General features: G+C 31.1%; 6 protein-coding genes across 6 annotated transcripts in view; 5 read left to right on the top strand and 1 right to left on the bottom strand.

Moving 5' to 3' along the window:
* LOC113870214 (WAT1-related protein At5g47470-like) overlaps positions 1 to 982 on the top strand; it is a 3,340-nt gene extending 2,358 nt beyond the window's left edge. Inside the window, exons 6-9 of the mRNA XM_027506808.1 lie at positions 1 to 77; positions 161 to 322; positions 608 to 759; positions 856 to 982. The exon at positions 1 to 77 is cut by the window's left edge and continues 167 nt beyond it. Of these exons, the coding sequence (XP_027362609.1) occupies positions 1 to 77; positions 161 to 322; positions 608 to 759; positions 856 to 982 (518 nt within the window). The remainder of the gene's footprint in view (positions 78 to 160; positions 323 to 607; positions 760 to 855) is intronic.
* Positions 983 to 16,096: 15,114 nt separating this feature from the next.
* LOC113869621 (zinc finger protein ZAT1-like) lies at positions 16,097 to 17,431 on the top strand. Its single transcript, XM_027506047.1, has one exon. It carries the CDS (start codon positions 16,223 to 16,225, stop codon positions 17,120 to 17,122), a length of 900 nt encoding a protein of 299 aa, XP_027361848.1. The 5' UTR covers positions 16,097 to 16,222; the 3' UTR covers positions 17,123 to 17,431.
* A 19,314-nt stretch (positions 17,432 to 36,745) lies between these two features.
* LOC113868537 (protein transport protein SEC16B homolog) lies at positions 36,746 to 44,709 on the top strand. The gene is made up of 13 exons (XM_027504192.1): positions 36,746 to 38,920; positions 39,075 to 39,395; positions 39,863 to 39,991; positions 40,072 to 40,194; positions 40,334 to 40,501; positions 40,658 to 40,783; positions 40,866 to 41,000; positions 41,480 to 41,607; positions 41,682 to 41,790; positions 41,871 to 42,194; positions 42,318 to 42,452; positions 42,536 to 42,831; positions 43,265 to 44,709. The coding sequence occupies exons 1-13, from the start codon at positions 37,145 to 37,147 to the stop codon at positions 43,782 to 43,784; spliced, it is 4,290 nt and encodes a 1,429-aa protein (XP_027359993.1). The 5' UTR covers positions 36,746 to 37,144; the 3' UTR covers positions 43,785 to 44,709.
* A 1,178-nt stretch (positions 44,710 to 45,887) lies between these two features.
* LOC113869788 (40S ribosomal protein S30) lies at positions 45,888 to 46,546 on the top strand. Its single transcript, XM_027506260.1, has 3 exons — positions 45,888 to 46,015; positions 46,096 to 46,233; positions 46,345 to 46,546. Exons 1-3 carry the CDS (start codon positions 46,012 to 46,014, stop codon positions 46,389 to 46,391), a joined length of 189 nt encoding a protein of 62 aa, XP_027362061.1. The 5' UTR covers positions 45,888 to 46,011; the 3' UTR covers positions 46,392 to 46,546.
* Positions 46,547 to 48,958: 2,412 nt separating this feature from the next.
* LOC113870213 lies at positions 48,959 to 52,260 on the top strand. Its single transcript, XM_027506806.1, has 2 exons — positions 48,959 to 49,043; positions 51,722 to 52,260. Exons 1-2 carry the CDS (start codon positions 48,959 to 48,961, stop codon positions 52,258 to 52,260), a joined length of 624 nt encoding a protein of 207 aa, XP_027362607.1.
* Positions 52,261 to 58,994: 6,734 nt separating this feature from the next.
* On the bottom strand, positions 58,995 to 62,969 carry LOC113870212 (probable pectinesterase 68). The gene is made up of 5 exons (XM_027506805.1): positions 62,695 to 62,969; positions 62,288 to 62,477; positions 61,504 to 61,710; positions 60,187 to 60,425; positions 58,995 to 59,151 (listed from the first exon to the last, which is right to left on the bottom strand). Exons 1-5 carry the CDS (start codon positions 62,967 to 62,969, stop codon positions 58,995 to 58,997), a joined length of 1,068 nt encoding a protein of 355 aa, XP_027362606.1.
* Between the last annotated feature and the right edge of the window lie 9,120 nt (positions 62,970 to 72,089).

Genomic DNA, 72,089 nt, shown 5'->3' with positions numbered 1-72,089 from the left:
TTGACATACACAAAATAATGGGTTGCGTCTATCTCATGGTCTCAGTGTTGATTTTGTCAAGCAGCGTTGTCATGCAGGTGACTTTTGATCAAATAAATAAGAAAAAGGAAACAAAAACCCTCTTAATTTCATAACTAGACAAATATTATTGTTCTTGTAGGCTTTTGCTCTTGGAAATTTTCCTGCACCCATGTCCTTGGGTGCAATAACGTCCTTGTTTGGGGCGCTCATCACTGCATTTGTTCAGTTACTTGGAGATCGCGAACCAAAACTTGGTTCGGCATTGCTCAGTTATGGAAACCTGATTTGCTGTTCCGTGCTGGTAATTTTCACTTGTCTCCTCATTTTATTGGTGATAATGGAATTTCATAATAAATGGGGTGTTTATAAAAGTTTATTAGAATTATACGAAAATAATTTATAATTCTTAGAAGTTAATTTTATTTTAATAAAAAATTTGATTAGTATACTTATATGGTAAATTTTTATTATTGAATGAATGTAGTTTTTTCATTAATGTTTAGCAAAGCGTAAGGTCTATTTATGTAAGTAACTTTTTATTTTGATTGTGATGGGTATTAAAGGCATAAAAATTCTAAATGCACAGGCAGGTGCAGTGAGTGGAATGTGCCTGAGCTTCAACGGGTGGGCACTTAAGAAGAGAGGGCCAGTGTTTGTCTCCATGTTTAACCCCATTGGTACAGTCTGCTCTGTTATTTTCTCGGTAGTTACAACAGGAGACACTATTAATATTGGAAGGTATATTATTATTAAGATTCCTAGCTACTGACTTTGGCAAATTACATTTCCAATTATAGTATCTTTTTCCTCACTACATACAACACTGCATTACAGCCTTGTAGGTATGTTACTCATGTTCACGGGACTCTACTCAGTTCTTTGGGCCAAAGGAAAAGAAGGGCACGCGGATGGAGATGGCTTAGAGAGTGAGTTTGATGCAGAAAGGCCTCTCTTATGTTAATGACAAGTAATATGTAAAATGTACTTATGTCATTACACTAGAAACAAGGAGAATTAACTTTTTAGAAGTTTCGTTAAGCCTGTTTTTAGATAAGAGTAATTTGCTTAAATATGTCAATTTAAGTCCTCATTAAACAACTAATGCGTTTAAATGAGCTTAATATCAATGTGCAACCGGCAATTATCTATTAATGAGATAACGTCACAAAGCAATCCGTTTAAGTGCTTTAAATATAATTAAGTGTGTAAAACAGAAGCACCCACATTTTCAACTTTTTTTTTTGCAGAACCTTGAAATAGCTATCTCCCTTGACGTATTGGTGACAAGGAGCAATCCCAAGAGTACACTGAGAAAAGGTAGAAGACTCTTGGGTTCGAAGCAATGACACATTGACATCATAGTTTTCTTTTCTTTTCTTTTTACTTTTTGTCAAAATACTATTGAAATTAGTTTTTTACAGTTAATCTAAAATTAGATAGCAAATATGCCAATTTCTTCCTTTTTTTTAAGTAAAATAAGAAAAAAGTAAATATCTTTAGCTTTTCTTTTATGATCTTTTAATTCATCTTACTCTCGCCTCATGACGTCTCAATGTTATTGGTAATTTATGAACATATCTTATTCTTTTTAAAATTCACATCTCAAATACTTTTAAACCTATTTTAATAATGTAGTAATTTATATCTCACTGTCTTAACTCTATCTCAACTCGTTATCCTTGTAACGTTATATGTTTATGACGATAAATATTCTCTTTCTTAAAAATTTTAAACTTTTTAGTTATAAAGTACAAAGTTAAAAAAAATAAAATTCAATTGCATCGTGCCTTAAGTTCAATAGAATTTTTTTAATATATTTTTTTCAACACTATTTTTTCTTAATTTATATAATCTCATAATATTATTTATAATTTTGGATTGCATAAATTGCTTTAATTTCCAATAAAATATTAAAGTAAGTTACAGTAAGATAAAAACAAAAAGGGTGAAAGCTAACATGAGTTAGTATATTAGGTAACTCACAAATAAATTAGTAAAATGGCCTATCTAGTAGGTTTTAAAAATTAATTCTTATCAAATTTTGTAGATAAGGGATATAAATCTTTTAAATATTTAAAATAGATCCTTTTTTTAACATAATTCTTTTTAAGGTTAAAAAAGAATGTAATTACTTATTCACAAGAAACCATATCATGTTCTCTTAAATTCACTCCCATCTTTGTTTTTGAAGAAAAATTCAAGAATCATCTTTTAAAATATTATTGTAGAAACTTTGTTTAATTTTTCTTTTCTCTATTTCAATTCTTTTTTTATTTCTCCTCCTTAATAGTATGCAAACCCGATTGTCATATCTACCATAAACCCTAAACTCAAAGAATCATTCTCCTTTTCTATTGTTATACTCTCAATTATCTTAAAAATCATCATTTTTTGTTTGATTAGAATAAGGGTGATGATTAGAAAGATTTTGTTGAACTAGAAATAATGCACAAATTCACTTGGCTGTAAATTTAGCTTAAGCCAGAATTATTCACTTAAGCTAAATTTACACAAAGATGAATATAATTTGTTTGTTAAATTTGCTTAAGCTAACAAATATACACTTAAGCTAATCAAAGACTGAGATGAATTTAAATTTTTCATCAAAATTAGCTTAAGCCAAAACACATGAGTTTAAGCGACTTAAAGACATAAATGAATTTAACACACATTCGCTTAAGCTCATAGATTGTAGCTTAAGTTAATCTAAGACAGAGATAAATCTAATTTGTTCATCAAATTTGCTTAAGCTAACACACATACGCTTAAACTAATCAAAAGATTGAGATGAATTTAAGTTTTTCATCAAAATTAGCTTAAGCCACAACCCATAAGCTTAAGCGAATTAAAGACATATATGAATGTAATACACATTCGTTTAAGCTTATCAATTGTGCCTTAAGCTAATCTAAGATAAAGATTAACTTAAAATACTCGTTATAATTAGCTTAAATGTACAATTTAGCTAAAGCAAATTACAGTTTGGTTAAAGTGATATTTTATTCAAAAATATTAATTATTTTTCTATAAATAAGCTTAAATTCATGTTATGATTAGTAAAAATGACAGTAATAAAATATACTTGGCAAGCACGAAGTTACAAAAATTTTATAAGATATAATAACATTTTATGTTGTCAGCTTTTGAGGTAAGGATATTGTTTAATTAAATTTAATTTTTAATTGCCATACATCTCTTACTTCATGTTAATTTCTAAAAGATTAATCATCTTATTTCTACAAGGTGACATGATTCTAATTTTGTAAAAAGTGTTTAAAATTTGATAATATATAAATAAATACATGGAGAATAATATAAGTAATGTAGCGAAAAGTAACTCATTTCCCAAAGTACTTGGATTAACAAAGGTATCAATAAAGTTAGTTGAATATCAGTACAATGTTTTTACCTTGGATTCAAATTATATTTTTGAAAGTGTTATTTGCTTTTGTTATAGGATTGGATAAAATTTTGTTAGACATAAAACATGAAGGTGAATTTATTTTAAAGATGAAGAAGAAACTGAAGTTGAGGAAACTTGCACTGATGATGCAAATGACACTAATATAAATGATGAAATGCCTAATGTAGATGATAATGATGTGGTAATTAAAATTGATAGCTTGGAAGACATTCTTGAAATCGATCTGAAAAACTTTAGCCCTCACCAAATAAGAAATGTTCATTTCATAAGTTTTGACGTGGTGTACTTGTTTTATACATGGTATGCAAGACTAAATGATTTTTCTGCTAGGAAATACACAATCCTTAGAAATAGTAAACATGAAATTTTACAGCAAACATTTGTTTGTTATAGGCAAGAATTTCATGTGAAGACTTCAACCAATGAGAATAGTGAGTGTCAAAGTAAACCTTTAACGAGGTGTGGTTGCAAAGTAAAATTTAAAGTCTTACTAATAATGGTCTCCTATTCATCAACACAAAACTTTCTCAAATAAGATGCTTTTAGAAGGCCATCAAAAAGACAATTAAATCATCTTACCCAGAAACATTCTCATTCAATTTTATGATGGCTTAGGTCAATCGTACAATGAAAGTATTACTAATAATAGTCTCGCTTATCTTTGAAACATGAAATGATATAGCTTAGTGACAGTTTCCATAATGAATTGGGTGTGAGGTTACACAATTCCAATATTCCAAGGTTGTCCCTGAATTAGCGAAGAACGTGTGTACAGTTTTACAACTTATCATTATCATCTTGCTTAAGCCAAAGTTATTAGCTTAAGCTAAATTCAGACAAATAAATCTAATTTTTTTGTCAAATTTGCTTAAGCTAGTACAAACTCGCTTAAGCTAATAAAAAATTGAGATGAATCTAAATTTTTTATCAAAATTAGCTTAAGCCACAAATCATGAGCTTAAGCTAATTAAAAAACACATATGAATCTAACACACATTCGCTTAAACTTATGAGTTGTGGCTTAAGCTAATCTAAAATAGAGATTAATTTAAAATACTCCTTACAATTAGCTTAAGCGTATAGTTTAGCTAAAGCGAATTACAACCATCCATCTCTTACTTCATATTAATTTCTAAAAGATTAATCACCTTATTTATACAGGGTGACATGATTTAAATTTTGTAAAATGTGTTCAGAAGTTTATAATTAAATAAATGGAGAATAATATGAGCAATGTAACAAGAGGTAGCTTGAACAATAAAATTCTTACTAATAATGGTCTCACTTATCTTTGATTATTTTCTTATAACATGAAATGTCATAGCTTAGTGATGGTTTCCTTAATGAGTTGGGTGTGAGGTTACACAATCTCAATATTCTATGGTTGTTCCTGAATTATCGAAGAAAATATATGCAATTTCGCAACTTACCATTACATTTGTGCTTAAGCTCGTATGTATCTGTTTAAGCGCATATCATTCATAAAGCCTTGAGCATAGGAAACAAATCCACTTCAAGTAGTTCATCTCTGCTTTAGTGATTCATATGTAGCTTACCTCTTTACTCCATTTCAGAACAATGCTTAATTTTTCACATAAGTATAAGCTAATATGTTTCGCATAAATACATATGGTAACTTCAAGGTTTAGTTTAAACTTAGCTTAAGCGTGTTATTTTTCGCTTAAGCATGTGATATTTTTAGCTTAAGCCCAATATTTTTAGTTTTACTTAGAATTTATTCGCTTGAACTCTATTTAATTCACTTACGCTGAACTTAATTTCTTTAAGCTATGTTTATCGCTTAGCTTAAGCTTTAACTTGTTCATTTAAACTAGTATTATAAGCTTAAGCGATACACAATCTGCTTAAGCCGGAGATATAGTAGCTTAAGCGTTATATCTCCAGTTTAAGTGATATATGTTTAGCTTTAACGAAATAGTAAGCCCCTATCATTTAAGTTGTAGTGATTTCGCTTAAGCTATATTGGTTATAATGGAAGTATTTATTTACCTTGATATTCGTTTAAGCTAATATTCATTGTTTAAGCCAAAATTGTACTGTATTTCACAGCTTAAGCTATTTATCTCCCTCTTAAGCAAATTACCTCCAGCAAGTAAATTTTTATCGATAATTTTAGCTTAAGCGAAAAAACACGGCTTAAGCTAAAGTTGCAAAATTTGTGCAATGTAAATCGACCATTATACAGGGAGAACATGAGAAAGATCTAAAAGAATATTGAATAATGTATCAATACAAATGTCATTTTCATGATGAATTGAGATTGTAAGAGTAAATGTAAAAGTATTAAATCATTAACTTCAAAATTTGGGTTTGTGGAGAATCCATAATTATTGTCATTACGTCTCTGATTAGCAATAAGGGGCCATCATCCAACATGCATCTATTTAAGTAATTTCATTCATACCTTATTACCTCTGCCACCCTCACCCTTCTAAGCTCCTTTGCTCTATGCCTTTAGTTAATCTGCTTTGAATAATCATTTTACTCTTCGAAGGTGAGCAAAGTACTTCAAAGGATTAGATGGAAGGAACCTCTGCTAAGAATTGAATACAATAATTTATTTATTTATATCTTTATTTAGCTTTTAAGTGGAAGAGAACTTTCATAGAGTGAGCCCTTCAATTGCAAGCTTTCAATATGCAAAATAAAAGGTTTTGAAGGTCCACAAAAAAAATTATGAAAATTTTTATTAAAGATTAAATGATAAATATGCATAAACTTATATTATTAAGTTTCAAACAAAAGATCTGAACCGTTTATAGATTTTAAAATACATCCAATGGTTTAAAAATGGTTACTCACTCATAAGTTACTTAACATGCTAACTTATGCTAGCCTCCACCTAACAAAAAATATTAAATAAAATTTTATTAAATTTCACAAAATGTAACTATAATTTACTTTAAATACAAATTAAAAAGCTAATAGATAGACAATTTTATTGCATATTACTCTCTAACAACTACGTTAATTTATTAAATTTCTTTAAAGAATCATATTATCACAAACTACTCGAAAGTAATACAAAATTAACCACTTCCATGGTTAAACACACACATACACCACGTCTAGTTTTGCTTCACCCCAACTTGAATTTGTTTCCGTTAATTTGTGTGGCTTTGAGTTTAAGGCGGTTGATTGCAACAATATTAACAAAAATTGAATGCAATTAATTAAGAAAAATCAATATTAATGAACGTTCTTTTCCTAAAACAAAAGGCAAATGTTATTATATTCATTTATTTGCTTTAAGTTCAACTGTACTTTATTGTTATTAGTATTTGCAAGTCTTTGATATTTATAAATTTCATTAATGATTATTTATCTTTGTGTAAATTCTGAATACATGTTTTGACGTAATGAATTAATTTTCTTTATGCGACTGTAATGTAATTAAATATTTTCCATTAATGATCACCTATAATTAATGCATTTTTTTGCCCTCTAGTTTCTATTATACAGTGTATACACGCGTGACACGCACTAAATGTGTTAAAAATGACCTTTAGTTTCTATATTATTATTATTATTATTATTATTATTTAAAATTTTAATTTAAAAAATTAAACTATGTGAAGTTTAATTGAGTCTTTTTCTCTCAAAATCATTTTTTTAAAACATTTTGTTACTATCTGCCTGCTGAAAGCGTAAATAAATGAAATTATTCGTGAACTATTTATGTTTAAATTATCAAATATTGATTTAAATTTATTTTTTAATTGATTAAATCAAGTTATTTTAAATTTTGTAAATTTAACATTTAAATTTTAAACTTTAAATATTTAATTCCACTTATTTACATTTTCATTGCTCACTCTGTTTGCAATAGGAGATTTATTCTAGTCGATGTTATAGGCAGTGGTTGAGGCCAAGCAAGTCTGAGTTGGCTCTATGGTTTATACCCTACACAGAGATTCTTGTAAGTATTTATTTAAACTAGTAGGTTTCTTATATATTGCATGAAAAAATTTTAAAATTTAAATAAAATTATATTAAAATAAAAATATATTTTTATTATTAAAAAATATTATATTAAATAAAAGTAAAGTTTAAAAAATTAAATTAAGATAAAAAGTTTACCAAATAAATTATTTGAGTTAAGATACAACACTATAGTAATACGATACGTCAAAATTTAAAAAACGAATTATACTTATAAATTATATGAAAATGTCAAAATTAAATTTATCTAAAAATCGTTTTTATTTTGATATTTGTATCAAAATTTAGATACAAAATTTTTTAAATAAATTTTAAGCATTATTATTTAAATAAAAGTTTAAATGTTAAAAATAAAATTTCACACAACTTAATAAAAAATTAATTCGAAAAAATACTTTCATTGATCAGTTAAAATCTGAACTTACAATATAGGATTTATTAAAGGTATATTAAGTTAATAAATATCAAAATATGATTGATCAATAATTAAGTGCTATAGATAATTACTACTTTAGTTCGTATTTATTTGTTCATAAATAAAAAATAATTATTTTATTATAATTATTTAGAAAAACTCTGAATACTTGAATATTTGAGTTTGCGAGTGAGCGGTGGAGAGCAGAGACATTGCAGAAAACGAGGCTCTGTCCCACCGTTGATTCAATTACCGACTCATCGTTGCCAAGTCAATTTCATGGACCAACCCATGATACCCAAATTCCCATCCAACTCAGTGGTAGAGGGCTTTATTAATCACTCCTTCCTACCATTCTGGCATTCACCCTTACTCTTCTTATTTCTATTATCTCAGTTACTCCCATAAATACAATTGGAACATTATATTTTTTTCTTTAAGGGGAAAATATTAATTCAGTAATAAAATATTTTCCTTTAATGTTTATTTTATTAAACAATTTATAAGCTTCCAACATCAACACTGCATGGTTACCAATTCAACTGCAAGATTATTGACCCTTACATATTATATTAACAACTAAACTACACAAAGTGTAATTACGGCTGTAGAAATATGATTAATCTATCAATATTTTATAATTTTAGACCACCCTAAATTTTCAAAGCAGTACACGAGTGAAGCAAATAAATGAATTGGTCTTTGACATTTTTTCATCTATACTTACATGCTTCTGATCATTGTCTTCGCAGCTTATTCAAAATTTCCTTTATTTTCAACTCAAATTTCAAATTGATGAAATGTCCATCTAAAATTGCAAATTGCCTTCTCAACCACCGTTTCCAATCCCCCAAAAAAAATCTGCAAATTGATCACTTTGGAATATTCTTATGGTAATCAAATTGTTGTAGAATTTCCGCATGGGCTGCTGACTGACTTTCCAACGCCACCTTCTTAATGTCTTTCTTTACAAGAACTGCACCAATTAAGTTGCCGTCTTAGAAATAACAACATTTTAGATTTTTTATATCTTTTAGAAACATGCACAAATCTCAACTATTTTTATTATCTCATTTCCTAATCCTAATCCTAATCAGAGAAGTCCTGTAATTTTTTGGCATTAGCTGTCACTCTTCAAACATTTACGGGATTTTGGGTAAACTTAAAGCCAATCAAAAAGATGCATTATATATGTAACATCAATTTCTATTTTCTAGTTGACCCACCAACTATCCATCGCTTTCTATCTGTTTATAATACATTTGTGTATATTTTTATCTCAGCACGATCTGCCAAGAGAAATGAAATCCTAACACTTCAGAGCAAAATAAAAATAAACAAACAAAAATATACTTGGCCAAGTTTTATGCTTGCTTCTTCCTTTGATATATATTTGGCTGGCATATTATTCTTCCAAGCAGATAATTTTAGGGAAATTTTCTTTCTTTAAAAGTTTTTTTTATTAAAAATAAATATCTATTTTGATTCTTCAAATACATAAGCATTATCATGCTTAAATGATCACCAAATTTATGTTACTTTCTAAAATCAAACTCGTTGCTAAACATGGAGGACGAATTTGACCTGTTATTTTAAGAGTTTAAATCAATATATCATTTAAAGTGGTTATTATTCCATAAATTAACAATACAAATAAACATATCATTTACTGATAAACAACAAAATGTCAAATGTTAGATTAGTTTTCATTAGTAAATCTTTTGAAGGTCTACAAATAATGTAAAATACCAGTATTTATGTATTGATAATATATATTAATTTTGTACAGTAATAAAATTATTTATTAGTATAATTATATATCACATTGTTAGTACAAATCAAATTACTTTAATTAACAGTTCATTTTTTTGTTTTAAAAAGTCTATATTAAAGGACTTCCAAAATAATATATTAAGCACTTTTAGTCCCCATAATCTAAGTTATCTAACTCACTTGTATACCACTACATCTAACTCATGTTCGTGTTATATAACTTGAATTGGTGTAAAGTTAAAATATTTAAAATTTGAACTCTTCCTTTGCTTGGTATGATATACGATGAGTCACTACTAGCTAGTGCAGCCCCCAGCAGAAAGCTTATCTGGTTATAGCTAGTTTTGTATGTAATTCCAGGAGACAGGAGAAGCAATAGTGAATGGCATTAATTCACTCGTCTTGTGGCGTAGGCCATTCCATAATCTTGATATGTCTGTCAAGTTTAGTCGATTGCACCAAATCGTGGTCCCCCATCATTCATCTCTACGTTTAGCATGCAAATGCAATGCTCATCATGCCTCTTGACTTGGACGTATGCCAAAGACAACCATCTTACACCCATTTTAAAATTATATACATTAACCTCAGTATTTAACTTTGAACTTAAATAATTAATAATATACAATATTTTTAATGAAATTTTACTAATTTGTTATACTTTTATTTAATTTTAAGGTCCCTTGTTTGGAACAGGCTAAGTCTCCCAATATACCAGATTTTTTCAAGCATGTATATTCGATCGACCAGGCACCGTAAGAAATGAATTCCAAAAAGAGCATAAATGGGAATATTGAGCTGAATTTATTCGCTTGAAATTATAGATTAAATTAAAACAATCTCATATTCATTCACATGTTAGTGTTATTTTGAGTTTCCTTGAGCATTTATCCTAAGAGAGTATTAAATTAAAAATTAAGTATTTTTTATTCACTTAAAATGATTATACATTAAATAAGTAAAAGGAAAAATAATTATCATGACAAATAATTGAATAAAAAATTTGAATATTATCATTAATTAGTTCCTTGGAGCTTGGAGCCAACCCTGCATTATATATTCTATGCTCCTACTAATGCTCCCGCGTTGCATAATCTAACACCGCAAATACTTTAGTTGGTTTTCAATTTGAAACAGAGCATTTCCCGGGTGGAAAAAAAAAACAAAATAATTAATTTTATTGAAAAATTGCTCGATTAACTAAGGAACTTAGCTTTATACATATTTGGAAGTGAAACTTTAGAAAAAAAAAATATTTTTTTTATTTTTAATAATTATTTCTAAATTGAAAGTTTTTTAAATGAATTAAAATTATTAATCAACAGGAATTTTACGCCCGGTTTTTGTTGTTATAAACATAACATAATTTTTAATTGAAGAATAAAAATCTTGTCATTTTTTCTCTATACTTTTATTTTCAAATATTGTTTTAAATGTAGTGGAACAATAAAATAACAAATAATTTTTAATTTATGTAAATGTGGTGTATTTTATAAAAATTTAAATTGAACGATTTAATTATTATATATAATTTTAGAAAAATATTTAAAAATAAATAAATAAAGGGGTGATGTTCAATTACTCTAAGCTTACTCACTCTTGAATAACTTTTTTTAAACGTTAAATTTAGTCAATTTAATTATAAAATGTAACTTTTCTTTCAATAAATAAATTTATAAAAAATTATATAATTTAAATTTAATTAATAATTCATCAAGTAACTTCATTTAAAATCATTATGAACATTGAAATTTGTTAATTTAGTTTTCGAATGTTGTCATTGAATAAATAAAAATATAAAATTTTATACAATCTTTTTAAAACTAATTATTTATCAATTAATATTATTTTAACAAATATTAAACTTTTTGTATTACAAGTAAAAATTAACTACGACATTATATCAATTAAATTGTTGAATTAACAAAATTTAATGCGCATAATAAATTATTGAAAGAAGTTAGTTATCAATATTTATTCTTAGAGTTAATAAATCTTCATCCTAAATTTATCATTATTAATAAGAATTTTATTATATTAAATAAAAAATTAAATTGAATAAATAAGCATTTTAACTTGAGAGATATATTCTGCATGTAAACAACGTGTTTAAATTTTTAAAAAGAATTATTAATATGACAGTAATCTTAAATATTATTTTATTTAAAAAATAAAAAATGCTTGATTTGGTGTATTAAATCGATAATTAAAATTATATAAACTTAGAGAGAAGATAAGATAAATAAAAAAATTACTTATTTAGAGTTTTTTTTTGAATTTTAGTTAAAATTAAGCTTTTTGCGACAAATTATAAATTTATTACATAAAAATATTTTGGATGATACAAGAGAATTTATTTATTTTAATGAATTTTAATTACTAATAAAATATTGTTGGTTCATCATGAATTTGATCGCACTCTTGATTACTGAGCAAGAAATATATTGAGATACGATCATAGAATAAATTTTAATAAAAAATACTTAACTTTAAAGAAAAAAATGTAGATAACCTTTTTTTAAATAAAGTGAAAAAATTATATAACTGAGGTTAATTTTATTTTAGGTTCAAAAAAATAAACATACGGAAGATTGATAGATAATTGAATGGGTTTCTCGACTATATTTGCACAGTAACTCGGCCATTAGTTTTTCTAAGCATGATAGCAGAAACATAAATGCAGTGTTCCTTTTGATAATATATTTTATAAATGAATAGTTATGCTTTTGGAATTTATATATTTATATGTATTATTTGTTTTCAGAATTTAATTGCTTGTATTACTTTTTAAATTATTTAATTTTTTTTAAATAAATGACTTGCTAATTTATGAAAAATAATAGAAATAATAATATATTATTAATTTATAAAAATAAAAATAAAATACAAACACGCATATACACTTGAATCTGGATTACCTATAGTTTTGGCAGGAACTGACTGCAGTTTTTCATTAGCTTAAACGAAATAAATTTCGCTTAAACAAATTTAATAAAAAGTGATTTTGGCTTAAAAAAAAATCACTTAAGCTTAAGCAAGCTTAAGTTAATTTAGCTTAAGACAAAAAAAGTAGCAAAAAAATCAAAAGAAGAAGAAAGAAAGGAAGGCTAAGAGAGATGGAAGTAAGAGCACAAGAGAGAGGGAGAGAAAGAAAAAGCTAATAGAGGAAAATGAAAAGGATTAGATGATAAGAGATGGGGAGGGGGATGAGTGGGGGTGAAGGAGAGAAAAGCTAGATGAGGAAAGAAGAGGAAAGAGACTGAGTGAGGCTGAAAGAAGAATAAATGAAAAAGGAGAGGGAAGAAAAAGACTAAGTGAGAGAAAGGAAGAAAGAGGGTGGTTGGGTTTAAAGGAGAAGGAAATGAGAGAACAGGAAGAAGAAGAAGGATGTGTGAAAGGAAGAGAGTGGCTAAGTGAAAGGGAAGGAGAGAGCTTTTAGGTAAGAAAGAGAGGATAAGAAATTGAGTGAGAGGGAATGAAAGAGAAGAGATGAGGAGGGGCTAGGTAAGTGAAATAAAGAGAAGGTGAGGGAGCTAGAGGAATGAAAGAAAAGGAAGTATATTCTTCTTCCTATATATTTTTGCTTAAGCCTGTACTATAGTGTATTTGCTTAAACAAAAATACACTACACCATGCAATTTTTACCAAAACTGCAGACGATCTAAATCTATATACACTTACATGCTTGCACCTGCACATACATTTCTTTTGTAACTTTATATAAATTGGTGATACATTATATATTTGTTATTATTTATCGAATACAATTTTTAACTAGAAATTTAATTTAAATAATTTTAAAATTATAACATTAAATAAAAATAATTAAAATTAAATAAATTATAATCATGTAAGGTAAAATATAAAAGTTATGAATGCATATTATTTATTTATTATACATTAACATTTTCTTAAAAATAAATTTAAAATATAATAAATAATAATGTTAAAGATCCAATTCACATATACAAATAATTTTTAAATTTTTTTTATCATAAACTATTTTTAATAAAGGTATTTAATAAAATAAAAATTTTATTAATATTTAACACACTATTATTAATAATATAATATAATAAAATATTTATTTGTAAACTAATTTTAAATAATAACTTATATCATTAATTTAAATATAAAAATTAAGATTGATTTAACATTTAAATTTTAATACATTATATCAAATTGAAGTTTTTTTTTTAAATGAACTAAATTTTAAGATTATTATGATCTTAAACAATCTTAATTTTAATCTATTTTATAAAATTTTGATAAATTATGTTAATAAAAAATATTATTAATCATATTTTTGTTTAATTTTATTTTTTTTATTTTTATTTTACTCTTATTTAATAAAATAAGATATTTACTAATGATAATTTATTCATTTATTAAATGTTAACAAAATTATATAATATATTTTTATTTAAAATATTAATTTAATAATATCAATACAGTACACAACAACTCATTGATTACGAATCATTTATCTACCTGAGAAAAAGAAAAGAAAAATAGTTTCTAATTACCATGATGGAGATATAGTATCCGAACTCCAATTATGGTGATCTTTATTATAATTTGCAACAGAATACCCACTATTTACTGTTAGAGAGTTGCATATCACATATTCACAGTCAACTGCTAATCGATTGTAGTACTATTTTTTGGGGTTAAATTATAGTTGTCAAAGAAAATGAAAATTAAATTAAACTAAAATTATATTAAAAAATGTGTAAATGTTTGGATTCTCTTTCACCCACGATGAAACTAAATCTGCCAATATTAATAACTAGTGACTTTCCGGGTGTCCTAAATTTATTATTAAATTATATAATTTTAAATAAAAAAATTAAAGACATATTAAATATCTTTTTTAGATTAAATATTTTTATAAATTACAAAATATTTTAATAATAATAATAAATATTATAATATATTAAACAATAATAAATTGAAAATATATTTTTAAAAGTCAAATTAAAAATAAATAATGAAAACAAAATTACATGACATAATGAAAAAAATCTTAAAATCACTGCTGGTTAATATATATTCTTAAAAGCATTCCTGTATAGTAATGATGATTTAAATTTAATATATAAAAGTATATCTTTGAATTAAAAAATATTTTCATTATTAATGGTAAATATTTTATTTACTAAATAGGTTTTTTAATTAATAATCTTTAAAAAAATAATTTTTTTAAATTTTTTTAAAAAATAGAAGCTCATTGCAAGAAAAAATATAGTGTGTTTACTTTGAAAGAGAATAGTTAATATTTTTTTATAAAAATTATAAGTACTAATTTTTGAAAAAAATATTTTTTAGATAATTCTTAAATGAACGTGTTTTAAGAAGTATTTTTGTTTTTAAGAATTAGTTTTCGATTGTACTCAGTAATTTTTTTATATTATACATTTATATTTTAAAATTTAATATTAGTTTAAATTTCAAAAATTTCAAATTTTATTTTAAAATTTATCTAATATAATTTTTTAATAATTATAATGTCAACTATTTTATTTTTTAATTAAAAGTAGTAGATAATATTTTTAAATTATTTGTATAAAATGGTTTGATTTAATAATACATGTGTAATATGAAAAAATATATAATTTTAAAAATGCTTGTTAAGATAACTCCTAAAATTATCCTGGTTTAAGAGATAGAGATAAATTATAAGTCATATATGTGTGTGAGAGAGATATGATGGATTATTTGTGTATCTTTAAAATAAAAAATAATAATAAGAATCATCATCATTATTATTATTATTAATGAAGAGTTTATTCTATTAAATAAAAATTATGAGCTTGACTATTGATTGATTCAATATAAACGACAATATACCATACGAATAAAAAACATATAAATATAGATATAAAACTTGAGATTCTTAAGCCAACTTTATTTTGATATTTGGGACACCATTCTTTTACATTATAAAGGAAGAAGAAAATATTAAAAAGAAGAAGAAGAAAAAAATATATTTACTTTCACTTTTTTAGGAAAAACAGTATCTTTTCGTGTATATCTTTTTTTTTTTCATCAACCGATACAAGGAACGGTAAAAAGACGCCCTTAAATTTGCTCTCAATACAATAAAATTGTGTTACTTACTAAAAGACAGATAAATCCTAATAACCGTTTTATACAACGCATTCACAGTTATCACTGTTAATATAAATATAAAAAGAAAGATTAACCTAGATAATGAATATATGTATCTTGACCTAGAAAAAAATGAGTAGCTTCTTTAGGTACTTTAGAGGCTGAGAACAGAAAGCAGTAAATGGGAAAAGTTATTCCATGCTGGCAAGGTTTGCATGTTAGTGCTTTCTCTTTTGCTGTTGACAATCACCCTTTCTTAATTTTTGCCACCGAATAATTAATGATACTGTTACAATTGGTTGTGTTGACACTTCACAACTCACACACATAGGCATATTTTAATAATAATATACTTATAAGTTCTATGCACAACCATAACTTTTGGGTCGTGTGTCTTATTGGCGGAGGAATGCTTGTTACCAACTCCTTTTAAGTTCCCAAATTCCCACAACACAAACACATAACACATCACAATTCAACACCCTGGGTGGGGGGTGGGGGTTGCCATTTGCCAAATGGAGAGGCACAAATGCAAGCTTTGCTCAAGAACATTCCCCAATGGAAGAGCACTCGGTGGCCACATGAAGGCTCACTTAGCCACCCTTCCCCTCCCTCCCAAACCTCAACCTCTCTCTTTCTCTTCTTCAGAAGACGAACACCATGCACCCGCACACAGAGAATCCGACGATAAGGCTCTCATTTATGGCCTGCGAGAGAACCCCAAGAAAAGTCTCAGACTCGCAGATCCCGGGTTCTCTTTCCCCGTCGACACTGGCTCCGTCGTTCAAGACAGAGAGAGCGAGACCGAGTCAAAGAACCCAACTCGCCGACGATCCAAGCGAACTCGGAAACCCGTTCAAGCCCAGAATTTGGAGGAGCCCAAAAGGCCCAAACTGAGTTTCATGGAGTCACCGACCGAGCCAGAACCGCTGAGCTCTGTTTCCGACACTTCCCCTGAAGAAGACGTTGCCATGTGTCTCATGATGCTGTCCAGGGACAGGTGGAGGAGGAACAAAGTTGTTGCTGTCAAGGAAGAAGAAAAATCTGTTGAAAACTCAAAGGGGTTGTTAGAAGAAGAGATCAAGTTCAGGAGAGTCCGCGGGAAGTTCCAGTGTGACAACTGTGACAAAACGTTTCAATCTCCACGAGCATTGGGAAGTCACAAAAGCATATGCGTTCACGATGAAGCAGGTAACATTAACAATAACGATAATGAAAGAATCTTTGAATGCCCGTTTTGTTCAAAGGTGTTTGGGTCTGGTCAAGCACTCGGTGGCCATAAGAGATCTCACCTCATGCCTTCTTCGTCTTCAACCGCTAACAATTCTCCTACAAGATTGAAAGAGAGCTTCATAGATCTCAACTTGCCGGCTCCGGCTGAAGATGACGACCTTAGTGTTGTTTCAGACGCCTAATTTGCTTCATTCATTATGATGATAATTACTTGTTATTTCTTGGATTGGGTAAAGTAAATGGTGAAGTTTTTTCTTTTTTTAATTTTATTTTATTGTATTTTTTGCTGGTAGGTAAAAGCATTTCATTTTCTTTATTGTTAGATCGAATGGTTTTGATGGTACAATGATAGCTTATAATTTATGTTTTCACCAACTGTCTGTTACTTATGCCTAGACTCTAAGGAGTTACATAGTACTAAATCGCCATGTAGCAGTTGGGTTCATTGTACTCATCTTGGCACGATATACTAGAAGCATTCATAGTTGTTGCAACGCAAACCCAACCCATTTGTGTTTTTTGGGATTTGGTTGTGGACCATCAGCTTTCGCCTTTAAAAGTACTAAACTGCTCCAATTCCGTTTCTGTGTTTTGATTCTGTGTCACCAGGTTTCTCACATGTAATTCCACTTTTTCATAAAAATAAATAAATAATAATCGGTTCGGTTATCTTCATCGTTATCTTTTCTTTTGTTTTTAGTCGAGTTGCTGTTGTTTTAGCGTGAGGCATTAAATCATCGTAAACTCTGCAATTCGTTTCCTTTATGTAAGTGCTGAAGTTTGTTCCGTGATGACCGGGAGGATCTACAGCAAAAATCTTCTTTTTTATCTTATTTTTAAAATTTGGGGAAAGATAAGTGTATTTTTGTTTTATTATGAAAGACTTATCTTGGTTGAATGTAACGAAGAATCCGGGGAGGGCCCGTACTATTTCTTATCGAAGAATTGGTCAGATTTATGAATTATGATGATAAGATAAATTATGTGCAGATCAAATGCTTAATAAATGATTAATAAAATAAGCCTTTAACAACTGGGAATTAACGTGTGTTTACTTTATGATAGTAATAACTGTTGGAATAGAATTTTAAAAAGCTGTGGCCTTTTTTCGTGCATGTGATGTCTTGCTTCATAAGAACTTTACTTGAATGGCGACGGTGATTTTCTTTTTTCTTTTTTTTTTGTACGAAGCGATAGTGATTTGTTGATTAGAGTGTGTCATAAAATTGATCACATCAGAAGCCTTCTCGTATCTTAATCAGTGGAAGTAACCATGAAACTGAGTTATGGCTTATGCTTTCGACACATGGAGACAGCCTTGGTCCTATGTAGTTTGCTTAATCCAGGGTGCGTTGGAGTGAAGATTGAAGGGGCGTCATTCATTTACCTATTACAAAACATCAAAAGGGAATCGACAAATTTTTCTGAAAATATTGTCGTATGTTTCCATACTTTCTGCTGAGATGTGCTTACCTGAAACTCTACAATGTTAATATAACGGTGTTATTTGTACATTTTGTTTTTTTATTTTATAATTTAATATTACTTTTTAAAATAAAAAAGTTTCCAATATGCATCCTCTTTGTCATTTCCTTTTTTACCCGAAACTATAAAAATAATGTGTATAAATTTGACCCGAGAATAGCAAGACCCGACGACCTATGTTTTGAGTCATTTTGCAATTTTTGACAAATATGTAGAATGTCAAAAATTTATTTTGCATTTTTTATATCGCTTTTGAAAATGATAATTTTGAATAAGATAATTACCAGATTTTTAGATTTTTTGTTGTTGTAAAAAACAATCTGCCAAGGAAAAGTGTTACCGTGGAATAAAATTAGTCAATTGATGATTCAACTTGATAGATTAATAAATATTTGAGGAGTTAAAAAAAAATATGGAGGATTGTTGCTAATAAGAAGTGACAGAAATGAGAATCTTTTACTACTGGTTTTGATTTTCATGCGCTTGACATGATAATAGCTTTCTCTCTGTTTATATCATACTTTTCCTCCTCTACTTTCTCCTTCCCTCTCGGCCATTCTTTTCTCTCGTTTGTTTCTTTTGATTCAACCTGCTCTATTTGATTTTTCATGATAAAAAGATAGAACAAATTACAAAGCTTGGCATCTAACCATTTGCCCCGTAATGCAGCTGGGTCCTCCTAACACTAACCTCTTTGTCCTTCATATATATTCTTTATATTATAATAATATTTATATTTTATTAATTCATAAAAAATATTTTAAGTAAAAAGTTCCAATAATGATAATATATATGAAATTTAAGTACTTAACTATTAAAAAATAAAAATGAAGTTATTAAAGTTAAAATTATTACCTATACAAATATAAGCATAGCTAACTTTTTAAAATGTAAACATAAAAAAATGTTATAATAGTCACACCTGCATCCTAACCTGCAATAGCCAATAGAATATTTGATGCTTCGGCCTCAAGGTCCAAGGGGCCTCAAGTGTTGGAGTAGTAGTCTAGTAACTATGTTTTAACCTTTCAGCCCAATCCCGAACATAAGTAAGGGTCATGTTATCCCCATAGGAAATACAAACAAAATTGTTGAAAAAAATTTGAACAAAATATTTTTTTATTTCTTAATAAAATAATAAAAATTTCATCTCAAAGTATAAAGACATAATTAGTGAAAATACACACTGATAAAAATTTTTAAAGATAAATATAATTTTAATTCTTTGTATAAATTATGCAAAGATAGTTCAATATATCTACAATTCACACAAAATTAAAGTCTGAACATAATATAGTGTGACTTGTGCATAAAATTAAATATAAATTATTCAAAAATAATATAACTTATGCACAAAGTTAGAACAACATCTAAAAAAATAAGTCATCCAAAGATAGTATGTTTTATATTTTGTTTAGGTCTCTAACATAAGTAATTTATGTGTAAAATTCAAATTATACTACACTTATACAATGTGTGTATATATATATAAAAGATAAATTTAAAGTTTTCACCGTAACAAAACATGTCTAAAATTTGTATTCATTTTGATTTTTATATATAAAAAATGGTTTGATATTTAAATTATTAATTTTTTTATTTGTATAACATTATATTTGATAGAAATTAAGAAATAATATTTTTTATTATAAATTATAACACTTAATAGTATTAATTAACGTATTGAATTATATTAAATTTTACAATGTTTAATAAAAATGTTCTGTAGATAAAAAAAAAACTACATGAATGTATGGATGGACAATGTATAATTAAAAAAAAAACAAATAAAAAAGACATATATTATATATATCACTTAGTTGTGTGTCCAATGTCAGCTTGTGATTCCTAGCATTTTAGCCTATAAAAGCATGTCTCTATGCTGTTTTAAACTTCTTTTTAACCTGAAGTAATTTTGGTACTGTGGTATCAAAACAACAAGTGGTTATGAATCAACACATAGAATCAGTGAAATTTTAGTGAATAAAACATACATAAAAAAATTATTAGTCAAAATATCTTAATCAACATTAAGGCAGGCCTTTAATGAAATTGGACATAATTAATTGAATTTTGATAAAATAAATAATTTTGTGTCTAGATATGATACTAAAATTCAATAAATTATATATATATATATATATATATATTAAGTTGGAATAAGGTTAATTAATTCATATGATGATGTTTAATAACTAATAAAATATTTAAAATAATATAATTAAGATCAAACTTACGTTTTACAATTTATACTTTTATTTTTATTGATTCACTGTTCATAAAATATTCAGTATTGTCTCTCTATAGTTAATTTTAATTAACAATTTGATCAAGAATAAGATATTCATTGAGAATAAAAGATTATATTATTTGTTAACTTAGTTCTTCAGGATTCTTGTGGTGAATCATTATTCGATCTTATTGAAAAATTCACGCACTTTTGTGGTAAGTTCTCATTTTTAGTTTAATACTTTTTTTATGGAATAATTGAGTGTTATATTTTTTTTATTTTTTCTTACTTAGTAAATTGTTGTCATTTTATCTTTGAGAAACTTGCTTGAATTGGATATTTAAACTCTAACAAAACTCTTGTCTTGATTATAGGAATGAGAATCACCTCACGATTGCCTTTCATAAGTAGAAATATGCAACACAGTTTATAGACTTGCAACTTATAATTTAATTAGATTGCTCATAAAATAGGTAGTCAAATTATAACTTTCTAAGTTGGTAAATGAATAATATTTTAAACTAACTTTAAAATGATTAGTTATTTTAGTTTATGAACATAAAAAATATTGGTAAGCAAAATGACGAATCAATTAAACAAATATTAAATATAAAAGCTAAAATTAATTTTTTGTTACATATCAAGTGATAATGCGCTGCGACTTAGAGTTTTCTTAAAGAAATATTTTCTTGCTCAAGGTGTGAGACAGAGCGTCGTTGGCCTCTACTAGGGGCTTTGTACCCTTTCGTGTTTTTTTTTGGCATTACTGCAAGTTGAAAGGTATCTGTGGGTTTGTTCGGAAGGGGTTCTTCCTTAGATCCCCTTCTTTTGAGCAGCGGAACACATGGAACGAATTGAAGTAGATAAATGCTCAACATAGGAGGTAGATTTAGTGAAGCGAAGTACTAAAAAGGTAAAAATGGATCCTCATCTTCCCTTAGAGCTTCCCAAGCCGCTCATTCAAAAAGATGTCCTGTTTGGTTGCTCAGAAAATTAGGTGTCATCTAACCCTAACCTCTCTGCCTCTATGTCATATAAGGATAAGGTATTGTGCTTAAAAGACTCTAATCTGGTACTAAATGATAAAGAAATAGTAAAATCTATCTTGGATGATCTTAATCTCTCTTTTGAACATGATGAGTATGATAGTTTGCCTGATACCCTTCTAAATCTTTGTCCTAAGTTAAAAACACCTTTGGAAGACTATGAGCTCTGGTGCTCTACCCGGAAGCGTAGCCTTATAGTAAAGTTATTAGGGAAATCTATTAGTTTTAGTTTTCTAAATAAAAAACTCAATAATATCTGGGCAAAAAATTGGTACAATCACTATACTGGACCTTAATAACGATTTCTTTTTAGTTAAATTTGATAACTTAGAAGATTACAAGCATGCCCTCTTTAAGGATCCTTGGCTTATCCTTGATCACTACCTTCTTGTCCAAAGATGACGACCTTTATTTAGGCTTATAGACCAAAACTTAAAGAAAATAGCTGCCTTAGTTCGTATTTATGATCTCTCCCTTGAATTATATAACGAAAAATTTCTTTGGCAAGTGAGATCTTGCCTTGACTCAATGCTAAAAATTGACCCTCACGCCTCTCTAGTGTCTAGAGGTAGGTTTGCCCATATCTGCATAAAATTAGACCTTAGACAGAAATTAATACCCTATTTTAAAGTGTTAGGTCATGAATTTAGCGTAGAATATGAAGGCATTCACCTGATATGTTTTAACTGTGGGCATTATAGGCACTAATTGGAGTCCTGCCCTGAGGTACCCAAGATTTGCCTAGATAGTAAAGAATCTAAAATAAATCATAATGAGGACAATATGGAAATTGGAGGTGACATTGATCAAACTATAACCCCTGGTGGAGTCGAATACCAAGAGGATGTGTCTACTAACACAGGTGAGGAGCAAAATAAGTTTGGACCTTAGATGCTAGTAAAAAACCTATTAGGAAGAATATGGGTCTGGCTAAATCTATAGGTACCCTACAAGTTAGTGATAAAGGGAAGGAGTCTCATTTAAGTTCCAGATTTAATATTTTAGGAAACCTCATTTGGATTATGATCATAGTGGGTATTCTGAGAAGTTTAGTGCTTACAATAATAATAATTTGATTAATGTAGGAAAAATTGAGCATAATAAATCTATCAAAATTAAAAAATGCTTATAAAAATAATCAGGATATCAAAATGAGCTCTATCCCTAGGAAATCCCAAAAAGTTAAAACAAAACCTAGAAATGATAAGCTGATTTAGAATGAGGAAGTTGTTACCCTCACTGAAAGAGTAAAGGTAGTTAATCATGATCCCTTTCTTAGTTCAAAATCTCAGCATACTGAAATCCTCTTTTTAATGAACAAACTTCAACATTACAATAAAAAACTCTCTAAAAATTGTTCCATTCAGGAAATTCTAGGATTAACTTGTGATAAAGACTGGCTATATTCAATCATTCAGAAGGAGGCTCCTTTGATAGGCCTCCTAATACAGTATCCCCTATGGATATTGATGTTTCTAATAACTCCTTCTTAGATGTACCTAAACATGTACATGGGTTGAACTAACTTAAGTCTAGTATAGATGAAGCTCAGCATCCTAATGATGCAATTAAAAATCAATCTGGTGATTATGAATTATTTTTTTTGAAATTGTAGGAGGGCTGATAATAAATCCTTTTCTAGACTCATTAATGATCTTATCAATATCTACAAGTTGAACTTTATTGCTTTGTTTGAAACAAGGGTAGATGCAAAAAAAGCTAATAAAATTATGAATAGGATTAATATGAATGGATCTGTGAATGTAGATAATATTGAGTTTTCTGATGGGATTAGGTGCTTCTGGAATAGTAACATAATTAATGTTATTGTTTTATCCACTTCTAAGTATGTGGTTCACCTTAAAATCCATAATATAGGTCAATGTGAATGGATCCTTTCATCCATCTATGCTAGCCCTCAAGAAGGGCTAAGAACTGCTTGTTGGAAAAAGCTTACTAATTTTAGTTATACCATTAATTATTCTTGAGTTTTAGTTGGTGATTTTAATTCTCTATTTTATGAATCTGAAAAATTTGGGGGTAGGTCAGTTAATTATTCTCATATAAGAAATTTGCAAATTGCCTGAATGAATGTGAGTTACAGGATTTGGGTTTCAAAGGAAGCCCTTTTACTTGGCAAAGAGGAACTTTGAAAGAAAGAATAGATAGAGTAATTGCTAATGAGGCCTGGTGCCAGTCTTTTCAGCATAGTTCTGTTGTCCACATCCCTTTTACAAAATCTGACCATGTTGGGGTCTGATTGAGAATTAATAGTAATAATATGGCTCATAATAGGAAAAAAGTCTTTAAGTTCTTAGCCCCTTAGATTAGTCACTCTGATTTTCATACCTAAGTTAGGAATTCTTTGATTCAATCTTGTTCTTGGAATAAGAATATTGAGAGGTTTCAGAATAATATTTCAGACTGGAATAAGTTTACATTTGATGATATTTTTGTTAGGAAAAAAAAGAATTCTAAAGAGAATTGAGGGGATTCATAACAAACTAAATTTTGGTCATAACCCTTTCCTTACTAACCTTACGAGTACATTGTGAAACCAATATCAGCACATCCTAAACCAAGAAGGGACCTTTTGGTTTTACCATTATAAGTCTTAATGGATTTGTTTAGATGATAGAAACACTAGATATTTTCATAGGGCAGTTGTCTATTGTAGGAATAAGAACCTGATTGAAGCCTTGAAAAATGAACATGGGTAGTGGGAATATAACCCCGATAAAATTAAAAATATTGCCCTAAACCACTTCAATCCCATCTATTCTGATCCTTCCCCTATTAACTTTGCCCTGTCTTGCTCTGTCTCCTTTCCTTCTCTAAATGAATATGACGTCCGGAGATTATTTTCCAAAATCTCTATAACTGAAGTAAAAGATTCCTTATTCAGTATAGGAAATTTTAAATCTCTCGGTCCAGATAGGCTGCATGCTCTTTTCTTTAAAAGCCAATAGAACTTCTTTGCTCCGTTTATTTTTAATTTTGTCTCTGAAATTTTTTAAAACCCCTCTAAAATTGCTACAGTTAACCAAACAGGGATTACCCTAATCCCCAAAATTGATAGCCCTAAATTTAATACTATCTACAGACCAATATCTTTGTGTAATGTTAATTATAAAATTGTCTCTAAGCTTGTTACCACTAGGATTCGAGGATCTCTGAACCATCTGATTTCTCCTAGCCAAACCAACTTCATACCTGTTACATAAAGGATTGATAACTCTGTAATTCTCTAAGAGCTCATCCACTCTTTGGATAAGCTAAAAGGGAGGACTGACTATATGTTCATAAAGCTGAACCTTGAAAAAGCCTATGATATACTAAGATGACAATTTATTGCTAATACTTTTCAGATGACATTTTTTAATTCTAATTTAGTAACTCTTATCTAGCACTGTATCTCTTCTCAATCTATGTACCTAAACTGGAATAACACTAGGACAAAATCCTTCCTTCCCTCCAGAGGTATCCATCAAGGGGATGGTATGTCCATAAGATTATGGACTGACAATTGGCACCCTAAGTTCCCTAAGCTGTCTGATTTTTCAATTTCCTAAGTTCCTGAAAATGATATTGACGTTCCTTTGTGTCTTTTTTTCTCTAATGGAACCTGGGACTGGAATATAATAGCTAAGTATCTACCTGACAATGTCTGTAATGATATTATCTCTTTCAGTTCCCCTGCTAAAGAAAGAGGATCGGAAATGGTATTTTCTCTGTCAAATTTGCCTACCAACTTCTCTATAATTTTGTTCAGAAGATCGAGCGTAGTTAGGATGTATTTAAATTAATTTGGCAATGGAAAGACCCTCCTAAAATTTTCTTCTTCCTTTAGAAATTGGATCACAAAAGGCTCTTTACTAATGAAGAAAGATTTTATAGAGGTCTGACTGATTCATCCACCTGCCCTAGATGTAGAGAAGCTCCTGAATTCATTATGCATGTTCTTAGAGACTGCTTTTATGCTCAAGAAATATGACAATATTTTATATTTCCCACTCAATGGGTATCTTTCTTTAGTGTTGGAATCGCTAATTGGTTGGTGTCTAATTTAACTATGTAGATTGAGCAAATTTGTGGACTAAAACTTAATTTTTGGGTTCATTGTGTGGCATCTTTAGAAGGATATAAATAATTTTATTTTTAATAACTTATCTATCCAGTCTAACTCCATGAAACATAAAATTCTATGTGACTTTCAATTTTTTTTTCTTTTGTTTGCAGAAGCTGTACCAGCCACCTCCCTAAGCTAGTGCAAGACAAGACTAGGTAGGATCAGGTGAATCCCTATCCCTCATAAATATGTCAAACTCAATGTAGATGGGTCTGTTTCAAAGTGCAGAGGTGTAGCTACTTTGTTGTTTTTGCAAGTATGCGTAAAACTCACAAGAGAACGTTTGTACTCAATGAATTTATTTAATGCAAAGAATGGCTTATATAAGCCTTACAGACGTTGAGAAAACAAACTAACTGCAACTGCACACTAAGTGACACTAAACTAGGAGTAAATAATGCAACAAATAAAGACCCGTTCAGCCCCATATTTCAGGGGCCTTATTGACACATAAATAACTAACATACCCTCCCTTAAGCTTCAGCTTATTTCAGTAACCTTAACTACACCAAGCATGTGTCTAAACTTCTCAAATTTATCGAGCTTCACAGCCTTAGTCATCACGTCAGCCACTTGTTCATTTGTATTGCAGTATTTTAGCTGAACTACTTGGTCATTCACCAAATCTCACAGAAAGTGAAATCTTGCAATGTGTTTACTTCTTCCATGGAGAACAGGATTTTTGGATAATTGAATTGTAGAATTGTTGTCGCATAGAATCTTAGTGGCTTCCTTTTCTTCTAACCCAAGGTGCTCGAGAATTCTTCTAAGCCAAATGCATTGACATGCACAAGATGCTGCAGCAATGTATTCAGCTTCTGTAGTAGATAAGCTAACTATAGGCTACTTTTTTGAAGCCCATGATACAACTGCAGTTCCCATCATAAATACTGATCCGGAAGTGCTTCTTCTATCATCTAAGTCCCCTATATAGTTGCTATCACTGTAGGCTGTGAAACCTATTTCTTTTCCCTTTTGATAGAAAAGACTGTGGTCTATGGTGCCTTTTAAGTACCTGAAAATTCGTTTTGCTGCAGCCCAATGTGACTCTTTTGGATTGGCCATGTACCTGCTGATTAGGCTTACTCCAAACATCAAATCTGGCCGTGTGACTGTCAAATACATGAGACTACCAATAGCTTGTTTGAACTTTGTGGCATCTACTGGTGCTCCTTCATCATCCTTAGACAGTATAGTTCCAGGTACCATAGGATTTCAAACAGAGTTACTTTCTAGCATGTTGAACCGGACTAATATCTCACGTGCATACTGTCTTTGACAGATGAAAATTCCTGCCTTATTCTGTATAACCTCTATTCCCAGAAAATGTCTCATTTTACCCAAATCGGTCATGTCAAATTCTAACTGCATTGAGCTTTTGAACTCTTCACATATATCCTTGCAATTTCCAGTAAAAATCAGATCGTCAACATAGAGACTAACAATTTAAAACTTATCATGGACCTTTTTCGTGAACAAGTTGTGTTCACTAGAGCAACGTACAAATTTTTCTCTGGCAAAATAGGCTTCTATCTTACTGTACCAGGTTCGTGGAGCCTGTCTAAGTCCATAGAGAGCTTTCCTGAGTTTGTATACGTGATCTTCTTTTCCCTTCGTGATAAATCCAGCAGGTTGTTGAACGTATACCTCTTCTTGAAGTTCACCATGCAAGAACGTACTTTTGACATCGAGTTGGAAAACTTCCCATGAGCATTGAGCTGCCACGGCTAATAGCACCCTTACTGTGTCGAGTCTAGCTACAGGCGCAAACACTTCAGTGTAATTGATTCCATACTGCTGGGCATAGCCTTTGGCCACTAACCTGGCCTTATATTTCTCTATCTGGCCATGTTCATTGAATTTGGTTTTGAAGACCCATTTCACGCCAATGGGTTTAACACCATCTAGAAGTTCTACAAGCTCCCACGTGTTGTTATTTTCAATTGCTTTCATTTCAGTGTCCATTGCTTCCCTCCAGTTCTGACTCATGTAAGCTTTTTCAAAGGATTGAGGATCTACATAATCAGTTATCATCATCGCCAGTAAGCTCTCCTCTTCTACAGATAGGTTGGTCTCGTAGTCAGTCATCCATGATGGTTGTCTCTGGGTCCTAGTTGCCCTCCCTTCAACTGGAGAATCAGTGGGTGCTGAATCTGAAGTTGGCTCGAGTGTTTCTGGTTGACCATGGCTGACTGTTATTTGTTGAGATGCAGATTCTGTAGTTTCAATTTCTTCTTTGTCTCCCAAATCAAGAGCAAGAGGTGTGTCTCCATCTACCTGTGCGTTCCAATTCCAGCTTTTATTTTCTTCAAACATCACATCTCTGCTTACAATGACCTTCTTTGTAATAGGGTCATAGAGCTTGTAAGCTTTTGTCTCATCACTTACACCTAAGAGAATACATTGTTGGCTCTTTGCGTCTAGTTTGCTTTGCTTTTGGTTTGGAATGTGAGCGTGCGCAACACATCCAAATGTGCGGAAGTAATCAACACATGGCTTCACTCCAGTCCACACTTCTTCCAAAGTCCCTTGATCTACTGCAGAGGTTGGACTTCAGTTTTGGACATGAACACACCACCGTACTGCTTCAGCCTAGAAGGATTTTGGGACTTGTTTGTCATGAAGCACTGCTCTGACTGCATTCATGATGGTACGATTCTTACGCTCTGCAACTCCATTTTGTTGAGGAGTGTAGGCCGCTGTCAATTGTCTAGAGATACCATGATGATTACAGAAGGTTGAAAATTCCTTGGAATTGAATTCGCCACCTCGGTCAGTTCTTAAACACACAATGTGAGTGCCAGCTTCTTTTTCAACATATGCTTTGAAGTTTTTGAATGTATTAAACATTTCAGATTTTGCATGCAAGAAATAAATCCAAGTTTTACGAGAATAATCATCAACAAGGCTTAGAATGTACCTCTTATTGTTGTGTGAAGCTGGCGAAATGGGACCACATACATCAGCATGGATTAATTGGAGTTTCATTGCTGCTCTCCATGAACTTTGCTTTGGTATGACATCTCTATGTTGTTTTCCCACGAGACAAGTAGTGCATATATCCTTGGGAGTTTTCAGAAAAGGTAGACCAATTACCATTTGCTTATTTGCAAGTGTGCTGAGTCCTTTAAAGTTGAGATGTCCGAATCGCTTATGCCACAACAAAGCTGTCATATCAGAATCATCTTCAGCTTGGAAGCATTGAGAATGTTGGGAAGTCATTGAGACTATCACATAAAACATCCTATTTCCTCTCATGTTTGTATGAATAATCAATCCTTTCTCCGGATGAAATATCTTGCATGTATCATTCTGGATTAAGATAGCCAAGCCTTTCTCTTGGAGTTATCCCAAACTTAAGAGGTTGGTCTTAAGCTCCGGAACGTAGTAGACATTGGATATAACATGCGTAACATCATTGATTTGAACCCGAATACTTCCTCTGGCAGCAACATTCAGTGTTGTGTCATTTCCAAGTTTCACATTCTTATTGAGCCCTTCTTCATGAATTTCTGTGAACCACTGCTTATTGCCAGTCATATGATTACTGCATCCAGAATCTAGAAACCAATCTTCTCTCTGAACAGATTGTGTCATCTCTTCATATGCCACCAATAGAATCTCATCTTCTGCCTCTGTTCCACCCTCGCATGTTGCATAATGAGCCTGTTTCTCTACTCCAGGACATTCGTACTGAAAATGTCCTAGTTTGTGACATTGGAAGCATTCAACAAGCACCTTGTTGAAGGGTTGTCTCCCACGTCCTCTTCCCCGTCCACGATTTCCTATACCGTGACCACGACTTACTCCTGAACGATCATCATGAGTGACTTTCAGCACTTGTTCATCAGGTTGAAAACTCTCCATTCTTTGCTCATGAACAAGCAAACTCCCATGAAGTTCATCAAGACTTAGGGTGCTCAAGTCGTTGGCCTCCTCAATGGAGCACACCACGTAGTTGAAATTTAGGGTTAAGGATCGAAGTATTTTGCTGACCACTGTACTCGGGTCCACTGTTTCACCATTTATCTTCATTTTGTTGACTACGGTGAGAGTGCGTCCTAAGTAGCTATCAATCTTCTCACCGTCTTTCATGGTCAGCAATTCGAACTCCCGTCGTAGTGCTTGAAGTTGAGCCCGTTTAACTCGTGTTGATCCTTATTATTTCTGTTGCATGGACCTCCATATCGCTTGTGACGTGCTTTTGTCTAGTATTGTTTCAAGGACTTCTCTGTCAATAGCTTGAAATAGGTAGTTCTTTACTTTCATATCCTTCAGATTTGCCTCAGTAGCATTCCTCCTTTGTGCCTCAATGGGCGCGGCTCCAAGTTTCAGTATGCCTTCTTCTACTAATTGCCATAGTTCTTTACTGCGCAAAAAATTTTCCATGGTCATTGACCAGAAATCATAATGGCCATCGAACCTTGGAATGGCCGGTTGAACAAACTTCTCTGGTGCGGACATTCTTACTCTCACACTTCTCACTAATATTGCCCACACTCTGTACCAGATAGTTCTTCACACAAGATCTGGATAATTCCTCTCTGCACACGTAGCTCACTCACTTTCTGGATCAGGCCCTTTACGGAGTTCTAATACCAATTGTTGTTTCTGCAGGTATGCGTAAAACTCACAAGAGAACGTTTGTACTCAATGAATTTATTCAATGTAAAGAATGACTTATATAAGCCTTACAAACGTTGAGAAAACAAACTAACTGCAACTGCACACTAAGTGGCACTAAACTAGGAGTAAATAATGTAACAAATAAAGACCCGTTCAGCCCCATATTTCAGGGGCCTTATTGACACGTAAATAACTAACATGCTTGTGGTGACTTAATTCGGGACAATAATGGCAATTTTATAACCGGTTTCTATAGCAAAATCATCCTTTGTTGCCCCCTTGAAGCTAAACTTTTGAGCTTTTTCTTTGTTGTCCAACATGCAATAAAGAAAGGGTTCCAATCTATCTGAATTGAGAGTGACTATAAGGAGGCAGTCTTCCTTATTCTTAATGTCTAATCTTACTGTCACCCTTTCTTTGAGGTCCTTAAGAAAATTAGGGATTTACTTCATTGTATTAAGTTCATTAGGATTCTGCATGGTGTGTAGAGAAACTAACTAATGTGCTGATCGTTTAGCTAATTTTGGTATTGATGAGTCCCTGTATTTGCATCATTTTGATGTGGCTTCCGTGCCCTTACTTCCTTTCTTGAGTATGGATGCCATTGATAATCCCTTTGTAAGACTCTTTGTGTAGTTATTTTGTTCTGAGTTGTTTAGCCCTTTTTATTAGCAAAAATAAAATAACATATTTTTTTGTTACACAAAAATTGAATGCAGTAATAAGGACCAATTTTAGTCTAACTATTGACTTATAACTATGTTAAAGGGCAACATTGTAAATGTATTTTAAAAAAGATATCCATGATAGTAAAAGATAAATTAACTTTATTATAAAAAAAATATATAACAAAATATAATTTTTATTATCATAATTTGACTTTATAAGCGCATGAAATAATTGTGCCTCAGAAATATTGAGAATAAAAATTTTGCTGCTCTTAATAATCTTATTCATCTCCAATGAAATTAATTTTTATAAAAAAATATTTATAATAAAGATAAGAAACTAAAACAACCTTAATGACAATAAAATTATATTAACTTCAGTTGAGACATACTAGTACTATTAGGTATTTAACTTCGATTTTAATTTTTTTAAGTAAATAACCAATTTAATTTTAACATAAAAATGACAAAAATGTTATCATAAAATACTTTACAAGTTATTATCAATATTCAATAGAATAAGTCATTCAAATTTTTCAAGAGGGAGAAAGGGGAGAGGAAAAGTAAAGCAAGAAAATAGAATAAATATACAGTTAACAAAAAGTTTTAAATTAAGTTTGTTATTGACAAGCTTAGCAAAAAAAAAAAATTGTTATTGACAAGTAAACAAAAAATATATAAATGAATAGTAATCTTTTGAAAAATATATCACATATGATGGTATGTATTAGGCTAGGAAATCCAAACATTAACTTAGACTTATTTGACAAGATAGCTAGGTAAAAAACAAGACATTAAAATGTTTGGGACAGAGATGAGTTGAATAAAAAAATAGATATAAGTATCAATGAAGGTTAGTTTGAGTGATAAACAGTTTGATATATCTTAAATAAGATCTTAAGTTTGAATATTTGTGTATATAAAAATTCTAAATTTGAGTAAAGACGATGTTTCTTTTCTTTTACCCAATAATAATAATTTGATAAATAATTTAAAACAAATTGTTAAAATAATTGATGTATACGATACTTTTTATCTTGATTAAAATTGGAATTGATATAAAATTTATGATTTTTTTGATAAATTAATTTTTAATAATAAAATTTTTTATCAATTGAATCTTAATTAAAATAATATCAACACCTATAAATTATCTTGATACACTTGGTTTTTACAAAAATCATAAAGCATACAGGCATAAAAAACACTAAAAAAATATAAAATAAATAGGTAAAAATATTAGAATTTCAGAAAAAAAAAATGTTGGTTCAAACTTCCTTTAAATATTTATTTGAGTAAATCTAAAAAAGTTATAAAAGTATAAGTTATGTCATTTCAAAGTTATGACTACAAATGTGATAAAATACAAAACTTTTTAGATTAATTATTAAATAATTAATGTAAAAAATACTTTATACATTAGATAATTTAAATGTCACTTTTTATATTGGTTATTTTTTGAAATCAACATAAAATGTCACTTTCCTCGTGTATCACAACAACTTATCCGTACTTGATTTAGTCAATAACCTAAAACTTTTCTACCTGAAATGACCATAATTAATTTTCATACCTGTAAATTTAACATATATAAATAAAAAAATTAAAATATTCACAAATATATGTACCTTAATGCTGGTGGAAAAGTGATGATGATAGTGTCTAGAGGCCAATTGAGATATTTTGTACCATGTTCAAGATTGAAAGAGACAAACAACTTGTAATTTTAGTGAACGCATGACAAAGCTCACGATAAAGGGATCATAGAACAACAGAAACCTAACTATAGTTTGAAATTCCAATAAAATCAGTTAAAAGAGGTAGTTTTTTCATATGAACCTTAAATCCTGATTTATTTGGAAATAATAACAAGTCAAATAGAATTATTATGTATGCTTTATATAACAGATAATAGTATGTTCATCAACATTGTGAAGTAATGCTCCAAATGTATTTGAACCACTACAGTAGATTTACAAAAAATTCTCTTATGTCTCTTTTATCAATAATTGCTCCAAGTAAATCTCTACACAACACCCATATATTTCAATCATAAAATTTCTCTTACCTCGAGTGCATTCACTCAAAGGGAGTTCATTCACACATAAGCTAGATGAAACGCAATATTCTCCAAAGTGGTCATACATTCTATGCATAGAAGATGGAATGTGCGTGGTGAATAATGAATATATCAATTATAAAATATATTAATTAAAAATATATATTAATTAGAAATATATAATAAATAATTAAATTTAATTTATAATATAATAACTAACATTTACACATTTTTCTAAATATACAACTACAAAATTAATGATATATTAAATTAAATATGAAATAAAATTTAATTAAATATATTAAAAATTTAAATTACTTGTAATGACAACTTACTTGCAATAGAATCAACAAAATTAAGTTGATATAAATCACTATTCATCTTCTTTAGCTCCAATCATTTACATTATTTACTCTACTCGCTCTCACTTTCTCCGTTATTATTTCAGGCGATGTAAATAAATAGCTGAAAAAGTCAATTAAATTCGTTTCCAAAATGAAACTAAAGTTGATTTTAATCGATTTTTTTGTTCATAATGCAAGTCAATTATAAGTAACTTTTTTGGAATCGGCAAAAAAAAGGAAAGTCGACTTTAATTGACTTTAATGACTGTGGAACTCCATCGCACACAAATTGATTCAAATAGTTTTTATCTCTTGTTTGAAAAGTTATTTTCAATCAACTTCAATGTAACAAATTCAAAACATTCATGTGAATAAAATATTTTTAAAACACATTCTTAATTTTTAAATTTTTTTATTTACATAAAAAAAAACCTACTTTTTACTTCATTGTATATTTTTTTATTAATTAATTTATTTTGATACACAATACCGATAAGATATATTTTTCAATAGATCTAATGAAAATAAAATTTATAATAAATATTGATGATGAATATTAATAAATATTGAAATCATTGATTATAATAATATTTTATAATTTGGTTATTTTATAATTGACGTAAAAATTAATATATTTTATATTAATTGTTAAAAATAATATAAAAAGTCATGATTTATTATATAATTATATTTACATTGATTTTTAACTAATATTAAATATAATTTTTAATCAATATAAAAATAAATATTACAAAATTTAATAAAAAAATTATAATATATTTTTTTGTTAATAATTAAATTTTATTAGAAATTATAAAATCAAGTGTGCCACATAAACTCATAGTTTATGAAATGAGATTTACATAACCGGATCAACACGGAATAATAAGTATATTGAATGACATATTATTTAACTTGACTAGCAATGGAGTGTAACTTAAATGAATATCTTAAGAGTGAGGAAGTGATTGCCTGCGAGCAACTTCACTTGGGAGTTTTGGAGCTGCTCTTCAATCGATGCTCGAAACTCCCGACGATAGTCACGGCAGAATTTCAGAGGCACAGTAACGTGCAATTTGCATTGCGCACAAGCTGCTTGATGAACGTTCTCAAGAGAGCGTTGAAAAATATACACGTTTCGTTGCCTTCTTTGCTTCCATAGTCTTTAAAAATTTAAGATTTATTTGTTTATTTTTCTTTAATTTTTTTAATATAATTTCTGAAACGTGTTGTTAAGGATATCATATTTTGTTAGTTTTAAATTATAATATTATGATTTCTGAAATTAAAATTTAAAAGTATAAAAAATTAAAATATAAATGTCATCATGCAATCAATTCAATGTCGTATCAAATAATTAATATTACCTAACTAAATAAAAATAATAAATTATTAAACTGTAGATTTTCTTAAATCATGAATCTATAAATGCATGATGGTGTAATATAATAAAGTTTTCTAGAGGAACAAAACTCAAAATTTTTAATAATATTTGGCAAACTTATATTAGAGAGATCAGAGTTTGATTCCTGATATTATCGTCGGATTTTTGACAACTTGTGATCAAAAGTACGAAAAATAATGTCTTCCCCGCAAACTTGGTTTTTTGGTATGAGTATGCCCCCTAATTTTTTCGCAAATAAAGACAAAAATCAACGCTGCATCCCCATTGCTACCGTCAATAAATAATTCTGCTAATATCCAAACTAACATTTTCTACCAAAGCTGTCGGTGTGAGCCATTAAGGGACACTGCTTTATTCTTATCTTCCTAAGCCCCATAATTTAAATAAAACGTACACTTAAAAAAGTCTTAGCCTAAGTTAACATTTAACGGTACCCCACCTAATTTAATTATTTGTTAAATTAAAACAATTTTGTCCACATTAATTTGTACATTTAATGATAAAAAATAATAATATTCTCAACCGTGGTAAAAAATAATAAATTATTATTATTATTCATTGTCTGGGTTAGATAATATCTATGCTGTTTTTTCTTTTTTAAATTAACTTATGGATATTAAAGATGGATTGAAATGTGATTTTACTGGTTTTTGGTTAGTTTTCTCTAATTTTGAATAATAAGTTTATTGTTTTAATAATGGATGTGAGTAAATAAAACTAGTTTCATCGCCATTAGTTTAAAAAAATTAATTCATTTTCGTCATAAAATGTTACTGCTAAGATAATTTTGATAATAATAATAATGATGATTGCAATATCATTAATGACAACTACTCTATATTGAAAGCTAGATTTTGATTACAGTAAATTGGGCTAGTCATATTTTGTTTATATCTTATTTTAATTATAAAATCTAATCATTATTTATATAAATACGTTCATATGTATGTTATTAGGTAAAATACATTACTGCTTCTATTCTACTTCCTGCATTTTGCTTTTACGCATACACGTCTTTCTCAAAATTTTAGGAAACTACTTTAGGCATGAAAGTTTATAATCTAAGCATTATTCAACGTTATAACCTAAAATGACCCACCCTTTCTATTTGAAACATGCAAATATTCCATTAGAACGTTTTTTATTTTTATTTGTCGCAATGTCACTATAAATTTTGTAAAATGAGCTCAATTTAGAAATACGCATTTACCCAACAAAAGACTTGTATATATGTATATAAGTATTTCAGAAAACGCATTTTTGTGTAGATAACCAACAAATTAATTTTGTTTTAATCGTCTAATTTAAGTGTCTATATTAATTCACTGAATGCCCGTTTCAACTGTTAAATATATATTGTACCAAAGTCAAACTCGTAACATTCATTTTTATAAAAATTATTATACAAAACTTTTAGCTTATATATTTGTCTTTCTAAGAGTTGATTTTCCAAAATTTGTTTTTTCTTATCTATTATCTTGGATGATACAGGTTGAGGCCTCTGACTTCAATTCCCTGATGATGCTTGAAGACATAGTTGAAGCGACAAAATACCGTATGTGGAAATAGCTTTGCATATTTTCCTGTTCACTTTTTATATTATTTTGTCACCATCTTTTTTTCAACGACGGTACACAAATTTGTTAATATTTTGCATATTACCAAAAAGTTATTATTTGTTTATAGTTAAACAAAAAATCTACGTGGAAGAAATAAAAATTAATTAAAAAAAGGGGACCAAAGAAGAAAATTACACGAGGTGAATAAAATAAAGCAAGAATAAATAAATAATCTAAAATTGAAAACACATAATTGTATCGTGTTCTTGGTGGGTGCGAAATCGAGGGCTTTTCCTCTGTCTACTCTCTCCAAATATTCTCTGATTGCCTGCGAAATTGAAAACATGGATCTGTCGTCAGCATTGAATTGAGGTCCTAAGCTTTGCAGTTTCCGGGTATGTTTTCCTTGATTTCTGGTTATTGGATTGCGTGAGTTTCAGAATTCCTAGATCTTGTTTCATGTTTTGGTTATTGCACCTTCTACTTGAGGTTTAGCTTTTAAGGGAGCAAGAACTTCGGGGCTTTGCGTTTTGGATCTCGAGGTTTAGCTCTGACATCGAGGTTTCGAATTGTGAGGGGTGGAATCTGGGATTGTTTGAGCGTGTTTTTGGTGGGATCGAGGGGAATCGGTGAAGGGTTAGGGTTTTTGGCCGATGGCTTCGAATCCTCCATTTCATGTGGAGGATCAGACTGATGAGGATTTCTTTGATAAACTGGTTGAGGATGATATGGAGCCCTTTAATTCTGGCCATGATGAAGGGAATGATTCCGATGAGGCTAAAGCATTTGCGAACCTTGGCATCAGTGATGTTGATGCTACTGCATTTGAGAATTCTGATGATGCTGGTGAAAGTGGGGTTGAACTTAAAGGGGATTTGGGTACTGTGAAATCTGATGGGGGACTTGAACACGAGAGAAATTTGTTGCAATCATCTAGTTCAGTGGGAGGTGATAGTAAGATGGATCCTGGTGATGATGGGATTGGGGTGGGATCAGAATTCATGCCTGCCTCAGCTGCAAGCACGAGCGATAAAGTCACTAGTTCTGGGATTAAGGAGGTGGGTTGGAATTCTTTTCATGCTGATTCGAATGGAGGCATTGGGTTTGGTTCGTATTCTGACTTTTTCAGTGAGTTGGGAGATCAATCTGGCAATTTTCCAGGGAATGCGCATGATAATTTAAATGGTAACGTGAATCCTGGTAATGAAGTTCAGAATGATGGCTTAAATGCCTCAGTTAATTATGTGCAGTATCAAGATGGTCGAGGTTATGATGCATCTTTAGCAAATCACACAAACAAGCAAGTTGATGGCTTAAATACTTCAGTTAATTATGTACAATACCAAGAAGGTCAAGCTTATGATGCATCTTCAGAAAAGCACACCAATGGACAAGATCTGAGTAGTAGTCAGTATTGGGAGTATCTTTATCCTGGCTGGAAGTATGACCACAACACTGGGCAATGGTATCAAATAGATGGCTATAATGCAACAGCCACTACTCAGCAAAGCTCAGAAGCCAATACAGCTGTGGACTGGACTGCCCCTTCTGACGGGAAAGCAGAGATCTCTTACATGCAGCAAAGTTCTCAATCTGTTGCTGGAACTTTAGCTGAAACTAGCACAACGGAAAATGTATCTAGCTGGAGTCAGGTTTCACAAGGGAATACTGGGTATCCAGAGCATATGGTTTTTGATCCTCAGTATCCTGGTTGGTATTATGACACAATTGCCCAAGAATGGCAATCGTTGGAAACTTACAATTCAACCATTCAATCTTCTGTTCAGGGACTTGAAAATGGGCATGCTTCTACGAGTACTTTCTCACCAAATGATAATAGTTTGTATAGTGAATATAGCCAAGCTGTTAATTATGGATCACAGGGTGTTGATAGTCAGGCTGTAGATGGCAGCTGGGGTGGTTTGTATGGTGTTAACCAGCAGCAGGGGTTTGGCATGTACACAACTGAGACTGCAACTAAAATGGGGGATAATGTAGCTTCTGGTGGTAACCACCAAGCTAATCATTCATATGGTTCCAGCATTTCTGCAAACCATGATCAACAAAATACTTCTAGCTCCTTTGGATCAGTTGCATTGTACAATAAAGTAAACCATGATCATGGTTTGGCTAATGGAACTTTTGAGCCCCGAAGTTTTGGTGCCAGTGGGGACATTGTTCAACAGTTCAACTATTCAAAAACACAGTTTGGCGAACCAAAAAAATTCTCAAATGATTTTGCTGAAAATCAAAAGCCCTTTAGTTACTCCCCACAATCAATCCAGGGTGCACATCAATATTCATATGCCTCTCATGTTGGAAGATCATCTGCTGGACGTCCTGCTCATGCCCTGGTAACCTTTGGATTTGGCGGAAAACTTGTCATAATGAAAGATCCTAGTCCTCTAAGCTCATCATATGGAGGCCAGGTTAACTCTTGATCTCTCTTTTCATTTGTGATCCATGCATCTTCTGGTTTCTGAAGGCTTGGAGTTTACTTAATATTGTTTCCTTTTTATTCCTTACTTTCCTATCAGTGATTTCTTAAGATGATTAACACTGTATCTGCATTTATAACTGAAGGATTCTGTACAAGGTTCTGTTTCTGTATTGAACTTGGTAGAAGTTGTCACGGGTAGCATTGATTCTACGAGCACTGGAAATGGTACTGGTGATTATTTTCGTTGTCTGAGCCAGCAATCTTTCCCAGGTCCATTGGTTGGTGGGAGTGTTGGAAGTAAGGAACTGTACAAATGGTTAGATGAGAGGATTGCACACTGTGGATCACCTGACCTGGATTATAAGAAAGGTGAAAGATTGAGACTCCTCCTTTCCTTGCTTAAAATAGCTTGTCAACATTATGGGAAACTGCGTTCTCCTTTTGGCACAGACACCATACTAAAAGTAAGTTACGTTTATAGTCATTCAAATTCTCTTTTCCTCTTTTTATATCATTGCCAACTGCATTTGCTATACTATTCAAGGTTGATCAACATTCTATTTAGAGTTGTACTGTGCACAAGATTTTGCAACATTATCAACTATTGAGTTTAGGTTAACTTTCATCAATGCATTTTGGAGGTGTTCTATGTTTGTTATCCTGCAATGTTTCTATTATGTCAAGTAGATGATATTTGTCTTTAATTTCTCAACTTTTGAATCACTTATATTTTGGAACTGTTCATGACATTATAATTGTTTTGCAAATGGTTATTGTGCCCTATTCTCTTTTCTCTGGCTAAAAATCACTATTAACTTTACTTATTATGCCCCTTGATAGTCTGTGTTCTGAGTCATATTTCTTCCTAAATACTATTCCTCATGGATTACTTCCTGATTTGGTAACCTTTTGGGGTTTGTATTTAATACAGGAAAATGATACTCCTGAGTCAGCTGTTGCAAAACTTTTTGCATCTGCCAAGATGAGTGGCACTGAGTTCCCTCAATTTGGGATGCCGAGCCATTGCTTGCAAAATTTGCCTTCTGAGGGACAAATGAGGGTATGTACTTAACGCCAGACTCACACTCAAAACATTATTTTATAGTTTGATAGCCTTTACTGATTTTGATCTTGATCCAGGCAATGGCTTCTGAGGTTCAAAATCTTCTTGTCTCTGGAAAAAAGAAGGAGGCTTTACAATGTGCCCAAGAAGGACAATTGTGGGGACCTGCACTTGTTCTTGCCTCGCAACTTGGTGATCAGGTCAGATGCCAATTTTTCTGACTGTTTAGTACTGTGCAGATGCTTCATGATTGGGGTAGACAGTGTATTTGGATCTTACAGTTTTTTCCTCGTATTGCCTTTTGACGTGGGATGGATTTGGTTCATATTTTTCTTGCAGTTCTATGTTGATACAGTGAAGCAAATGGCACTTCACCAGCTGGTTGCAGGGTCACCTTTGCGCACATTATGCCTTCTAATTGCGGGGCAACCAGCTGAAGTATTCTCTACTGATACCTCAATTAGTGGGCTTCCTGGTGCTTCCAACATGCCTCAACAATCTCCACAGGTAATTCTAGTAGGATAAACTAAGAAGCCATGTGAGGTATATGCAATCCAGATGCTTTGTTACATACTTTATATATATTGGTTCAACCTTTGCAAAGATGTTCAGTTTCTATTTGATTTGGAAGCTCAAAATTTTGTTGTTGCTTTGCCATTTCAGGTTGGAACCAATGGTATGCTTGATGATTGGGAGGAGAATCTGGCTGTAATTACTGCAAACAGAACCAAAGGTGATGAACTTGTAATCATTCACCTTGGTGATTGCTTGTGGAAGGAAAGAAGTGAGGTACCTTTTCAATCTTTCATTTATTCTTTTTTTTATTTTTTCAGTTTTCCATTCTGCTTCTGATATAAGAGTCTTATTTTAGATTACTGCTGCACACATCTGCTATTTAGTTGCTGAAGCAAATTTTGAGTCATACTCAGACAGTGCAAGACTCTGTCTATTAGGAGCAGATCACTGGACATGTCCCCGAACTTATGCTAGTCCCGAGGCTATCCAGGTAATTTGAACTAACTCTAGTTCTTTAATTGCTTCTTACACAAAATTCGGCTTTTCTGTTGCATGTACATGTTGAGTCCTTTTCTGACAAAATAGTGTACACTGTGTCTATCTGTCAATAGTTGTTTTGCTTCATCTGAGTTTTTCTGGTTGCCAATAGTTCAGGTTTCTGGAATTTGGCCAGACTCAGACTAAACTGTTGCCAATTCTGTACTATATTTGTCTATATGCTCAAAAGATTACATTTGCTTTTCCAATTATCTGTCCACTCCGAGGTTTATCTTCAAATGAAATAATGGTTTTTGTATTCAACCTTTTGTTTTGTAAGTTTTTTAAATAACCAATCTCCTCTTGTCATATTTGTTCCACCTCAGGATATGTTGCTTCCTAAAATGAACATGTTTAATATGATTCAATATGTTGCATGTTGTGTTGCTTGAATAACTCAAAACTTATCTTACCTGATGGCTACTTGGACAGAGGACCGAGTTATATGAATATTCGAAGGTGGTTGGAAACTCTCAGTTTACTCTGCACCCATTTCAACCGTATAAGCTTATATATGCATATATGCTAGCTGAAGTGGGAAAGGTTTCTGACTCATTGAAGTAAGTTCATGTAACATTATTTTGTTTGTGATATTATTCTTTATACTACCAGGCTTATTATTGTTTGATTTCAGGTACTGCCAAGCATTACTGAAATCCTTGAAAACTGGTCGTGCTCCAGAAGTAGAAACATGGAAACAGTTAGCATTATCTCTTGAGGAGAGAATTAGAACTCACCAACAGGTACTTCCTTGTCCTTTATTGAATTTTCATTGTTTTATACTCTTGATATTTGTCATCTTGTTTAATAAATTTATGTTCAGGGTGGATATGCTGCAAATTTGGCTCCTGCAAAATTAGTTGGCAAATTGCTCAACTTTTTTGATAGTACCGCACATCGAGTTGTTGGTGGTTTACCGCCACCGCCCCCTGCTCCATTATCATCACAAGCAACTGTTAATGGAAGTGAACAACCTTATCAGAATATGGCACCCAGAGTATCCTCCAGCCAGTCAACAATGGCCATGTCATCGTTAATCCCATCTGCTTCAATGGAACCCATAAGTGGGTGGACAGCTGACAATAATAGAATGGCAAAGCCTAATAGAAGTGTTTCAGAGCCTGATATTGGTAGAACCCCAAGACAGGTGTGTGACTACTATGAAAGGTGTACTGTGAAAAATCTTCTCCTTCCTTCCTGTGCATGTTTTTGGTCATTTAGAATCTATTATAGTTAAACTTCATGAAAAATTCTGGTTGATTTACCACAGGAAACAACCTCTCCTAATGCACAAGGAAAAGCACAAGTGTCAGGGGGTACATCTCGCTTTTCCCGTTTTGGTTTTGGCTCACAACTTTTGCAAAAGACTGTAGGGCTAGTCTTGAGACCTCGCTCTGGTCGACAGGTATCATTAATTGTTTTATATTTTGTTTTATTTTTTTATTCATGACTGTGCCTATTCAAAAGATTCTTATTCTCTTTATGTAGGCTAAATTGGGTGAGAAAAACAAGTTCTATTATGATGAAAAGCTGAAGAGATGGGTGGAAGAAGGTGCTGAACTGCCAACTGAAGAAGCTGCACTGCCGCCACCACCAACAACTGCTGCTTTCCAGAATGGTTCAACTGAATACAACTTGAAATCTGCATTGAAGACTGAAAGTTCACCTCCTATTGAAGGCCCTAACTTGAGAACTTCTAGCCCTGAACTTAGTCCAGGGATGCCACCGATGCCACCCAGCTCAAATCAATTCTCTGCCCGGGGTCGTTTGGGTGTTCGGGCAAGGTAACAGTGTGTTTTTAAATTTTGTTAAGACCATTTATATTCTATAATTGCATGTAGGAGTCAACTTTGTTTTTTGTAACTAAATTGTCAGGTGTTAATCACTGTAAAGTGGACCTCCAATTGTTTTCTTTATTACATTATAAAATTTGAAATTGAAGACCTTTCAAAAACTGTAAGAATTGTAGCACCTAAAAAAGGCTGAGCTAGCATAGTAGTGTAATTTATCTTTTCTTTTATTAGGCTTTGTTAGCTAGCATATTGAGGATTGTCTTGTAGGCCTAACTAAAATGTATCTTAGAATTCTGGCTATTTTGTGCGCTCAGCTCTGCTTCCAGAAACAAGAGGAAGATTTTGTTATTTATCAGTCTATCATATCATCAACAGAATCTGAAAGGCAAATAATATTGATGAAACTGTTTTATGGTCTATACAGGTATGTTGACACCTTCAACCATGGTGGTGGAAGCTCACCCAACTTGTTTCAATCCCCTTCTGTTCCATCTGTGAAACCTGCTCTTGCTGCCAATGCAAAGTTTTTCATTCCTACTCCCGCACCATCGTCAAATGAGCAGACTATGGAGGCTATTGCTGAAACCAATCAAGAAGATAGTGTAGCAAATGAAGATCCTTCCACATCTGCCACGAATGATTGGTCGTACCAATCCCCCAAACAAGCATTGCCAATAGGCATGCAAAGGTTTCCAAGCATGGGTAACATCCCAAAACAAGGAGCGAAGGGAGGCAATAACTCTAATTTTGCTCATTCACGTAGAGCAGCTTCATGGAGCGGGAGTTTTAATGATTCATTTAGCCCTCCAAAAATGGGTGAAATCAAGCCTCTAGGGGAAGCTTTGGGCATGCCACCGTCAACATATATGCCTGATCAGTCTTTAATGCATACACCTATGAAAAGTAGCAGTTTTGGGGAAGATCTTCAAGAGGTTGAACTTTGAGCAGATGCTCAAGCTGTAAATATCAAATTTTGTTTTTAATCATCAGAATAGTTGGGACGCCCCTGCTTCTGCAGCATTTCTAATGATGTATGGAATAGTGGTACACATCAGATGGAGTTCACACAGAAACGGCAGATATCTATCACTATCCCCCTCCTCCCTTCCCAACCTCGTTTTAGTATTTCAAGTTCCCAACCTGGTGATGTATCATTAAATGTGGTCGGCTCACTTGATAGTGTGTGTTTTGTTTTTTATGCCAAAGGAAGTTGACACTGGCCACCATCTCAGGATTATGGAACTGGTGTCTTTTATAGCAGAGGATAGGACCACCTGCTTAGGTGAGTAGTACAACCCATTTGTTCATTTTATTAAACAGGAAAACGCCCCATGAGGAAAGAAGATGGCCTCTACAGATCAAGGACGAAAGAATAGTTTATGGAACTGTGAAATATAATTTTGTTCCATTTGTATTTGTTTCAGTTATTAAATGATATTAAATTTCTAAATATAGTCTTCTGTCTCAATTAGAAGCTCTTTTTTAGTTCACATTTATAAATGACAAAATGATGGGGCAAGATTTGCATGCTGTTGATTTTTTCACAATGCTTAAGAGGCCCAAGTTTTAAGTGTCTCCCTACATCCTAATTTAGTGGGCCTATCTATTGCAATTATCCCAGTCACCGATGATTGTTCAATGGGTAGCGATTGATAGTTAAAAGAAAGCATGAACACTTTTCGGCGGTCAGGGTATGACCGTTCCCTTTTCACTGCATATTAATATGCACATATATTTTGTTATCATTGTATTTCATTTATTGTAGATAACTTATCAACTGCAATAGAGAACCTAGAATTATAAACGTGTATATGAAACTATTTGCGATCCTAGTCAATTTGAAGATAGAAATTCATTGGCTTAGTTTTGTAAATAAAATTTAAGCTGTATTCTTGTATAGAAAAGCCAGAAATCGGATTAACTCATTATAAGCTCGGCTCATCTGCACCTAAAATATGCAAGAGCAACAACATTGATAATACAAAAAATCATTTACGACACTAAAATGGAAGCAAATATCGGTATGGCATGTATCTTGAAACACAAACAATGGGAATGGTTAACAAAGTAATTGGTGGTATTCATTTTAAAGAACTTCTGTTAAAAACCACCCATTTATAATTTAATCAAATTTTGATTATTACAATGGTGTTGTATGTTTTTAATTTTGATTTTTACATCATTAAGTAAGTTTGAATTTAAAATTATAGGCTAATCAAACCTACTTGAACTTATATTACTAGCTTATACAATTTTATTTATTGATATTTAAGACTCATTTAGTAGGATAAGATAAAAATGTTAGATAAGAATAGGATAGAATAATAGTACGATAAATATTTATCATATTCAATGTTTGATGCAGATTTAATAGAAAGAATGATATAATATAATTATGCAAAAAATGATAAAATTATCTTTTTTATCTATATTTATTAAATTAAATTTTAAATTTTTACTGTGTTTAAGTTATTTGTTTTTAATTTATTAAAAATATATAAATAATTTAATATATTTTTTAATTTTTTATATATTTTTAAAGACATAAAGATAGAATGGAGAGATAATAGAATAAATTAAAGATATTTTAAAAAAACAGTTATTATCTTTTTCTTTCTCTTTTAACCTTTAGAATAAAAATTATATTAGTCTAATAGAATATGCTAATTAATAAGATAAATTAATTATATTCTTATAATTTAATATATACTTAATTAAAAATAAGCTATTCTATCACATGTACTTTAAAAAATGTTATCCTATCCTATTTATCTTTATTCTTGTCACAAAATAGAATCTTAATGATATTATAAAATTTTTACTTTTCTTTTTATTGTTATAATTTCTTTTTCACTATCTTGTATAAATTGTTTATTCTCATATTTTAAAGGAAACAAAATGAAAGTAAAACTCTTTTCACCCAGGCCTAGGTCCATCTCTTCGGTGAAGTGAATAGGTAAAAGTAATGAATTGGACCAGAAAAAATGAAAGGGGAAGGCCCATCTACTCTTGAGTTTTCATATAATTATAAGCCCACAACCCTAACCCTAAATCCTAACAATACTAATAGCAGAACTCATCGGGGCTCTGGTTTGGTACGTGCAGCCGCAGCAAGTGATCGAGAGAGAGGAAAAGGGAGAGTAATTAGCAGAGAAATTCAGCGTCGCAGTTATGGGTATGTTGAGTTACTTTGGATTGAACGAGGCACGAAACTGTTCCCCTTTTGTTGATAATGAATAATATCGTTTGGTGCAGGTAAGGTTCACGGATCACTTGCTCGTGCCGGCAAAGTTAGAGGCCAAACCCCCAAAGTGGCGAAGCAAGACAAGAAGAAGAAACCACGTGGCCGTGCCCACAAGAGGATGCAATACAACCGCCGGTTCGTCACCGCCGGTATTCCTCTAAACCCTAACTTATGTTTCTTTCACATTTTAGATAAGCAGTAAATATTGCGGAAATTTTTTTTTTGTCTCTGATGTGAAATTTTACTTTGCGTGATTGCAGTGGTGGGATTCGGCAAGAAGAGGGGACCCAACTCATCCGAGAAGTGAGGCTAAGACTTGAAGAATGCTACTTCTTAACTCTTAAAACATGTTACGACTCTTTATTTGCTTTTTTTTTTCTTTTATCTAAGTTAATGTATTGATTTTGTTCTGTGAACGGTTTTCTCGTTAGCTTTATGTGAAACTTGAGTTTTTGCAAACAATTGTTATCCTCTTTTTAAGTTTATTGCTCGGTTTAATTGGGAAAACAAATATAGTGGGTTTCGGCTTGTACTTCAGCTATATTTGTTTTTGCTTTAACTTTACCAACGTCACTGATGCTGTTCAAACAAAGCCCATGTGTAGACAGGGAATTTATTATCTTAGCGTTATGGTTTTTGCAATCAGAGCCTTTATGTTCTGCCCCCATTTTGAGTTTGACCAGGTGAGTTATGCTTTGTGAGTGTTACACCTGGTGGAAGCTTGAAATTTAAGTTTCTAGCAACTTTCAATGTCGTATCATGTCATGTGTCTGTAGGAAGGTCGATAAGTATATTAACCTTATGGAAATTGCTAGTCAGTAGTGCATCAGTCCGTTGGATGCATTGGTGGTGGGTTGTATTTAGCAGTAGAGAATATCATGTTACCTCCTGGGTATGTCACTCGTCGGTCAACTTTTTCTTTTTGTTTTGAGCTCCTTTCAACCATTTGATGGGTTATTATTAGGTTTTGCATGGTAAACCTAGCTGCAAGTTTTCAGAAGCTTATATATTTGTAGTAGTCAGTTGATTGAATTGGTGCAGGCTGATAAAACTAGCTGGATAACTATTTAAAACGTGTTAAATGATTAAAAAGGATATATGATATTATATTAATATAATATAAAGATTTAAGAATAAATATCACTTATTTTGCTTATTTATTATCAGCCATTTAATTAAATAGTTAAATATTTATTTATATATTCATTATTAACCAATTATTTCAATAATAAAAATCAAATTATTTTCCTTGGATATATTTTTTGAAGTAAATGTAAAAAGAAGTTTTCCTTGGATATATTTTTTGAAGTAAATGTAAAAAGAAGTTAATTGTTGGTAACTAGCTTTTGGAAGCTAAATGCTATATGTTGTAATTTCCTTCCTTTTTTTATGGTCATTTCTGATTTCTTCGAGTAACTTTCTGAAGCAAGTTTTCTAGTTTATTGACTCAGTTAAAAGCTATAAGCTTGTATTACTAAACACTGTTGTTGTGATCAATTGCCTTAAGTTTGTCAAGATTTGTAATCACACTATGAGGCACTTGTGATCTGCTACATCCCCTAAACAGTGTTTAACTTAGAATAATAATCTATGAAGTCTAGATACTTAGTAAGATACAGATACGGGATATGGAAAAAATTTGAATTTCAATTAGATATGATAACATGAATCTAAAGAAATAACATACTTTATACAAAATATTTATAAAGAGGTATTGATAATTTATTTATATTAATGTGTTATATTTGAATATCAATCATTACATTTTACAAAAAAACACATGAAATTATATTTTTTCTTTGTTTAAGTAATTTAGTTAAAATATTTTTCATACTATAAACACACAAAAATTACATACTTTACTCTCTTATTTAAATTAGAATTTCATAAAAAAATTAGTAGTTCTATCTAAAGAAATATAGAAATATCACAAAAAGAAGCTTCTGCTTTTATTCTATTAAATTTTATCTAAACTGAATCAAATGATTAGGAGCTATATTTCAGTTGGATTAGGTTAAAAATTAATTTTTAAAAATAAATTAAACTATAAATGCTTACTCGGACACGTTTGCAGTTTTGAAGTATCTGGACTTCATAAATAATGAATTGTATAAAACAGATAACATCACTCCCTTGTATGATCTTTTGATCATTGGTAATGAATTGTATATAACAGATAACACTACTCACTTGCATGATCTTTTGATCATTGGTCTCTGCACGTACTATTGATATGCCAATTTCATCAACTTTCTGAGATTTTAGCTTAGTTTACTTTGGCTTTGAAAAATAATTATTTATGTCAACTTTCTAATACAGTTTTTGAAAATTACAGGATTTATTTCTGGCTTGGAAACATAATCTCTTTGCAAAATCACTTATTTAGTCCTTTTTTTTTGTTTAACATGGCTTATTAGATGTGTTTTTCAATATAGATCTTGTGTCTTCAATTATGTTTGTTGTATTAGTTATAATTGAAATCTTTTACTTCAGGATTTAAAGATTCAATCAGTAACTTGTGTTTTGTTAAAAACCCAGTTGGAAGCTTTAATGTTAACAGAAAATTAGCTACAAGTAATTGAGGCCGCAAAGTATATTCTCTACTTGTGTTCTATTTCTTCAATTTAACTTTTGTCTATCTTTCATTCCAGGATCTAGTGTCAGTATTTTATTTGGTATTTTAGTCGTAAATCTGCTTTGGAGACTATGGTATGCAAATTGCCAAATTCCTGATAAGATCTCACGATTTCACAATTTATCGTGTTACCGGCTGTGGGATTGCGCGATCAGTGGTATCCGACGATTCCACTTTTTAACACTAAGCTAATTTGCGGTGAAAAAGAATCACACTACTTAGTAAGATCCACTTTGAAAATGCCCTACTACGTTGTTCCCTTAATTTTGACTCTGGTTCTCATTATGGAAAGCAAATGTGACAGTCCGCGAAGGTTTGGTTCGGGTGAGTGATTCCTACGTCGATGGTTTCGTGGTCCAATTAAGCATCAATGGTGGCCTCTAATGTGTTGTCTCCAAAAGGGTAGAGCAGAAAAAGACGAACCCAGAAAAGTCAAATTACGGGGAGAAGGGTAAACCAAAGTTAAATTATCACTCCTTTGTATCAACTATAACCATTCCGTAGGTTGACGGGAGCAGTCAGTCCACATAATTCTTGAAGAGTTATATTCCATCCTTTTTTTTAACTATTCATTATCTCTTAATATAATTGGTTATTTTTAACAATTTATGTAATTATTGCTATGCTGGGAAAAAGAGAACGATATCTAAAATGGTTGGAGAATCATTCAATCACTCATTTCGGGATTAGACTTTACGAGACATGCATGCATTACAAATAAAAATGTCATACGGAAAGCGCTCAACGTTTGAATTTTTTTGTTAAGATAATCTTTGTCTGATAAAAATTAAATATTTAATGCCAACATTATAGATTTACATAAACATTATTAATGTATTGTGAGATACACAAGCATAGTTTGATTAAGGTAATTTTCATGTAGTGATGGGGAATTGCGCAAGAAAAAGCACTACCAGAGGTTAAAGTGAGAGATAGATAAATAGAAATATATGATCATGATAATGTGATGGGGATATAACAAATTAGCTGTGAAGCACAAACCACCTTACGGAAAGAAGAATATGAACGTTTTATCAAGCTAATGTTCATCTTGGAAATGTCAAGAATGTGGACAACAACGGAACGTTTTTGTCCTGAAGCTCGCTCCTGATTTTACTTGCCAATCTTGTTCCCCTGGATATTCCTTATGGATCATTGAATCTCTATTTAATTACTTATTTTAAAATACAAGTACACAACGTCCATGCTTTCACGTGAATTTTGCTTTTTTTTAGAATTTCTTATAAAATTTATAATAAGTTATAATCAATTGTGATTTTTTATTTTGTCAAGAACAGGCTAATATTGTGATCCATTTAATGATATTTAAGCCTGCTAATAATGTGATCAATTATTTGAGTCTTAAACACTTAATATTGATCTAGAGTAGAATTCAGTATGGGCCTAACCTTTAGGTCCATAATGAAAAGTGCCTAGGGTTAATAAATATAGTGGTTAAGTCCATTTGCCGTCACAGTAACATTCCATTGCTCTCTATGTTTGACTCATTGAGAACCTAGGATTAGGAGAGCGTAATTAAGCAAAGGAAGTTCTTAGCTTCTCACTACAAAGGGATCGCATTCCACGTAAGTCCACGCATAATCAACAATGTTTATAACAAGTAAGTGACTTTACAAATTGTTGGTTTCAATTGATATTCTAAATTCATGTAATTAAATCCCATTAAATTTGTGCTTACATTTGGTATCAGAGCTTAAATTACATGATTTGGAATTCAGTTATTAACATTTAATTAATCTAAATTTGAATTAAACCATGCGTAATATATCGTTTTCTTTTGGTGTGATGTTTTAATAGTTCAATATTATTTGCATAGTTAATATATTACCTATTTGCATTTGACATACAAACAATGCTTGTATTCAGTTATGTTTCAATTGTTTATCTATTGAATTACTATCTATTTGCTCGGATGATGTTTAATTCCTAAATTTAAACCAATTTTGATTTTAAATCTAAAATTGAATTGTTGCCGCCCCTAATCTATTTGTTGAAACGAATGGATTTAAAATTCACATTGAATAATATTTCGCTGCCATCATTATTTTTCCGTTAAAATATTAATATTTTAATATCTAATATTTTAACGTCTTTATTTCAATCGTTGCGCCAATATCTAATATTTCAACACTTTTATTTCAATTGCTCGACATTGCTCCCAGTGTATTGAACAATTGCTTGACGTTATAATACTTAATGCAACAACGCCTTTTAATATGAATAAGTTATGTTTGTTTGCTGTTTCAATATGAATATTACGTTTGCTTGCTGTTTTTATTTTCAATACAAGCTATTACAATTCAAATGCTTATTCCGAATGTTTATTTCAATTGTATTGTTATCATTTATGTTTGGTAAGATATTCTATCTCACATATACTTGCATTATAATTAATGAGATTACGATTACTCATTATTCAAATTTCTACTGTTATAAATTCATCAATAATTTTTTAATTATTATTGTTTAAGTATAAACATGTTGTGAATGTAATTGATGATTAAAGAACAACTTTGATGCATTCTTCTGTTTCATAACTTGGACAAGAGAATATTAATTCCTGTGCAAATGAATTTTGTGGATTGCTATAAATCGTTACCACCAAAATGGGACCATTTATATTGGTTTGTAAATTTTTTTTTTGTAATTTGAGGAATGTTTTTAATCTTTATATGTGATTGCTTGCCCAAAGGGGGTAGTTATGTGTATAGGTTGAAAATTGAATTTGGATGGAGTTATTGGAAAATGCATTAAGTTGAGAGATTTGTTTGCCCAAAGGGGACAATTTTCTTAGCTTGGTGTGTTCATGGATTAACCCACCTGAGGTATTGACCTCAGTAATCACTCTGGTTAGTGTATTCTACCCAAAAGAGAATATGTTATTTTATGAGCCTCACTTTGATAGCTTTTTTTTTATTTTTATCTTGAGCTATATCTTGTCTTATGATATGATCTAATGCATTAATGTTTTATCTTATCAGTGAATTTTTCTATGAATAATTGTTCTGCATCCATTGAGATCCTAATTGGGTCAAACTATAGCAAGTGGGAACAAGATTTGGACTTCTCTTTGAGAATTGCTGATCTTGACTTAGCTTTGCGTGAGAGTAAGCCCACAATTAATGCAGACAACACACCTGAACAAAAAGAGCGTTTAGCTCAGTGGGAGAGGTCTGACAGGTTGAGCCTAATCACTATCAAGAGAACAGTCTCTGAACACCTTTTGAGTGGTCTTCCGGAGAAAGGTACAGCCAAGGAGTTTCTCACTGCTTTGGGAGAGAGGTACCAAGTATCTGATAACGCTGAGTCTATATGTCTAATGAAACAGTTGACAAACATGAGATATGACAATGTTGGAGGTGTAAGGGAGTTCATTATGAAGATGGTCCACGTTCAAACCAAGCTGAAATCTCACCACATTGACCTTAATGAAGAATTTATTGTTGAACATGCCTTAAATTGCCTATCTGCTTATTTTACCCAAATCAAAACTGCCCATAATACCATTGGTGCAAATTAGAGTGTGAACGACCTAATTACCAAGTGTGTTGTTGAGGAAGAGAAACTTAAGAAAGAAAAGAGTGACATAGCCCTTTTATCTGTCCATAGTAAACCTACTTCTGGCAAGGGAAATTGGAAAAAATGTAAATAGGTCTTCTAATGCTTCTCATCAATATCAAGGTTCAGAAAAACTAAGTAAGAGTCAATGCCACAATGTAGGAGGACCTAAACTAACAGTCTTTAAGAAGAATATTTGGTGTTTTTGGTGTAAAAAGAAAGGACATAAGAAATTCGATTGTGAAAAGTTCAAGGCTTGGATAAAGAATAATAACAAATCTGAAGGTAATTGTCTAGCTCTTATCTGTTATGAATCCAATCTAGTTGATATTCCTATAGACTCTTGGTGGATTGATAGTGGTTAGGGATGACAATGGGTAAAGTACCAGATGGGCACCCGCAAAATTTACCTACAATGGGTAGGGTATTTACCCGCTATACGGGTACGAGTATGGGTGTGGGTAAAAACCCGCAAATTTTAATGGGGATGGGTGCGGGTATGGGTATCTAAGTACCCACCCCGCCCCATACCCGCATATGTATATATATATATATATATATATATATATATATATATATGTGCTTAAACTTTATTCTACAATTATGAATTGAATTTTTGTATTATTATATTACTTATGTGAAGTTATATAAGATTAATATAAAAATATATTTAATAATAAAGTAAACCAAAAAATTTATTTTGGTTTATATTTTTAATAGAAAAATTTATCTACTATTTTATATCATTTAATTAGGCTAACACAATTTAATTATTACATAGTTAATATGAGATTGACTTTTTTTTAAAATATTATTTATATATGACACACATAAAATATTTTTTACACAAATATTTTTGTTAATAAAATAATATTGATGTTTAAATCATAAAGTGAATGATAAATAATAAATATATTATAAATATTTATAAATTTTACAATCACCAACTATTACCGTAAACTTATTATTTATTAATAATATTTAAATTTTATTTTTATATTTTAATTTAAAATAATATTTTTCTATGCAACATATGTATTACAAGAACAACTATAATCTATTGAATCTAAATAATATTATTCTTACTATTTATTCACATTCAAAGAAGTTTTTGAAAAGATATAAATATAAAAAATTATTATTAATTTTTATTTGTTAATTTTTTTAAGATAAAAAAGTATAATTTTTTTAATATACACGTATATTTCTTTATTATAAAATTTTATTGTAACTATTTATCTTTTATTCAATTTTTTTTAAATTTATATACATTATAAATATTTAATTCACTAAAATATTTTTCAAAAATTTATATTTAATTCACTAAAATAATAGTATTAATATATATATATATATATATATATATTAATTATATTATATTATTTTAATTAAATCTATTATTTTTCTTACAATTTCAAATTCAAAAGTTAAAAAAAATATTTTATGTATCAACTTTCTATTGTTAGTATTGAACTTCTCTACTCTAACTCTATTCTCATTCTCAATGTCTGTCTCACTAAAACTTAATAACTATGAAATGTTATTCATTAGAGTTAGTTGTTAATGCCGTCACAAGAGGTTACTAAGTGATCCCACACGAAGGGACAACCATTGTACAGATCTATTTCGTTGTCGTTCTGACATTACCAATCAATCAAATCTCACACAAGATAGGATTATTACTGACAAATAACTTGTGTGTTTAGTTTTGCTTATTGTTTCTAAGAATTTTAGTTTAGAAAATTATTATATTAAGATACATTTAACATTTATGATCTTTGAATATTTGTTTTTTATCTATATTTGTACCTTGTTCGACAACTACATATTGAATTTTTGTATTATTATGCTACTTATGTGAAATTATATAAACATATTTTCCTTTATAAATATTTTTTTCTCAAACAAGCGCGGGTAATGGGTACAAGACGGGTATGCGGGTATCCAGAGGGTACAGGTACGGGGATTAATGTTTATACCCACGCGGGTATGGGTCTGGGTACGGGTATTTTTTTAAAACGCAGGTATGGGGATGGGTACTATAGTACCCTACCCATTGCCATCCCTAAGTGGTTCCACAACTCATATTGCTATATCTTTACAGGGGTTCAAAATCTGAGGGAGCCCAATTTGAGGGAAAACAAGCTCAGGGTAGGAAGTGATCTTGAAGTCTTAGTGGAGAAAGTGGGAGATGTCAGTTTAGTTATAAGTTGTGGATTTGAGTTGATTTTGAATAATACATTTTATGTACCCTCTTTTAGAAGAAATTTGATTTCTATTTCTCGTTTGGATGAACTTAGTTTTAATTTTATTTTTGGAGATAGAAAGATAAATTTGACATTAAACTCTCAAATTGTTGGTTATGGACTTTTAGTTAATGGTTTATATAAATTGTCTTTAGCTTCTGATGATACTTCTTATCTTTAGTCGTTGAAAATTGTGTTGCTAAAAGATCTAAGGTTGAGGAAAAATCCTTAATGTTGTGGCACAAACGTCTAGGTCATATTTCTAAGCAAAGAGTTGAAAGGTTGACAAAGACAAATATACTACCTTCATTGAATTTTGATGATTTAGAAACTTGTGTACGTTACATTAGGGGAAAATTTACTAAGACGAAAAAGAAAGGTGCAATTAGGAGTACAAATCTCTTAGAGATCATTCACACTGACATCAGTGGGCCTCTAATTCCTACAATTTGTGGTAAAACTTATTTCATTATATTTATTGATGATTTTTCCCGACATGGATATCTTTATTTAATTAAAGAAAAGTCTGAAGCACTTGAAAATTTTAAAATATTTAAGACAGGTAAAAAAAACAATTAGGAAAAATGATTAAAATTGTAAGATCTGATCGTGGTGAAGAGTAGTTTGGTAGGTATGGTATTATAGGACAACATATGGGACTGTTTGCCTTATATCTGTAAGAATGTGGAATAGTTCCATAATACACCATGCCTGATAGTCCTGAACAAAATGGTGTAGCTGAAAGACGCAATAGGACACTTAAAGATATGATGAGAAGTATGATGAGTGAATGTAACTTGCCAGAATTTTTGTGGGGTGAAGCCTTAAAAATGGCCCTTTATATTCTTAATAGAGTTCCTAGTAAATCTGTTCCCAAAACACCTTTTGAACTGTGGACAGGAAGAAAGCCAAGTTTGAATCATCTTTGAGTATTGGGGTGTCTAGCTGAAGTAAAATTTATAATCCCTTGCAGAGAAAAACAGACCCCAAGACAAGTTGTTGCTTTTTCATTAGATATCCGGATCGCGCTAAAGGATACAGGTTCTTCTGTTCTGGTAAGGAGAGAAAAATAATAGAGTCCATGAATGCCAAGTTCTTGGAGCTTGATGTAGCTGATCATGTTGAAATATTCAAAGAGACTGATGTTTTGTTACCTACGACTATTGCCTTGTCACTGCCTGTTTCTGAAATTGGCATCCCAACAATTGTTCCTAATGAGGCTGAGGTTCAAAATGTTCCAATTGAAAATAAAAATTTGATTCAAGACGCAACTGCTCCTCAAATTAATAATGTGTGTGATCCCCCTGCTGCAGTGGATATTCCACAGCCTATTCAGCCAATAGCACAAATTCCTTTGAGAAGATCAACTAGAGAGAGAAGATCTGCTATTGGTAATGATTTTGTGGTGTATCTTAGTGAGGATGCATACGACATTAGAGACATTGTTGACCCAAAGAACTATCAAGAAGCTGTATCTTGTCTGCAATCTGAGATGTGAAAGCATGCGATGAATGAAGAAATACAGTCCATGTTGGTAAATGATGTATAAGAGCTTGTTGAGTTGCCTAAAATTGCAAGACAGTTGGTTGTAAATGGGTATTCAAGACGAAGAAGAACTCAAATGGTAAGATTGAGAGATTCAAAGCAAGACTGGTGGCCAAAGGTTTCACACAAAAGGAAGGAATTGACTTTAAAGAAACTTTTTCGCCTGTGTCAAGCAAGGACTCCTTCAGGATCATCATGGCACTAGTTGCTCACTTTGATTTAGAGCTGCATCAAATGGATGTAAAGACTACTTTTCTGAATGGTGAATTAAATGAGACAATATACATGCAATAACCAGAGGGTTTCCACATTGATGATGGTAAGAACTTGGTCTGTAGACTCAAAAGATCAATCTATGGTTTAAAACAAGCCTCTAGACAGTGGTATCTGAAATTTGATGAAGTGGTGACTTCTATAGGGTTTGAGGAGAATAAAGTTGATCATTGTATATATACCTCAAGGTCAGTGGGAGCAAATTTATCTTCCTCGTGCTATATGTGGATGATATATTATTGGCTTGTAATGATTTGGGCATGTTACATGAGACAAAACAGATGTTGACCCGATTCTTTGACATGAAGGATTTGGGTGAAGCTTCTTTTGTGTTGGGAATTGAGATTCACAGAGATAGATCACAACGTACACTGGGGTTATCTCAAAAGGCTTATATTGATAGAGTCTTAGAGAGATTCAATATGCAGAACTGTAAATCATGAGATGTTCCAGTTGTTAAAGGTGATAGGCTCAACAAGGATCAATGTCCTAAGAATGAGATTGAGCAAGCAGAAATGAATGACAGACCTTTTGCAAGCGCATTAGGAAGTTTCATGTATGCTCAAGTATGCACTAGACCTGACATTGCTTTCATTGTTGGTGTTCTAGGTAGATATCAATCAAATCCTGGAAGTGATCACTAGATAGCTGCTAAGAAAGTAATGAGATACTTGAAGAAGACAAAAGAGTATATGCTTATATATAATAGAGTAGACAACCTTGAGATTGTGGGATACATAGATTCAAATCTTGGCGGGTGTCCTGATGACAGAAAATCGACTTCAGGATATGTTTTTATGATGGTTCTAGGTGCAATATCCTGGAGGAGCAAGAAACAAACTCTCGTTGCCTCTTCTACCATGCAGGTAGAGTTCATTGCTTGTTATGAAGCTGCTACTCATGCTATTTGGTTGAGAAATCTAGTAATAGGACTTCGTATTGTGGATACCATTGTTGCACCACTAAAGATTTTTTGTGACAACAGAGCTGCAGTATTTTATACAAAGAATAATAAGATTTTTAGTAGATCTAAACATTTGGAGTTGAAGTACTTGACTATCAGAGACCTTGTGAAAGATGGTTCCATTGTGATAGAGCACATTGACACAGATTCCATGTTAGCTGACCCCTTGACCAAGGGACTTAGGCCTATTATTTTCAAAAGGCATGTTGAAAAAATGGGCATTGTGAGTTCTTTTGATGTGTTTGGTTAAGTGAGAGTTTCTTTTTGGTTTTATGTCATTTTACGTTTATTGAATTCTTATTTTAGACTTTCGTAAATGTTGTGTTGGTGACATTTCGCATTTGATTTGATGAATGAGTAATGAGATGTTTATATATATATATATATATATATATATATATATGTATGTATGTATGTATCAAATGTGAATTATTGAGCTCGGCGTCATTAGGACCACTATGCCGTTGGTTGATGCCAGTTGGAGCTGAGGCATAATAGTTCGTAATGAAATATATAATTTCTTTGGCTTTTAAGCATTTGAGAAAAATTAGGGACTGATGTAGAAAATGATAGTATGGTTGTTTGATCACATTGGCATATCATTTTCTCACCACACTCCACACAGATGACTAGTCGATGAAGTCAGTAATATTTGTAACTATGGAAGGAGTTGCATCAATAAAGGATGCAATTGCCGCCATGATTCGATATTGCATGATTTTGTTGGATGGAGTCTTAATTAAGTGTTATATTTTGGAATCATATGTTTGTGGCCATAACATGTTATTAGCCTGAGAGTCACTTTTTTAAAATTTCAAAAATTATGAACTACACAATTGATTTTGTCCAAGTGGGAGAATGTTAGAATTTCTTATAAAATTTATAATGGGCTAAAATCAATTATGATTTTTTATTTTGTCAAAAACAAGATAATATTGTGATCCATTTGATGATATTTAAGTCTGCTAATAATGTGATCAATTATTTAGGCCTTAAATACTTAATATTGATCTAAAGTGGAATTCAGTGTGTGCCTAACCTCCAGGTCCATAATGGAAAGTGCCTAGGTTTAATAAATATAGTGGCTAAGTCCCCTTTGCCGTCATGGTAACATATTTCATTGCTCTCTAAGTTTGCCCTATTAAGAACCTAGGATTAGGAGAACGTGATTAGGCAAAAGAAGTTCTTAGTTTCTCATTACAAAAGGATCGCATTCCACGTAAGTCCACACACAATCAACAATGTCTACAACAAGTAAGTGACTTTACAAATTATTTATTTCAATTAATATTCTAAATTCATGTAATTAGATCCCATTAAATTTGTGCTTACATCTTTCACATACTTGACAATCTATGCTTTGTTAAACTCTGTTCATGTAGTCCATGCAAATGAACTGGCAATTTAACACTTGTAAAAATGTTTACTCTTTCTTCTTCTTTCATATATTATCATAGATTTATTACATTCGAAGGTAATCAAAGAATAGTCAAAAGAAAAGCATGAAACACAAGGACGAAGGAGAGAATAATGGCTTTGCATGCTAGATTTATCCTACAAAGAGCGAATAAATGAATTCCTATATTAACAAAGACAAATAAAAAATAAAATAAATGAAGTGCCTTTCTTTTTGAAAGGGTTAGTGCCGTGATTAACAAATGGGTTTAACTAAGCATCAGTTGGAGCGATCCAGTGCCTGCCATTGACGAAGCTCTTCACGAGAAATGGATGTGCGGATTCGAAATCTAAATCTCTTGCCCATGAGACCCCACGTACGGCTTCTGCTCCTGGTCCCCAACACTTGTACACTCCGAAGAACACAGTCCTGTCATCGTACAACCCCATATCAACAATCCAGATATTATTAAGTCAAGAATGTCGTCATCGTACAATCATAAAATAGAGTTAGTTTACTACAAATAGATGTAAGTGAAGAACAGCTAAGCCAGAAAACTGAATCTACACACTCTTCATACATATTTCTGTACTGCACAGGTGCCCAACAATGTTATATTTATGAATTTATTATTTTTACACATTTTATAATATTTTTTACACCTCAATTTTTCATTTTTATATTTTTCTATCATATCCCTAGTCTTATCATACTCAATTCTATTTTATTTTCTTATTTCTCTCTAATAATAATAATGTGTCAAAAGTATTGTACGAATAGAACTTGTGTCTAATGTGCCCAAAATGAGAATGTGCAACAACTAGATTTTAATGCCGTTTATTGCATTTTGGGTTGACTCATTTCCTAAAGCCATGGTGGCATGCAATAGGATACAATAATTGTGCTATTTTGCCTACAGACAATGGGAACAAGCCGAAAGAGATTGGGAACCCCATGGAGGATGACGTTCAAGTTTTCAAACACTACAGTGGCACCCAAAGCCCAACAATGCTCGGAATTGATCATTGGTCAAAAGTTATAACTCACAAGGGATTGGGGACCCTTTCCTGATATTATAGTTACGGATTTAGGTTTTCTGAAAAAAAAAAAGTGAAGTGAAATTAAAATGTTTTTATAGACCTAATTTAATTTAAATCATCGGTGGATAAAGTCAATTTATGCATTTTCTTATGTTAAAGGAGGTCAAATCCTTTCTATATTTAAACTTTCCTCCTTCTCCTTTAAGCCTACATTCATGTTTTATCCTCTTAACCTGCTTAGATGATACAATGAGTGCAGCAAAGAAATTCTGCTATTGAGATGAAAGGATGAATGCCAATTATTTTATCTCTCCCAATATATTAGAATTCACCAATTCAATGGGTATAAAATGAAACTAAAAATATAAATATTTGAAAAGATAATCACGTGAAATTTCTACAGAAAAAGTTAGATAGAGCTTACTTGGTTTTGTTGTCTGCATGGTCCCAATCATCCCAACCGCCATGTGCAACAATGTCATCGAAATAAGTGTAAGAGTAGACAATTCTTGAGTATTGGCCCATTGCTCGCCCCACATAGAGCGGGCCTGTACCCGTTACCCTGCATCGTACGAAAGCAAAGCCTGTCTTCTCGTCTGGGTATTTCCTATCGTGGGCTGCTATGGAACCGAACCTCGTTGCTATTGAGTGCAACTCGCAATCCTGTGCCCATCAATATTCCCATTCAGCCATTATGGGTAATGTGTGACATTAAAAAGACCATTATGGGTAATAAACTACAATCTAATGACACTTTTATTTGGCCATTTTATTTTATTTATTTTTAAAAATTTAAATTTAGATATTATTGCCTAAGTGCTTGTATCATACAAATTATCAATATAAAACTTCAATAAGAGAATAGCACCTGAAATAATTATTTTAATGTATTTATGTTTTATTCTAAATATTAATTGGCTATGTTATATATTGCATCATTACCTTTTTTATAATTAAACGAGATAAAATTTAAAAATTATTAAAAAAAATATGTAAAAACAGTACTACTCTTTTAATTATCATGTTTTCCATTACATGCAGAGGCAGATGTAGAATTCAATTACCAAGCAGTATACACAAACCTCCAATTTTTTTTAACTTTAGAAAAAGTGGACGTAAGTTTGCATTTAATTTTAGAAACAAAGGGAGAAAAAAAAGACAAAAGAGTTGGAAATGGAGATGAAGTGATGGAGAGATCTGGGAAAATGTTTTGAAAGCTAACGTGATTAAGAACCGGAAGAACTTGTCAGTGGACATGTTTTGTGTTCCATTATATGACGTGGTTCAATATTCCGTTATGTATCTGAATGCTTTGGATTTCTCCTGTTGAATACTGAGTGTGCTGACACAAATGTGCAATGCGTCAGAAAAGCTTGTTTCCTTTTACTATTTTACTATTGCCCCACTAATTCTTTGTCCACCCAAACTACGAAAGCATTCTAAAATAATAAACTTTAAAATTACCAATACCACCCAATGGTTTATTTTTAACCACATCACTCATTTTATTATGTATTTCTTATTTTTATAATTATAGAAAATATTGTAAGAAATATGTGAGAGTAAAATATCGCTACAGACTTTACAATAGTAACCTGCAATAATGCTCTGCTTGTCCCGTTCAATACCATGACCACTAGGCAATGTTGGTAAAATTAAGATAAATAATAAAAAAGAACAAAAATTTAATACATTATTGTAATGAGTTAAGTGGAGTAAATAATGAATCAGTAAATTTTACCTTGTACATGGACCTGCCATTCCCAAAAATGAAATCAATGGAGCCTTCAATGTAGCATTCCTTGAAGTAATGCCGGCCAGCATCGTCGCAAAGTGTGTCTTGTGCACCGTAGAAACCACAGCCGGAGAAGTATGCTTTGTCCCCCGATATGCGAAACGCCGCCGCCTGCCATCCCTGCATCCCCGGCATTGGTGCAGGAGCTGTGTTCTGCGCCACAGTGAATTCATTTTGTTCCTTTATTATTCACTCAAACTTTTACCAAAAAGGAAAAAGGAAAATTCAAAAGTTGATGACCAAGTGCAAAAATTGCAGAAAAAGGCATTTTAAGTTCACGTTAAATACTCATGTTTACATTTATTTTTAACCTTATTAATTATTATTTCTATATTAAATTCATGTTGTTTAGTTTTTAACTTATTTTCAAATACAGAATGTAACCTAAAATTCGGATCTGCAACTACAAGTTAACTAAGCAATACCCGCGATAGGTCAAAAAGGCGAAACACCTTTCTCAACTTTACGGACTCAAAAGAAGAAAACGAAAACTTCTAATTTGGAACCTTATTATTATTACACTTCAAATACAAAAAAAACAAAAAAGGGTCACGTGCAAGAACAAGGTTGGCACAAGCATTACTCATTCTAACAAGAGGGTAGTTAAACAATATTTTAAATTTGATATTTTTATAGCATATTACTAGTTAAAATATTTACCGCAAGTTAAGGTTAGTGAAACGTAGAGATATGCAGAGTGAGGTAGTGTTTGAGTCAGCAATGAATTTACCTTGAAGCTGATATTCCTAGCAGAAAAATAGCTGGCAAAAACAGTAACAGAAGCGGTTCTGTAAGTACGCAGTTGTTGGCCGTTGGGACCAGGGTCACTCGCTCGATCATGCCATTCTATCACTGTCACTTCCTTACCCGCGCCCTGAAATGTTATGTACGGCTTCGTCACGGGCACTACCACCTTTTCTCTGCAACCCCCCAATACCCAAATCAACTACTTCAATATTTTTCTTCACCAACAATAGAAAAAAGTGTGACACTATCCTATATGTATGTCTGTATTAATACACAAAAATATATGGTTAATGAATAAGCTTTAGAAATATTATTTAATTAGTTAATGGCATTTTTCAAGCAATGCAAATTAAGAAACAATAATTAATGAGCTTTATGTGTAATATATACACGTAGCATCCGGCGCTGATTTGAATGAGGACGTTCTTTCTGTTGTTGTCTGGGACGGCATTGACGGCGTCTTGGACGGAACGGAAGTGGCCACCGCCGTTAATGTCAACGGTGATTACGCGGTGACCGATGGGTCCAATCCAATGCTTGGAGAAGTTTGTGGAAGACAATATTTTGAAGGTACTGTTGTGGTGGCGTGTGCACGTCACCGTTGCTGCATGAAATATGCAAGTGAAGACCACAAGTACTTGCAGTGAGATGAAGATTGGAGCCATTGGATTATAGCATCGAAGGCGAAGAAAACAGAACGTTGAAGAACTAGCAGAGAGACTGTGTGATGTTGTATTTATAACTTGTATGGGAATTCTTAGGTGGAAGGAGAATGATTAAAATAATGGAGGAATGTACAACGTGAAAGCAAAAAGCAAGAAGAAGAGAGAGACATTTGGTATATTTTATAGTCAGAGGCTAGTTGGGTCTATTGTGATTAATGGTTATAAGAGTAATGTTTGTTTTTTTTTTCCGGAAAGAATAGAATGAAGATTATGGTCTTTCTAACGGTCATTTTTACTGGGGTACCTGCTTTTTGGGGGCAAAAAAATGTAGATGTAGATTGGCTATGTAGCCTTTTGGAAATTTGATTGGCTGGCATTGCGGTATCGCACACAAAATCTTGTGCCATAAAATTAGTGGGTCGTCATCCTTTTGGCTTGGTATCTCCAAGTAAGATACCACCTAGGTACTAGCAGATCTTTGGAATCCAATAATTGATGATGATTAATATTGATGATGTATATTTATCTGGTAAACATTATGTATATGAAGAAAAAAGAATATGTTAAGAGGTGGTAAAATATGAGATAAAGAGAAAGAAAAAGTAAAATAAGAGTAAAAATATTGTACATGTGTATGAATATCGTTCTTGTTTTTATATTACAATTTTACTCTTTTTAACTAATTATTACACTTACCTCCCTTAGTCTCGTATAGTTCAACAAAGACAAATCTCCCCTTATACTGTGTAAAAAAATCATTTTATGATTGGCATTTCCTTTTTAGTATGTGAACTAGCCCCTGTCAATTTGCTGTTGTTTTCTTTATTATTTACATGCTCTATTCGAGTGTTTTCAATTACCACTAAAGTTGCAAAGTCAAAGGTAGGCTGCAGTTGCACTAATGATGCTATAAAAGCGCATTGGATATAATTACGACAAACTAATTTAGCTTCCATTTTGTCTATTAGGTTCATGAATTAACTCGCTTCCGAACGTATACAGATCTTCACGGGCCAAATTTTCATAATAATAACTTGTAAACTAGAATAATGAACACATAGATACCTTCTTTGAGCCACAATCAACTTCCCAATAAGATGGTGGAGGTTTCATGTATCACATTATATGCTCGATATAATGGGTCCAATCTTGGGGTTCATGCGTCCCTTTCACCTAATTAATTTCTTAATAGATATGTAGTACCTGTCCACGTCCACTGATTCACGACCATGTTTGGCATTGTTGTGCCTCAAACGGTCATTTGGGACGGGGTTATGTAATGTGATCATGGCACATGATGGTCCCTGCATGGATAAATTAATATTTTTGCATTGTGCCCATGGAACCTTTCTATCATAGTCGCAGACAAGTTGGCCCCACCCCACAAATGTTTTTGCGTTTGGGAGCCCACAAAATTTTTGAACGTTGGGGCCCGAACCCACGTCTTCTCTCTTTCAATTTTCGTGGGGAGGATGAGACAATATTTTCCCAAACTTGTGAAAAGTCATTCATAATGATTATGGCGCAAAGAAATTAAAATCAATGATTAGTGGAGTTCCACGGGAAGGGAACTACCATGGTGTCGGGTTCCAAGTTCTAACTTCTTTATACACTCCTTTATCGTTGGACCTCTGCTTACACCAGTGGCTTGCATTTGTTGTCAAGCAATGTTATTTCCACAAAGTTTAGCAACTTTTAAGTCTAATTAAAAGTTAAAACCAATAGAGCCTGTACATAATTAACACAATGAAAATTTTGAGTTAATCAGTGATTAACAATTCATGAGAAGTTTTCTTAGGTAAAATTATGAAAGCAGCTATAATTACAAGCTGTATAAGTTATATTGATAAAAGTGAATTTGGCATAGTTAATGTTTTTCGTTCAAAGAATTATTTATTTTCATATCAAAACTCGTTTGTGATTCGTATTTTGTGCACAATTACTTAACTTTTAGATGTTTAATTATGTTAGTTTTTAATAATTATAAGTTTTGATTGAGTTTTATTTTGTAGGTGAGCTATGAAGAGAAATGGTTTAAGAGCTGAACGTAATCCAAAATTGAGTAAATTTTATAGTAAATTCTATTATTTCCTTAAAAACTTTTAAGATATTATGCAGAAAAGATTTTAATCAATAATACTTAAACACATATTTAAATGATAATTTTGTTTAATAACAATTATTATATTTATTTATTTATTTATTTATCAATTACTCTCTCAATACTTATTTTTAAATTGAAAAATAAAATTTGAGTTTACGTTCTCATGTTTGCTTCATCTTCTTGCTTCATTGTTAATATGTTTCTGTCTCTTTCGCTTCACGTCTCTTCATTACCAATGTTAGTTTCAGCTCGTGCTTTATCTTCTTACCTTAACTTCATTGTTGCTTCTGATCTCTTCGAGTCACTTTATTCTGCCATCAAGGTCGATTCGAGTTCCCTGTCCCATCGTATTACTCCTTCACTACTTTGTACCCTCTCTTTCATCTTCATTAGAAATCCCCAAGCATTTGTTCGCTCTCTCACTCTCGACTTATTGATTCGTTTTGTCTTCTTTTTTTATCGTGGTTCATTGTTTCTTCCTTTCTTTTATTTGTAGGTGCTTGAGGTTGCTCAAATTTATTTTCATCTGCATTTGCTCTCATACTTGAGGTAGGGTTTACTTTCTTGATCTATTTTTTATTTCATTCATGGTTGAAATTTCAAGTTGTATATGATGGATGCTTGATTAGGGTTTTCACTTGATATTGCTCTCTAGTTTGATAATATTTATGATTAGTTTATATATTGTTGATTGAAATCTAGAAATGAGGAATTGAGATTAAGGGTTCTCAAGTTCCAATGGATATGGTTATTGTAATGCATAATCATAAATGAACTTCAAAATGTTCTACCTACTTATAATATACATGAGCAAAATTTGAGAGGTAATAATTCAAATACAGTATTTGAATGCTTTTGTATTAAAATTTCCTTTTGGCATGTAATTTACAATTTTTGTTTAATAAACCACCCATGCTCCAATTGAATATTGTCCTTGTAATCTTTCATTAGTTTGCTATCTTGATCATTAAGGCAAATTAAGTGTTCTTTTGTTTAGTGTTCATTTTCTTTGCTCCAATTAAGTATTCAATTATAGAAATTTTAAATATCATGACATGTTACATAGAAATTTATAACATACATCTTGAAAAAGTCCACTTTTAGTTTCTCAATTATAACAAGTTTATCATTTCTTATTGCAAATAGAAAATATTTGTAATAGTCTATTACTCTTATGAAATTTCAATAGTATGAGCATGAAAACAAGCATACATGCAGACAATAGTAATACTATTACTTATTTAACGAATTAGACTTTGAGTCATTTCTACAAGTTAATATCAACTTACTAGGATCTTAGATTTTAGTTGTAGCAGCTCCATTAGGTGAAATCCCAATTGAGCGTATATTAATTATTGACCGATTATTCTCCATGAAGTACTCCTAGAAAGGGAATGCAGTTCCTAGCCTGTCTGTAACTAATTTTGGTGTTGGTTTGACAATTATATGATTATGTCATTAATAAATAACTAATATATACAGTACAAATGACACTAACAAATATGTCATTCATGGTCTATTAAGGAGTACGAACTCTGCCATAAAGCATAGTTAAGTGGCTTTGTTTTAAATTTGAACTATTATGATTTAGTTGTTAAATTATTAATTCATATGATAGAAATCATCATTGCATAATTTAAATTATGAACTAAAATGCTTACATAATTTAGATTAGCTTATCTTATTTTGTTGATAATAACCAATGAGAGTAACAGTGGTAGAGAAAAGATAACTAAAATGCTTAAATAAAACACATGATATTTTAAAACTCAATATATATATATATATATATATATATATATATATGAATATAATCACATTCAGTTGTAGGTGAAGATGCTACAGATCACGTAGCTCTTTGAGATCTCATAGGAAAAAAATAAAATAAAAGCTGATGCCTTATTTAATTATTTGATTTCTTTGTGAATATGTATGTGTATGCATGCATGCACAAAACATGAAGTTTATGAGAGATTGAAAACATGTCCATCCTCGTAAGAAAGTGTTCTATTAAGGAAAAATATGTAAGAAATTAAGAATAATGATGATATTGTTTAGGTGTCAATTTATTTTATATATAGGATGTAAAAGTGTTGAAGAGTCACTATATTACAATGCATTATTTATTTTGTTTGGTAATTAGTAGTTAATTTAATTGAGTTCATGTGACCGATTTAAATTTTATTTTGATTTTTGACAAAGAATACAAGGTCTTTCCTTTTTGTTTCTGAGGCTGTTGTGTGAATATTTGCACAAAAGTATATAAGCTAGTTGCCTTCACTCTGATATATCTCATCAAATTTCATCACATTTATTTTATTTTATTTTATTTTAAATTTTTTATATTTTCTTTAATCTTTTCACATTCATATTTGTTAAACAAGTTTTTAAAAACCTAATTAGCAATTTTAGAAGTTTTGTTGCAAGATAAGGATATCTGATGCACTATTTTCATAAGGTTAGCACCACAAAATCTTAAGCTTTGCATTATACTTTTGTATTGCTACAATTATTGTGAGGTAGTTTGTAAGAAAATTGACACTAGTTGTAATTAATGATTCAAGAAAACATAAAAAAGATGAAGAAAGTTATGAGTTCAAGCAAGATAATTTACATCTTAATGAGTTGAGCTTTTTAGAGTATTTATTATTTGACATGGTTTGCATATCATTTGACTTGGTTTTGATACCTTGCAAATTGGCAAATGAATATTGCAATTGATTTGAAAGGAAATGGGATTAATTTTCATATAACCATTTGCACATAACAACTCTAGTTAAGTACACTTTCATATGCTTATGTTGTTTATTTTTTCATAGCTATGTTAATTTTATTATTCTACCATGTTAATTTTTTATATTCTTTTTAATAGATTATATAAAATGGTCTCACTAAGTGAAGATGATTGTGTTAAGTTGAATGATGATGGTGATTGGAAAGATGACAAACATTTTAATGATCTAGATCATGATAATTCTACTGGTGGGAAGAATATAGGTTATAATGACAAGCATTTTTATGATGATACTTGCAAGAAAATAATAAAATTGATGACTAATGATATGTTAGAATTGAAGATTGATGATATGTTAAGTTTTGAATTCGGTTAAAAAAGGAAGCACGTAATTTTTATGATAAGTATGTTCATTGTTTAGGTTTTGAGACAAGAAAAGATTATGTTTATCATGATTGAAAAGGTAATATTATCTCACGTCAATTGCTTTGTAATAAAATAGGTGAAAGACACAAGAACCACTGTGAGAGGAAGAATCGAAGTACTAAAGAGCCTAAACCTATCACTTATGTTCATTGTCAAGTCATGATACGTCTTCATCGCCTTTATGGTAAGTGGAAAGTTGTAGCTTTTAAGGGGACCCATTGCAATTTAAGCCTCAGAATAATCCCTTGTGTTTCTTTAAGCATATTAAAACAGTTGATGAATGACTAAAGCACTTGTTTTGGTCGGATGGAGAGAGTCACCTTGATTATCAAGTATTTGGAGACGTTGTCGCTTTTGATAGTACATATAAGAAGAACAAGTACAACAAGCCATTGGTTATTTTTTGTGGGTATAATCACCACAGACAAATTACAATTTTTTGTTTTGCATTAGTCTCATATGAGACAACTGAAACATACAAGTGATTTTTTTAGTCCTTTTTCGAGGCAATGTTTGGCAAACACCCTAATGCAATTGTCGCAAATAAAGATGGGACAATGTCATTGAGAATGCTTGCATCGACTGTGTTCATGGCATATCTAATAAAATATCATTGATAATGTAAAGATTCTAACATTTTTGGAAGATTTTAATTCCTTGATTTATGCTAACTTTAGTCATGACAGGTTTAAGGCTGAATGGATAAGAATTATAGAAAAATATGGCGTTGTAAACAACAAGTGAGTGAAGAAAATGTATGACATGAAGTATAGGAAAATGCATAAATGAGGGACAAATTTTTTGCTAGTATTAGAACTACCTCAATTTGTGAAGGTATTAATTCCTTCATCAAGAGATATGTTCTAAGCAAGAATAGTCTAATTGATTTAATGCTTAATTTTGAGAGAACTGTGAATGAATACTGACACAATAAATTAATTTCTAATTTTAATTCAATATATTTGGAGCTTATTCTGACAACTTTTCTTTCTAGAACTAAGCATGGGGTTTCAAAAATATTCACAAGGAATAAGTTTAGGGAAGTTAAAATTGAGATAGAGTATTATACTTTGTTGAATGTTGTTGAAAGGTTAGAAATATCCAACATTGTGAGTCTGATGGTAAATCAATTTTGCACTCCAAGCAATGAGTATTTAGTTGTGCATAATAATCATCAATATAAATTTGTTTGTGTTTGCGGTTTGTTTGAATTTTATGGTATCCCTTGCTATCACATCTTTTGTGCCATGAAGAATAAGCATATGGATCAATTTTCAAATAATTTGTTATGTAAAAGATAGACAAAGTCAACAAAAGCTGATCATTTGAATTCAGTTCATTTTATTGATGTTGATTATAAAAAAGCATAAATGTTACAAAAATAGGCTTTATCTGCAGCCTGCAATTTATTTTATGAAGTTAGAAGAGCTTTGTCCAATACAAATTGAGGTCTTTATTAAGCATTCCTCTAAATTGTGTAGAGTTTTGAACTATAGTAATCAAATTCAACTTTAACTCAAAATTGTTGATCGATACATCAGGATGCCACGCATAAAAAAAAATTTAGTGTGAAGTGGAAATAATGTTCTAATTGTAAGAAAACATAACATACAATTTCAAAAAAGTGGGTTTCATCGATGGAATGTGATGATAAAAGTGAAAATGATAAAAAAAAAGTGGAGGTATTTTTCATAAGAGCAACAGATAAGTTATTCTATCATTATATGCATGACTGACTTGTGAATTTATAATTTTTCTATTTCTCGCTTATAGGATATGAATAAGAGTAGTTCCTATTCAATGAAGTGAAAATGCCTACATATAACTTGTTTGACCTAAGATTCAGTTAATGAAATTGTAAGTATAACTTTTAATATTCTATTAATTTATGTTTATTAATATATTGTTTACATTACATGGAGTTTGATGAATTCAACTTTGATGTGATTACTTGTTAGACTGAAAAGGTGGAAATAAAAAAGAAAAAAGGGAGTGAAGTTGTCTAAGCATAAGAATAATATTCCTTGTGTTAAAAGAGAAGTTAGGGACGTTATACTGCTCGATGGTTCTATTTGTGCATGTGATAATTTAACTTCGCCTTATGTAAACCTTACAAATGTATATCAAATGTTTCCTCAATTTTCTCAAGCACATGTGTTGTTTTCATATCAAATAATAACAAAGCAATAATTAATGCTAATGACAGGATGAAGGGTCCTTCTGTTATAGTCATTTTTTCAAGGTAAAATACCTTTGTCCTTTCTACCACAAACTGAATGTAACTCATCCATAATAGAATAAATATTAGTTACTTAGGAAGATAGAAATTTGTTTTTATGTTTGTTGGTTTGTAAATTTTCCTTATGATTTCGTCAATTTATAGTTGCCAATCATCCTTTGGTCATTCTTCCAGCCAAATACACAGAAGATTTGCATATGTTTTACGTTAAATTTCTAACCAATCAAAATTCATACATATGTGGAGTATTATACTATAATTTGATGTTTTGTGCATATTAAAAGTCATCACAGAACTTAACCCTTTGCATGGCTAGAGGTTTGCTCAGAGGTTGGGTTTGTTGTAGTAAATGAAGGAGGAAGAAAGGGAGAGTGAGTAGAGAGAAGTGTGTAATTGCAAAAGATATCTAAAGAAGAAAAATTAAGATTTTATAATAGAAGCGAGAGTAAGAGTTTATTTTGTAATAAAAATAAAAATAAATATTATATAATAAATGGTATATAGGTGTACCATGTGTTTATTTGTACACTAGACTAGACTATCTTTGAGTATTAAAGGTATGTTTCTCTTATTTTTACCAATGCAATAGTAAAGTGATTTTTTTTTTTTTTTGTGTATAACTTTGTTGTTCTTTCTTTTACAATGTTATATTTAATTAAACTAACTTGCACATGACTATGAAGTCACCAAGGCATTCATTTCAATCATAAAAATCTTACATTCATATTATTAGGTTCATAATTCCATCTTGAATAGTCTTTTTTTATTTTATTTTTTTCATTTCTAATATGTAATATTGATATGTTTGTATTTAAACCCTCTTTTACAGCTCATATATTTATGTTTGACCTTTATTTTATGTTAATTTTACACTGATTTATATGTTAGTTGTGCATTTTAGTATAAAGATATCACAAGTGAATTTTGTATGCATTTTGGGTTCAAATTGATGGAAGATCAGAGCTTCGCAACAGTCAACACACCCAAACACTTCTAACAAGCATGGGGTGTTTCGTGTAACACCCAAAAAAAAATTTGTCTCATTTCCTATATGTCAAAAATTTAGAATTTTGATTTGTCTTAATTATTTCTTCCTAATATTCATTTATGTCTTAATGTAGTTGAAACCATTGATATTTGAAATTCTGTTGAACTCACATCACATAAATTTTTTTTCCTTTTTTTGATTTTTTTTTTGCTTTGAATTCCATTAGTAAATATGTTTACACACATAGTTTAACATGCAACTAGATTTTATTCTTCCTTCTACAAAGAACTGCAGTCTTGGCATTCATTCATAGACTGCATGAAAGGAAAGTTGTGTCATTATTCTTAAGACTCCACATCCATCCTTCCACTTAAAAATTCTCAAAATTAGACTTCCAAATTATTAAACTACTCCACTAAATCATTTTTTTGCACACACGTAATTGCATAACATGGTAGAGAAATCTCCAATCTCCATTTTATCTCTGTATGGCACAAATTCATATGGTCTCCCATTTGAATTGCAAGTGTACTCCACCCATACACCATTCTCGATTTTTGTTGAGTATTAGCCCTACAAAATGTATATGCACATTATAAAGATGGGACATAATTCCCAAGGTAGATCTT

The sequence above is a fragment of the Abrus precatorius genome, unplaced genomic scaffold (assembly GCF_003935025.1).
Source record: "Abrus precatorius isolate BTA unplaced genomic scaffold, Abrus_2018 Scaffold6, whole genome shotgun sequence".
NCBI lineage: Eukaryota > Viridiplantae > Streptophyta > Magnoliopsida > Fabales > Fabaceae > Abrus > Abrus precatorius.
Note: the sequence above shows the minus strand (reverse complement) of the source record. Positions and strands in the feature narration are given on the sequence as shown.

Bases quoted from the DNA above. Each gene is read 5' to 3' on its own strand.
- LOC113869621 (XM_027506047.1), top strand. From the start codon at position 16,223: ATGGAGAGGCACAAATGCAAGCTTTGCTCAAGAACATTCCCCAATGGA.
- LOC113868537 (XM_027504192.1), top strand. From the start codon at position 37,145: ATGGCTTCGAATCCTCCATTTCATGTGGAGGATCAGACTGATGAGGAT. The intron at 39,992-40,071 runs GTATGTACTTAA...ATCTTGATCCAG, and splicing joins CTTCTGAGGGACAAATGAGG to GCAATGGCTTCTGAGGTTCA. The intron at 40,502-40,657 runs GTAATTCTAGTA...TTGCCATTTCAG, and splicing joins TGCCTCAACAATCTCCACAG to GTTGGAACCAATGGTATGCT.
- LOC113869788 (XM_027506260.1), top strand. The intron at 46,234-46,344 runs GTATTCCTCTAA...GCGTGATTGCAG, and splicing joins CCGCCGGTTCGTCACCGCCG to TGGTGGGATTCGGCAAGAAG.
- LOC113870213 (XM_027506806.1), top strand. From the start codon at position 48,959: ATGCCCTACTACGTTGTTCCCTTAATTTTGACTCTGGTTCTCATTATG. The intron at 49,044-51,721 runs GTGAGTGATTCC...TTATCTTATCAG, and splicing joins TCCGCGAAGGTTTGGTTCGG to TGAATTTTTCTATGAATAAT.
- LOC113870212 (XM_027506805.1), bottom strand. From the start codon at position 62,969: ATGGCTCCAATCTTCATCTCACTGCAAGTACTTGTGGTCTTCACTTGC. The intron at 62,478-62,694 runs GTATATATTACA...GGGGGGTTGCAG, and splicing joins ATCAGCGCCGGATGCTACGT to AGAAAAGGTGGTAGTGCCCG. The intron at 61,711-62,287 runs GTAAATTCATTG...ACTGTGGCGCAG, and splicing joins CTAGGAATATCAGCTTCAAG to AACACAGCTCCTGCACCAAT.